Source organism: Taudactylus pleione, unplaced genomic scaffold (genome assembly GCF_031769625.1).
Source record: "Taudactylus pleione unplaced genomic scaffold, aTauple2 ptg000327l, whole genome shotgun sequence".
Taxonomy (NCBI): domain Eukaryota; kingdom Metazoa; phylum Chordata; class Amphibia; order Anura; family Myobatrachidae; genus Taudactylus; species Taudactylus pleione.
The window spans coordinates 6,376,123-6,448,211 of record NW_028284728.1 but is presented as its reverse complement, the minus strand read 5'-3'; positions in this window follow the sequence as shown (position 1 = coordinate 6,448,211).

Here is a 72,089-nt window from a genome sequence, read left to right as displayed (position 1 = left end):
GTTTTTGTGAGGGGACAATCAACCCTAGCTAAAATGGGCAAAACAAATGTAAACTCATTTGTGTTTTGAAGTCCACTAAACATGATGTCCTAAAAAATTGTCTCATGTGACTTGTTTCTAGGGATGGGCATCGGTGTAGTTACTACGGGTGTGCACCGGCCACTTTTCGTGTTTTGTGTTTTGGTTTTGGATCTGGATCTTTCTTCGTGTTTTGGATCTGGATTGGTTTTGCCAAAACCACCCTTCCGTGTTTTGGGTTCTGGGTTTTGTGTTTTGGATCTGTATTTTTTTGAAAAAAAGCATAAAAACAGCTAACATCACAGAATTTGTGGGTTTTTCAGCTCCTATGCTATTATTAACCTCAATAACCTTCATTTCCACTCATTTCCAGTCTATTCTGAACACCTCACACCTCGAGTGGGCGGCACAAACACGTGGCCTATCTAGGAGTGACACTGCAGTGGCAGACAGGATGGCAGTTTGAAAAACTAGGCCCCAAACAGTACATAATGCAAAGAAAAAAAAGAGGTGCAAGATGGAATTGTCCTTGGGCCCTCCCACCCACCCTTATGTTGTATAAATAGGACATGCACACTTAACAAACCAATCATTTCAGCGCCAGGTTCTGCCACATGACTGTGGCTGAAATGATTGGTTCGTTTGGGCCCCCACAAAACAAGCTGGCAATTAATCTGTCCCTGCACAAACCGGTCTCTACGGAGGCAAGATGTGGTCCTCATCCTCCTCATCCACCGATTCCTTGGATAAAACAGGAAAACGGGATTTAGGTGTCCATGGACTGCTTACGGTCTTAGCCAAAGTTTCTGAACTTGACAGTAACTTTTTATGAACGTGCTGCAGGTGCCGTATAAGGGAGGATGTTCCTAGGTGGTTAACATCCCTACCCCTACTTATTTCACCTTTACATATGGTACATATGGCAAGACAGTTGTTGTCCGGATTTGGATAGAAATATTGCCAGACCAAAGAGGTGGAATGTTTGGTCTTCTGCCCAGGCATGACCGTGATGGGCTTTTTCATCCCACGGACAACAACTGTCTCCCCCGGAGCCTGATTTAAACAAACCACATCACCATCAGAATCCTCCTCGCCAACTTCCTCCTCAGCGCCAGCTACATCAGTATCCTCATCCTGTTGTACTTCAACAGTGACATCTTCAATTTGCATATCAGCAAGTGGACTGTGGGTGCTCCTTTCAGCACTTGCAGGGGGCGTGCAAATGGTGGAAAGAGCCACCTCTTCCCGTCCAGTGCTGGGAAGGTCAGGCATCGCAACCGCCACCACACTTGGACTCTCCTTGGGGATTTGTGATATCTTCTTAGAACGCACAGTTCTTCGCTGTGCTTTTGCCAGCTTAACTCATTTGATTTTTTTAGAGGGAGGAGGGCTTCCATCGTCATGTGAAGCTGAACCACTAGTCATGAACATAGGGAAAGACCTTAGACGTTCCATGCCACTCCGTGTCGTAAATGGCATATTGGCAAGTTTACGTTTCTCTTCAGATGATTTAAATGTTTTTTTCAAGGTCATTTTCCTGAACTTTGTCATTTGGGATTGTATGTGCCCTCTACTATGACATTGGGCATCGGCCTTGGCAGACGACGTTGATGGCATGTTATCGTCTATGTCATGACTAGTGGCAGCAGCTTCAGCACTAGGAGGAAGTGGTTCTTGATCTTTCCCTATTTTATTTTTATCGGAGAAAGTTTGGTCCTCTATTTATGTTATATTGATATATACGTGCTGCAAAGGCGCACACAAACACAGAAAATAATTTTTTATTTTTGTTGGAGACTAGTGCACTTTGTGGGCTACACCACCCTTTAAGAAATGAGCCAGCCGGCCCTTTACTTATGTGACACAGGCGCACGCTTGGCGCTGCTCTTTTGTTGATGCACGTTCAGCTACAGCCCACACAATTCACAAACACAGAAAATATTTTTTCATTTTGTTTGGAGTGCCCTTTGGGGGTTACAGCACCCTTTAGCAGTCAATCCAGCCGGCCCTTTATTTATGGGACTCAGGCGCACGCTTGGCACTACTTTGTTGATGCACGTGCGGCTACTGTGCACACAATTCACAAACACAAAAAAATATATTTTTTTATTTTGTTTGGAGTGCCCTTTGGGGGTTACAGCACCCTTTAGTGGTCAATCCAGCCGGCCCTTTATTTATGGGACACAGGCGCACGCTTGGCACTACTTTGTTGATGCACGTGCGGCTACTGCGCACACAATTCACAAACACAAAAAATATATATTTTTATTTTGTTTGGAGTGCCCTGTGGGGGTTACAGCACCCTTTAGTGGTCAATCCAGCCGGCCCTTTATTTATGGGAGACAGGCGCACGCTTGGCACTACTTTGTTGATGCACGTGCGGCTACTGCGCACACAATTCACAAACACAAAAAAAAATATTTTTTATTTTGTTTGGAGTGCCCTTTGGGGGTTACAGCACCCTTTAGCGGTCAATCCAGCCGGCCCTTTATTTATGGGACACAGGCGCACGCTTGGCACTACTTTGTTGATGCACGTGCGGCTACTGCGCACACAATTCACAAACACCAAATAATATATATTTTTATTTTGCTTGGAGTGCCCTTTGGGGGTTACAGCACCTTTTAGTGGTCAATCCAGCCGGCCCTTTATTTATGGGACACAGGCGCACGCTTGGCACTACTTTGTTGATGCACGTGCGGCTACTGCGCACACAATTCACAAACACAAAAAAATATGAGATATGGTAAGAACTTACCCTTGTTATCTCTATTTCTACGAAGTCCATAGGGTTCCACAGGATACCTTGGGGTATAGGTGTGACGTCAGTCGCAGGGCACCAAAGAGTTAAGCTTTCAGCCTCCCAGGATGCACTAGGTCCCCCTCCTATACCCCGCCCCCGGGCCAAGGCACCTCAGTTAGTTACCAAGCCATAGGTCGGAGGAGGAGAAGGAAGAGAGAGAACAAAGATCTGGACACATACAAGAATCACATTCTCACCAGAGGGAGACGGAAAACCGGTGACCAGAGCAAAGCCCATCTGCAGCACAGGTGCGACAGGGCGGGAGTCCTGTGGAACCCTATGGACTTCGTAGAAATAGAGATAACAAGGGTAAGTTCTTACCATATCTCATATTTTCTACTTCAGGGTCCATAGGGTATCCACAGGATACCTTGGGGATGTCCCAAAGCAGTATCCTTTAAGGGTGGGGACGCTCCTGTGCAGAAAGGAGAATCCGCCGCCCGAAGGAAGCATCCTGAGAGGCGAAGGTGTCAAACCTGTAATACCTCACGAAGGTATGGACAGAAGACCACGTAGCAGCCTTGCAGATCTGAACTGCCGAGGCACCACGTCGAGCTGCCCACGAAGGACCCACAGACCTAGTGGAATGAGCCTTCAGAGAAGGAGGGACCGGTAGGCCTTCATGAAGATAAGCTTCAGAAATAGCCATACGGATCCAGGCTGCCAAAGTTTGCTTTGAAGCAGGCCAACCCTTTTTACAGAAGCCATAGAGGACAACAAAGCGTCCGACTTCCTAAACAAAGAAGTGCGGTCAACATAAGTCCTTAAGGCCCGCACAACATCCAAAGAGGCCTCACCCACGGAAAGACCCGGTGAGTTAAAGGCCGGAACAACTATTTCCTCGTTAACATGAAACTGGGAAACAACTTTGGGAAGAAACTCGGGCCGAGTGCGGAGCACTGCCCTGTTCCCATGAAAAACCAAGAAAGGGGGTCTACAAGAAAGAGCCCCTAACTCAGAAACACGTCTGGCTGAAGCAACGGCCAGAAGGAAAACAGTCTTAGCTGTTAGCCATTTAATATCCACTGAGCCCAGTGGTTCAAACGGCGGTCCTTGGAGAGCCCTCAGGACCACAGCCAAATCCCAAGGCGCCACAGGTGGAACAAAGGGCGGCTGAATACGGAGAACACCTTGCATAAAGGTGCGCACATCCGGGATTGTAGCAATCCTACGGTGAAACCAGACAGATAGGGCCGAAACCTGTACCTTCAAAGAAGCAAGGCGAAGCCCATGATCTAGTCCCGCTTGCAGGAAGGCGAGAATCCGAGACAGACGAAACTCCCGCGGTGCATAACCTCTCGGTCGACACCACTGGAAGAACGTATGCCACACGCGATGGTATATCCTCGCGGAAGACGGTTTCCGAGCTCGTAACATGGTACGCACCACAGAGCTGGAAAACCCCCAGGACCTCAGCATGGCCGTCTCAACAGCCACGCCGCCAAAGACAGCCGAGTCAGGTCCGGGTGAAGACAAGGACCCTGAGACAGAAGGTCCGGTCGTAGCGGCAACCGCAGAGGACTGTCCACGGACAGACCCTGAAGGTCTGAGAACCAGTGCCGTCTGGGCCACGCGGGAGCTATCAACAGGAGCGTCCCTCCTTCCTGTTTGAATTTCCGGATTACCCGTGGAAGAAGGGAGACCGGAGGGAACAGGTATGCGAACCTGAACGTCCACCGGACGGACAGAGCATCCACCAGAGACGCCCCTTCGTCTCTTGTGCGAGACCCGTACACCGGCAACTTGTTGTTGTGCCGGGACGCCATGAGGTCGATTTCTGGAAGACCCCACCTGTCCACCAGTAGTTGAAAAACGTCCGGGTGCAGGGACCATTCCCCTGGATGAACGTCCTGGCGACTTAGAAAGTCCGCCTCCCAATTTAGCACTCCCGGGATGAAGACCGCTGATATGGCCGGAAGATTGCGCTCCGCCCAAACCAGGATCCGAGAGACCTCTACGAGAGCCGCCCGACTGCGAGTTCCTCCTTGCCTGTTTATGTAGGCCACGGTGGTAGCATTGTCCGACTGGACCTGCACCGGGTGACCCTGGAGAAACCGCTGTGCCTGCAGGAGAGCATTGAAGACCGCACGGAGTTCCAAGATATTTATTGGAAGCTCCGCTTCTGTCGGTGTCCACCTGCCCTGGAACAAGTGTGGACCCGAAACTGCTCCCCAGCCCCGAAGACTGGCGTCCGTTGTCAACAGGACCCAATTTGGAACCCAGAACGGACGTCCCTTGTTGAGGTGGGTCGTCTTTAACCACCACGCAAGGGACAGGCGTACCTCCGGGGTGAGCACAATCGTCTGGAACTTCAGAGACTGAGGCAGCCCGTTCCACTTGGACAGGATCAGGTGCTGCAGAGGTCTGGAGTGAAACTGGGCGTATTCCACCATGTCGAACACCGACACCATGGAGCCCAGTAACCTCATCGCCGAGTGTAAGGACACCCGGCGGCTGTGCAGACAACTGCGCACCCTTGACTGTAAAGCAGAGATCTTGTCCTCCGTCACGAAGATCCTTTGCTGTCCCGAGTCCAATAAGGCTCCAAGATGCAGAATCCTCCGAGACGGGATTAGAGTGGACTTCTGCCAGTTGATTAGCCAGCCGTGCCGTTGCAGCAGTGCAATGGTCAGGTCCAAGTGGTGTAACAGGAGCTCTGGAGATCCTGCCACCAATAACAGGTCGTCCAAGTACGGCAACATGCGGACTCCTTGCAGCCGCAGAGAAGCCGCCATGACCGCCATAGCGTCCTGTATGTCCAATGACACCATGTAGTCCCCAGGTTCCAGCGCCAGAATGATGGACCGTAGGGTCTCCATCCGAAACTTCGGGACCCGCAAAGACTTGTTGAGTGCTTTGAGGTTGAGAATCGGACGATATGACCCATTGGGTTTCTGTACCAAAAATAGATTTGAATAGAAACCCTGGCCCCTCTGGGAGAATGGAACAGGCACTATAACTCCAGCCTGGAGCATAGTGTGCAATACCTTCCGCAGCTCCGTAGCCTTGTTCTGGTCTGATGGTAGACCCGTGGTGAAGAATCGAGCCGGGGGTCTGTGCCGGAAGGAGAGGGCGTACCCGTGAGAGACCACCTCCAGAACCCAAGTGTCTGTCGTAGTGAACGACCAACACCGGAAGAACTGCAGCAGGCGGCCTCCCACCCTGGGATCCCCCAAGGGGAGACCTGGACCGTCAGGCCGCAGGCTTGTCATCTGGCTTGGGGGCCGGACGTCTGGTACTCCATGCCTGTTTCCGGGGCTTGACCGATTTCTTAGGGCCAGCCTGTCGAGGAAACGACTGTGGTTTGGGCCTGCCCTGGGCCCTAGATGACCGAAAGGACAATGGTCCAGAACCAGAAGGAGCAGCGGCCGACGGGAGACAAGCAGATTTGGCTGCCGCCAGCGTGGCCACAATCTTATCCAGATCCGGACCGAAGAGAACTTCTCCGGTAAACGGCAACGCTTCCAGACCTTTCTTGGATCTGCGTCCGCCTTCCAGGATCGCAGCCACAAGGTGCGACGAGCAGCTACCGCTGCTGAAGAAATTCTAGACACCAGAGTACTAATGTCTAGAGCCGCCTCGTTGATGTAGGTGGCCGAATCACGGAGATTGCCAATCAACTCCGCCTGTTCAGCCGGACAGTCGGATTCAAAAGAAGCCTCTAATGAATCCGCCCAGCGCTCCATCGCTCTGGCAACCCAGCAAATGGCCATAGCCGGCCGTGCTGCCCCCCCTGCAAGGGAATAAGCGGACTTCAGGCAGATTTCTACCTTGCGGTCCGTAGCATCCTTAAGGGAGGACATGGATGGCATCGGCAATGTGGCACTACGGACAAGACGGGTCACGTGAGAATCCACCTGTAGAGGGGATTCACACTTAGCAAAATAATTATCCGCGAACGGATAAGCCACCGCCAGGCGTCTCTGCGGCTGGTATCTTTTGCCAGGTTGTTTCCACGCCTCCTCTAAATGGTCCACCAACTGACCCGAAAGAGGAAAGACTGTGGCATCGCCCTTCACATCTTTGAAAAAGGCATACTTAGATTTAGCCGCTGGGGGAACTTCGTCCTCAATCACCAAGGCTGTGCGGACCGCCCGAATAAGTCCAGGAATATATACTTTGGACTTAGCATCAGCGTCCTTAGTATGGAAAGGTTCCTGATCGTAAGGATCCAGAATCTCCCCATCATCAGACGTCCCTTCGTCATCCTCATAAGGAGCGGACAGAGACGCCACCGGCCTTTTATGAGGCCGCATCACAGACTCCCCTTGCAACACATCCGACAAGTGCTGTACAGAACTCGTCAGGGAGTTAACCCACGCTGGCTCCTGAGAACCCGGGAGCGGGGAAATAGGGAGACTGTGGGGTACCACCAATTGTCGTGGGAACCCCTGCATGGGTGACGACACCACAGACTGCTGGGACAAACCCATCGGAGTAAACGCGGGCTGCGGAGCTAACTGGCCCACTAAAGCTGTTAACGCCTGAGCGAAACAAGCCCAGGGTGGCTCCTGTACCGGTGCTGTAACCGTAATAGGCCGCGCCATGGACAAACACTGCCGGCAAAGGCCCTCCGCGCTACCCTCCCCCTCCGCTAATGGTACTTTGCACGTGGTACACTGTAGCCGGAGGGGAAAATCACTTTCAGACATTATGGCACCACGTATGTGACCTCTCTCACCAATTAAGTATTAAATAGGCGAGAGACCACCCTGCAGCACCGCACCGCAAGGGCTTTAGCAGAAAGAACAGGGACAGTAATAAAGCTGACAGTTTAGTAGAAGAAAAGTTACAGGCAGCGCTAGCACAGTCACATACAATGCAGAGAAATAACAATTCCTGCACTAACAGCGCTGATCACTCAACTACACAGACACAGGGCCTGGTAGGACACAGCGCTGCATACACAGACCTGAGCCACAGCGGAGGAGAGGTATGCGGGGGGACCCAGACCACGATGCTTCCTTCCAGACTTCCAGCAGCGTTCACCATGCGTTGCAGCGAGAAGCTGGCCTGGGGGAGGAGCGCTGACACAGGACCAGTCAGCACAGTGCAGAGAGGGCTGTGTGCAGCGGGAGAGGCGCCGGCTGTGAGACAGGGAAGGCGCGCTCCCCTGGCATGCATTTAACCCCTGGGACGCCGCAGCGCTACCGCTCTGCTGCGGTCCGCTGTCCCAGGGGGTAGTGGAAGCGCAGGTTGGTCGCCTGGCTCCACGCTGCAGCCAGTCCCCAGGGAGCCCCCTGCCTGGGGACTTAGGACCATGTGATCAGCGGGGACCCACCGCGGGACCCCGCTGCTTACCTCTGTCCCCCTTGAATCCGGCCATGGTCCGGAGCATCTGGGGTCACCGCTAGCTGTGACCCCAGACGCCCACCAGCATCCCCGGATCAGTACCGGCGTTCTGGTACCGGCGGGGTGTAGGGAAGACAGCATGGACGTCAGGACTGACTGTCCATGCTGTTCATCCAGATGTGCAGCCACAGCTGCATGAAGAAAAAGCTTCAGGGGCTCTTCTAGCCCCCACTCCAACAGGTGCACCCGACTCCGGCCGGGCACCAAACTAAACTGAGGTGCCTTGGCCCGGGGGCGGGGTATAGGAGGGGGACCTAGTGCATCCTGGGAGGCTGAAAGCTTAACTCTTTGGTGCCCTGCGACTGACGTCACACCTATACCCCAAGGTATCCTGTGGATACCCTATGGACCCTGAAGTAGAAAATATATATTTTTATTTTGTTTGGAGTGTACTTTGGGGGTTGCAGCACCCTTTAGCGGTCAATCCAGCCGGCCCTTTACTTATGACACAGGCGCACGCTTGGCACTACTTTGTTGATGCACGTGCGGCTACTGCACACACAATTCACAAACACAGAAAATATTTTTTTATTTTGTTTGGAGTGTACTTTGGGGGTTACAGCACCCTTTAACGGACAAGCCAGCTGGCCCTTTACTTATGACACAGGCGCACGCTTGGCACTACTTTGTTGATGCACGTGCGGCTACTGCGCACACAATTCACAAACACAGAAAATATTTTTTATTTTGTTGGAGTGTACTTTGGGGGTTACAGCACCCTTTAGCGGTCAATCCAGCCGGCCCTTTATTTATGGGACACAGGCGCACGCTTGGCACTACTTTGTTGATGCACGTGTGGCTACTGCGCACACAATTCACAAACACAGAAAATATTTTTTTATTTTGCTTGGAGTGTACTTTGGGGGTTACAGCACCCTTTAACGGACAAGCCAGCTGGCCCTTTACTTATGACACAGGCGCACGCTTGGCACTACTTTGTTGATGCACGTGCGGCTACTGCGCACACAATTCACAAACACAGAAAATATTTTTTATTTTGTTGGAGTGTACTTTGGGGGTTACAGCACCCTTTAGCGGTCAATCCAGCCGGCCCTTTATTTATGGGACACAGGCGCACGCTTGGCACTACTTTGTTGATGCACGTGTGGCTACTGCGCACACAATTCACAAACACAGAAAATATTTTTTTATTTTGTTTGGAGTGTACTTTGGGGGTTACAGCACCCTTTAACGGACAAGCCAGCCAGCCCTTTACTTATGACACAGGCGCACGCTTGGCACTACTTTGTTGATGCACGTGCGGCTACTGCGCACACAATTCACAAACACAAAAAATATATTTTTTTATTTTGTTTGGAGTGCCCTTTGGGGGTTACAGCACCCTTTAACGGACAAGCCAGCTGGCCTTTTACTTATGGGACACAGGCGCACGCTTGGCACTACTTTGTTGATGCACGTGCGGCTACTGCGCACACAATTCACAAACACAAAAAAATATTTTTTTTTATTTTGTTTGGAGTGCCCTTTTTGGGTTACAGCACCCTTTAATGGACAAGCCAGCTGGCCTTTTACTTATGGGACACAGGCGCACGCTTGGCACTACTTTGTTGATGCACGTGCGGCTACTGCGCACACAATTCACAAACACAGAAAAATATATTTTTTTATTTTGTTTGGAGTGCCCTTTGGGGATTACAGCACCCTTTAACGGACAAGCCAGCCGGCCCTTTATTTATGGGACACAGGCGCACGCTTGGCACTACTTTGTTGATGCACGTGCGGCTACTGCGCACACAATTCACAAACACAAAAAAATATATTTTTTTATTTTGTTTGGAGTGCCCTTTGGGGATTACAGCACCCTTTAACGGACAAGCCAACCGGCCTTTTACTTATGGGACACAGGCGCACGCTTGGCGCTGCTCCTTTGTTGATGCTCGTGCAGCCACAGTGCACACAATACACAAACACAGAAAATTTTTTTTTTTTTTTAGCACTTGGGAGGAGCACCCCTGATGGACAGAGCACCCCCTGGACAACACTACAGCACCCCTTTAGGACTGGGACACTGCACAGGACTTTGGAGTGGACACAGCCCCTATGGACAACTGACTGCACAACACAGTCCAGCCAGCCCCTATGGACTTTGAAGTAGTGGACACAGCCCCTATGGACAACAGCAGCACAGCGCAGCACAGCACAGCACAACACTACACTGCACTACACTACACTACACTACACTACACAGCCCAGCCAGCCCTAACTCCCACCCTCCCTCTTCACTGTCCACAGCCGAGTGAGAAAATGGCGCCGACGCGGGTACCTTATATAGGATCCAAAACCCGCGAGACCCGGAAGGCGGGATGATGACATTTTGCCTCGATTTCAGATCCGAGTCAGGCGGGAAAAGTCGAGCCTGACTCGGATCGTCCTCGGATCGGGGGGGCTCGGGGGGGTTCGGATTTCAGAAATCCGAACCCTCTCACCCCTAGTAGTTACCATCGATGGTTACCAACAATGGCGATTTAGCAAGTGGCCATCAATTGTTAACAACTATGCAATAGATGATCATCGATGCCATCCCTGTTCTTTGAATAACTAGCCTTGGGACAATCAGAATCTGGGGGTAGGGCTTTGCAGGTGTTGGGGGCAAAGCTATATTCCATGTCCCGACACTTGCAAAAAACTAAACTATAAAAAAATTTGGTTATGCTTTACCATCAATGGAGGGAAATTCTCCCCCATCGATGGTAAAAGCATTCAACATCGGCCATAAACCATCAATTATTATGAATCGTCGATGGTCGATGGCCATCCTTATTTATTTCTCATTAAAATACAGTGGCAGATTTTACCTACGAGCTGTAGGGTTGCAGTTATCACCCCTCCCCAAAGCAGATGCAGCTAATAGAAGCTGGCTTGTTGCTTTGTTCCCATGCAAAATATGTACATACAGTAGTTATTGTCAATGATGTTAAAGTGGACATGTCACATACACAGTTGTGGCAGCCATCTTGCAGGTTGACAGAATATTATTTTCAGTGTAGCTTATATAATCGTATGTACAAAAAAGAAGAAAAAGCGCTCTGTGGTATTGGAGTCTAATGTTTGAGTGCCAGTTGGGAAGTGTAATGAGACAATATAAATAACAATTGTGTTAATATATAATGGGTCTTAAAGACACGCTGGTAGGCAAAAACTTTAGGCTGGATGTTCAGGACCAAAGTCCTTAAATGGGGATAGTCTGATTATGAAGTGAAGCTTCCTGGTGCCATTATCGTCCAAAAAGTTATATATAGCTATAATTTAATCTTGTTACCAAACTGGTGGGCAAAAACTTGGGGCTGGATGTTCAGGGCTAATAAGCACCAGATGATATATTGCCCAAATGGACAGGATTTTCAGAACTGCAAGCAAGAGGTAGACCACAGCTCCCGTGGGCAAAAACTGTAGGCAGGGTATTCACATAACGTAGTACCTTGTAATGTTTAAACCAGGTAGGCAAAAACTGTGGTCTGGTGGTTGGAATGAGCGGCCGTAACCAGATTAATTGTAAACGTGGCTTACTTCTCCTACACTTCTCTCGCCACCTCAGGAGAGGAACGTATTGTCAGAGTGACAGGTACACCATAATGCAGTTACTTTAGGCAGGATTGATCACTTACCTGACCATGAAGTGTAAGTGGGGAGGCTATGATGCTGAATGATGACTAAGTATCAATTATTATAACAACTGTTTATTCAACAGTATTGTGACAAAAGGAACAAAAATACCCTTCAAACAGGGATTAGGGATATATAATCACTAGGTAACAGTACCTTGTAAATATTAATCAGACTGTGCCTCATTGATGCGACTGGTTCCACAGAATATTATAGGCTGAATCCATACAAAATGGAAGCCTCTTTTGTGGGTGTATGACAGGTTCATTTTAATTCTGGTTTTCCACCAAAATCCTGCAGAAAAGGTACCAGATATTATTTGCCAAATGCTAATTATGTTACAAAAATGTGGGATTTAAAGTAAAAAAATAATAAACACAATAAAGAAGAGACTGAGTTAGACATTATTTATTATAGGATACTTAGTTAAAGAATGCATTTTCATTGGCACAACACATGAAAACCAACACCCATCACATTCCTCTATAAAATGAAAGAAATGTTACACTAGTGATACTTACACAATAAAACACAACACCCACACATTGCACACAGCGTGCCAATACTATCACGCTGCAGGGAATTCATTTGTTGTGCTTATCCGCTATTATCCTCTAAACCAAAAGAACAATGAGGCTATTGATCAATGGGGACAGTAATTAAGTGCAAAATAGTCAGAAAGCAGAGATTAAAGTAACAAAAATTAGACAAAGGAGTTTTCATATGAGATGCTCTGTACTATTTTTTTCTGCACTGAATGTAGGTACATGGCTTATGCAGTATGGAGACAGACATTTTGTGACTGAACCAATATTCCAGACATACTAACTCTCCTGGACTCCCAGGAGATTAGACCTGTTGTCAGGAACTGTCCTTACCCTCGGGGTGGTGCTGCTCTGTCTTAGCGGGGGTCCCGACCTGGGGGCTCTCAGAGTGCCCTGATAACAGGTCCCAGCCGTGGTGGTGGTCTCAGGGGCTCGGAGCTCCGGCAGCATTCCCGCCAGTTCCGGACACTGGGTGCTGCCACAGCGAGCCCGCCCAGCTGACTGCGTTGCTGATGGGCTTCACACGTTGTGGTGTTCTCAGGGGACTCGGAGTTCCGCGGCCTTTTCACCGGCTTCGGTCACAGTGAGCTCCACCATATTGGACCCGATCAGCTGACCACTAATCTCCAGTGACAGCCAGGCCAGTGTCCACCTGACTGCATCAACCAATCCCTGTGAGACCCAGGGTATAAGTATCCTGCTCTGACAGCACTCTGCATCTGAGCTTCGTCGCTGATACATGTCCTATGCTCTACTCCTGGCTTATTGTCTTAGGCTCATATGACGATTCCTGCTCCAGTCTATGCTCCTAGTGGACCCACTCCAGCTCCAATGTATACTCCAAGTCCGGTCCCACTTCGGTTCCAGTCTGTGCTCTTATTCCGGTCCCACACAGGCTACAGTGTTTACTCCAAGTCCGGCTTCCACTCTGACATGATTTCAAACTGGGGTAAAAAGACCTAAGTCTCCCATTAGGCACTGGGCTGGCCCATTTTCTGAACTCGCAGCTGGATCCTCAGTCTGAAGAACTCTAACTGAAGGCCAGTGGGAAAATCCGGGCTGAAAATTATTGGTGAGGGGATAGTATGGTGACTACACCTCTTTCCTGAGTTTCCTCCAGCAGTCGAGGGTTGGAGCTATTGTGGGGTTAGCAGGAATGGCCACAGAGGTAATCGAGGACAGGACACATGTACAGAGCCAATTAGAGGAGGGCGCCGTGCAACAGCGAACAAGCGCAGTAGAACAACAGACAACATGGCAACAGCATGTAATATGTGTAAGGGGGTGAGAGGATTAGCTTTAGTTGGAGAGTACTGGGGGGTTGGGGGTTGGAAAGGAATTAGGATCTGATTCAGCGGTAGATGCAATGGCCCATGTTTGTGGAGGTCAGTGATTTTTTTTGTACTGCACATGTGTCAGTGGGCCTGATTCACATATCTACGTAAACCCAACTATTTATGTGGAAATCTGAATTTTGTGGATCTGCGCATGTGTAGAACGGGTCCTGCTTGTTAGCATACAGCACCCCCAAGCTGCAGCAGGCATTTGGGGGTGGGGAGGGGGTGTCACCAGCCTGCGTTCCCTGAAATGAGTGGGTGTTGCCCCCATTTTTCGTCCACTACTGAGATCAGGGTCTGCGTCGGATGATGCAGATTATCTGGCCTAGCAAGCAGGCAGGAGGTGGCTAATCTGAGTCAGATTCATCTTACATCAGCAGGCCGATGCTACAAACATCACAACCAATGGTTCGCGATGTTAATCCAAAAAGGGGGTGTGGCCTCACGGACAGGGTGTGACCATGCAGGAAGGGGCGTAGCCTCACGGGCAAACCCCCGTGGTCCTGTTATAACTAGGGGGCAGGGGGGGTGCCGGAGATGCAGACTGTACTGTGTGCAGTGCCGGCTGGCTCCCTCACAGTGTCAGGAGCCGAGTGCTGCACTTATTATACAGTGCAGCACCTGAGTCCTGTCACTGATGGGGAGTCTGCACCTTGGAGTCACCCCTCGGCGGGTGACACCCGGGTGCGGCCTGCATGCCCCGCACCCTCCATGTGACACCACTGCTCAGATCTGCAATGCTGCATCTTAGAACTCAGATGCAGAGTGATTGACAGTCTGTAACCATTTGTAGGGGGGGTAACGGATTAGGCTTGCTCATAGGATCGGTAAAGCGACTGATGTTCGACTGATGGCGTGTCTTAGTTGGTACGCAGTCTCTGTAGAAATCCTGGTGGTCGCTTCTGAATCGGGCCCTTAAACTGATTAGTTCGGTAGCGGCAGTTCTCTTGGCATGGGTAGGGAAGGGTTTAGAATCAGAAGTGCAGCATATTACTATATAATAGCAGAAAAAGAAATGAAGAAAGATTTGCAGAATGTGGACTGGGAAGAAGTCAGGTAACCAAGACTATTATTTAATGCTGACAGCATTAAATATTAAAGACACAGGATCATGCTGCAGATGTGGCCTCTGAGCACCCTTAGAGCTCAATAGAAAATTCAGGGTCCCAGAAAATGGCCTGTCAGAAAATATATCGTAAGTTCATATACTGTGACGATGAAGATGATAACTGGCACCAAACTCCCATAAGACACAGAGAAATCTGCAGAATGTGGCAGTACAGTGTATTAGTAATTCCTCACTGGCACTGAAAGGGATGTAGTCAGGATGCGGGTGGTCGAAATGCTGACCGCCGAAATCCCGACACCGAAAGCCCGGCATGGGACTAAATACCGATGCCTATCATTAGCCCCACACCAAAATCCCGACACCCGGCATACGGAACGTAGGTAAGCATGGCATTGGGAGCTCTTAGCCGTGGCGGGGAGGGTTAGGTTTAGGGACTCCCAGGGGGACAGGGTTAGGCACCCCCCTGGAGAGTTAGGTTTAGGCTAGGGGAAGGGGGGTTAGGTTTAGGCACCACTAGGGGGAGGTTAGGGTTAGGCACTCCCCAGGAGGGTTAGGTTCAGGGTGCGGGGAGGGGGGGTTAGGTTTAGGCACCCCTGGGGGGGTTAGGCACTAGGAGGAGGTTAGGGTTAGGCACCACTAAGGGAGGATTAGGAGGGGGAGATGGGAGGGTTAGGGTACTTACCTATCCTACTCGGGATCTTCATCTGCCGGCCTTCCGGCATTGGAAATTTCATCCACCGGGCTTACATCCAGCGGTATTGCATACCTATTCCCAATGAAAGGGTGGTGTGTAATCACTTAGGGGCTGATTCATAGTTGTTCAACTCCAATGTTAGAAGATCTGTGCATTCACAGGATCTGCACCGCACACGTACATATCTCATTCTGCCCGCTTACTCGCAGAGGTTTAATGGAAAAGGCAAGCTCATTTCTTGATACCCATCTCAGGAAATTTGAGGTAGAATTTCCATCCTATACTAAATATACCACGGACGTATTACAAAAAATAGAAGACATGTATATTGGAAAAAATACTTGGTTAGCAACTTGTGATGTAGAGTCACTGTATACCAGTATCTAACATGAAGCAGGAATTCAATCTGTAAGATACTTTCTTGAAATGGAAGGGATAATGGATTTGGGGGAATTTTTATTGGAACTATTAACATTTGTTCTTACTAAAAACTTCTTTGTCTTTAATGACCAATTCTTCCTCCAGGTGAGGGGTACGGCAATGGGGGCAGCATTTGCCCTCATGTATGCTAACATCTACCTCAGCTGGTGGGGAAGACATATGGTATTTAGTGAAGAAAATTAAAAATACACCAAACATCTACTTTTATGGATGCAGTATATAGATGACATCCTGATTCTATGGGATGGTCCTAAATAAAAATTGGAGGAGTTTATTAAAATTCTAAACATCAATTAATTAAAACTCACCTCTGAAATCAGTTGAAATGAAATTAGTTTTTTGGATTTGAAAATCCAAGTGGCGGAGGATGGAAAAATCATAACTGATCTATTTCGAAAACATACTGCAACCAATAGTGTACTCCACCACAGTAGTTCTCACTTTTCACCAATCCTCAGAGGAATACCTAAAGGGGAATTTATGTGTTTAAAACACATTTGTTCAAATCCAATGCAAAACAAATTGAGATGTCAAGAACTGAGCCTCAGATTAGTGGAAAGGGGATATAGTAATCGAGCCATAAAGAAGGCATAATATGAAGCAGATCAGAAAAATAGACAGCAACTTATATATGCCAAGAACATGCAAAAAGAAGACTCCACAGAAGTGAGCTGTACAGTATGGGTGAATTTTGCAAAAAATGGAGAGAGATCCAAACAATACTGCAGAAACATTGGACAAGGACATGAAACTTGAGGGATCATTTAGTGCATAGTCACTTTACAGGTTCATACAAATATGATGGATGCAAAGCTTGCCAGTTCATGGTGAAGACAAAGGAATTTGAGAATAAATTCCATGAAATATACAAGATCAAGATTACATTAATTGTAACACATCAGGAACAATATATTGCATCAAATGTCCCTGTGAGAAGAATTATATAGGCATGACCACAAGACCCCTCAAATAAAGGATATTAGAACATGTGGGTAATATCATAAATACTATCTCTGATTTAACGAAAAAGAAAAAATAACATCTGTTATACAACATTTTTATGATTGCCAGGCTTTTGGTATTGAAAAAGTTCAGTTAGGAATTAGAGGTGGGAGACTTAACACAAGAACTGCTACGGAGGGAGAGTAGATGGATTTACAGAATGGAAGGTTTAAATCCAACTGCATCAAATTAATTTATTAATTTCAGGGTATTTTTGTAAAGCATATTTGTAAGAATAGGATACTAGTAATGATGCTATGAATATATATATTCTTTAAGAGATATATTAAGTTGAGGGGTTAAGAACATGTGGAGGATTGATAAATATATTCTCCTATACATATAATTTAATTTGCACAATTTAATATAGGGAAATGTTATATACAGTATATAATTATGCAAAAAGAAAATTGGGTAATATACTTTTCTATATACTTTATATCAAATTATATCACTTGTTATAGATATATAATATATATGTTATTTGTCATATACATTTATACACAATAAAAAATACAATGAACTTATGATTGATATTAAGATATACACATTACACTTAATTTGTATACTTTATTATACTTTATTTATATACTTTATTTATATGCACTTCGGTGGGTTCCTAATTTATTGATTTGGTTTTCACGTTGATTTGATGTGGTTTTGCACTTTATAAATCCCACAATAATATGGTCATAATTATTAAGCTTTGACTCAAACTACACATACAATCACATTTAATAAGCACATTCACTCATTATAAATGTATCATACACATTATAATTTGAGATAAGATTATACATTTTGCACAAATTAAACATTATATTCTATTTAAAGAATTATAAATTATAAATAAAAATAAAAATGTCTACATAATTGATATATATAAATATGAATTAAGGTAATTTAATAGGTATTGTTGGATAATAGTGAGTAGAATCATATAGTAGATTTTGATGGCGTTTATCCTTATAAATTACAATATAATAATCTCTATAAAAGCCCCTATTAAACCTTTTGAAGTATTAAAAATTATATACTGTATATGTAAAAATTATATACATAAATAAAAAAGGAACACTATTGCCGATTATGTATTAAATCATGAGTATCTAATAAATATACTTAGGTGGATAAGAAATGGACAGGCATACTCCGCTGGATGAGAATCCTATTAATCATTCCTAATTGGAAGACTGAGCCATCAATCATAAACAACAGATGCTGATTGGTTAGACAGTCCTTTAAGAAGTAAGGCAGCCCACAGAACGGGTTGACCCCTATGAGTAAACCACTGGTGAAACGCGCGTCAGGGTAGGGAGGACACACTGTATGATGTCTCTCCTCTTTTAATATACTTACCTTTAAGGGCCATATTAAATTAGGTGCGAAAAGTCAGCTTCTGTGGAAAAGTATCGTGAGTGACATAATTTCGCTATACGAAAAGTTTCCTCTGTATTCAATTCGCTGGTTCGGAAACTCAATGCAATGGGACCTGCAAAAAAGTTTTGCCTATGAATTGGTGTTGAAAAAAAGTGCAGAATTGTGGTTTTGGGGTGCAAAGCTGCGGGAACCACCCTGCACCCTTGGGACAGTTCTTCAAAGGTAAACTGCGTAAAAAAAATTATTTAGATCTTCCCAAAAAAGTACATTTTGGGGGCAAAAAAGTCTGAAGTTGGGGGACAAAAATAAAAACTAGTGAAATAGACTCCAGAGGGGTCCCCAGGTATGCCACAGGTGTTTTTAAGTTTGCAGGTGCTTGCGGAAGGTGGCTATTTTACAATTTTTAAAACTTCACTTTAGCAATTTAAAAATATGCTAGTACCAATTTTCAAGTACCCCAAATTTGCTGGGACTACTTATTGTCACAAAAAAACCTACTAAATGCTATTCTTCACCACTTATGCAACGACGCTAAATAGCAGCTATTGAGAGCATTTAAGTACCCCAAATACCTTCAGCAGGCCAATTTAGGGATTTCTATAGTGATCCCCAATGTCAGTGCATCTTTTGGGTGGTGTCAGGCTGATTTCCCTAAAACTGACAGTACTTTTTGTATGTTAGGGTTTCGCTGGGGCTCATTTTCACCGATTTGTAATTGAATACGGGGAAAAGCGGGCACGCGCACGATACATTTTCGCATTGAAAACCAGCAATGGCGGCGAAAAGTTTGGCATGCGAAAAGTACGGGACTTTTCGCCTTGAATTGAATATGCACCTAAGTTGTATAAGACTCTTAAAAATGTGAAAAACATGTAAACCGCCATTGTTATGAAACAACGCTCCAGTACATGCCATGATAACTGTGATTGCAGTGGAATCCTAAACCACTTTAGTACACTTGTATGAAATGATGAGATCACTAGTGCACGTGGATGGAGAGATACATAGCTGGTCTACGTGAACATAGTGAACACTTTACCAAGACTTTCGTTGTTGTCAGTAATAAACTATAGATCTTTTAATTGACACAGCATTTGTGATAAATAGCCATCTGAGCTCAAACTACAATATAGATGAAAGATTACAGGATAAGAAGTGTCAATAGAGAGCCAAGACTATGGGGCTCTGTGATAGTGCATGATTACAAACAACATATTTTTCACTTCCTAACTGACACAGTGTTTCAATAATAGGCACTGTTGAATAGAAACTGTGTTTCAACTGAATGTCTGCCTGCCAGCCGCACATGACATGCTGCTGATTAGACATTGTGGGGTCTATTTACTAAGGAGTGTTAGGAGCTGATTGGCTGGCACCTTATCACTGTTCACTTTATCTCCTAACACAGCTTAGTAAATAGACCCCTATGTCTTAATTGAACTTCAACATACGCATTGAGTCAAAATGGTATAAACGATCCGTATAATATGTATTACTATAAAACGGACTGACTTTACCACTGATGTGAGCATTTTATTCCTCTTTTTTACATGTGAGGAACGGCAATACTGATAATTAAACGGAATCCACATGGACGGCGGTTCTAATCCCAACAGCGGAAGCCCGGCAGGGGTGAAGATCCCGATCGTTAATTTGGGTAAGTACCGCTAACCCTATCCCCTACCCTAACCCTCCTTTCGGGGTGCCTAACCCTAACCTCCCCCTTAGTGCCTACCCCTAACGCTCCTTTCGAGGTGCCTAACCCTAACCTCCCCCCTAGTGCCTAACCCTAACCCCACTCTAAGTGCCTAAACTTAACTCCTCCTTCCCCGCAGCCTAAACCTAAGTCTCCAGGGGGGTGCCTAACCCTTACATCCCCCCAGGGGTGCCTAACTCTAACCCCCCCTTCCCTTAGCTTAAACCTAGTCCTCCCGGGGGGGGTGCCTGACTCTAAGTCCCCCCGGGAGCCCTAAAACCTATGCGCGGCTGTCCGCGCCCAGCTTACCTTCGTTCGGTATGCCGGGCGTCGGGCTCCCAGTGTAGATCTAATGACAGACGTCGGGATTTCGACGCCTGTCATTAGTACCTTGCCGGGATTTGACAGTCGGGAAGCCGGCGGTCGGTATTTCCACTGTCGGGTTCCTGACTGCATCCCATTTAAACAATGGTACAACATTAAGAAAAGAATATGATTATGTTTGATGTAAATAATTATATGGCATTTAAGAATTACAGGCAGCTCTCAGCTATCTTATATTAATAGTGGTGTGATGGATATTTATAATGCTATTTACATCTTGCCAGTCCATCCAGTCACTTAATAAGTAATTTCTAATAATAAGCCCAGAAAAAGAGATATATACTGACCAGACATAAAGATAATGGAGAGGAGGATATCTGACATATTTCTAACTTATATGTAACATTAAGTCCCACAGGTATAACCATAAAATGATAGGATAATTACAATCAGCATAAAGTAAAGGTTGGTGGGATAAATGCAATTAAGCAGAATAAATTCATATAGTCATTATACATTTACTCCTCCCTTTGAATTGTGGAATATCCTCAGGTCACTATACTACAGTATATCTGAACTTGAGATAGATATATATTTCTAATTTAGATATCGGAGAATAATAGTAATAATAGTAAATAAATTGGAATATATTTTTCTGTTGTACATAAAGAAAGTGATGTTCACTTATCTAGGCGGTCAATAAGAAAACAAATTTATATTAAAGAGTTTATTTATTGGAGATTAGCGAATAATTTATGAAAAGAATACAAACGTTAAAGAGTTATAGTCATAATTTTATTTCACTTATATATTAGGTCAATCACTTTATTATAATTTATGCACATTTTTTTTCATTTTTTTGCTAACTATATTTCGCCTTATAATTATAATCTAATAAAAGTTAAGTTTTAATTATATAACCTATTGATTCCTAGTCGCTATTTAGCGCTGCAAGTCGCTTAAGAAAGAATTGCTTTCCAGTCCAATCATGTGGTTCCAAAGCACAAAAAGTTATTTATGTAAACAGGGAAAGATTTAACAATTAGAATAAAAAACAATAAGATATATATAAGTACAGCCAATACATATGCATGCGCTACTGGTCCCAGTATGCAGTCCTTCAATCCTGAATCCTGCGATCATCCAAAATGGAGAATGATTGAACACTGAGCCCAGCACACAGCATATATATGGTACTGGTTACAAGGATAACAAAGGGACAAGTTGGCATGTTTTCATTGGTTCTTGCATCTGGTCAATATGGTCATTGGTGAGTTCATATGGTGTCATCAGAGGTATGGCTCGGTTTTCAGCTTCTATGTGTAACTTCCCTCCGATGAACTAGTATAAACTTGCTAAAAACACTGCATACAGAGAATAGCATTCTAACCAATAACTCCCTATAATCCATAACTAGCGAAAGCAAGATGCGGATCCTTCGCCGATAGAAACGGATGTCTGCAAATAAACAGGGATTTAGTATGATACCAAACATGACATGTCCACTGTATTCTGAACCTTAGATCTCGTTTAAGCAATTATTACAACATAATTATTAACAAACAAAACCTCTAATTACTCTGGTTATTAACTATAATGTGTGGGAACCAATTTATATGTATGCGTTCGCATATGTGCATCTGTATATTGAAATAGGAAGTGTTCGTATGTATGCATGTGAATACGCATGTGAGCGTCTCGTGTATGCATATAAGTTTATGTGTGTGTGTTATGTGCATCAGTGTATATGTGTGTGGTGGATTCGCATTTGTGCGCATCAGATTGCGCCGACACAAAGTAGCGTCGTGGTAACCCATCGTCAGACCATAGACGATTAGATCGCCAGATAATAATTGTACAACGATCATAACCAATTATTTGACTTTGACAAACCGGAACTCGAATCTAATTTTGGAATCATTACAAATATATCATCTGTGTGCCCGACATAAGAATGCGTGTTTCTTTTTTTTTTCTGCGCTCACTCGCAGTACCTGGATGCCGCAGCCTGATTGACAGGCTGTGGTTGCTTGAGGTCGGAGCGGGGCAGCATCAGCGTCCCAGTACCGGGAGCGTGTCGGCTTCACTGGTTTCAGCTATGTGAAAACACCGTCCATCCCGCGTAACCTGCAAGCTACTTAGATGACCGATGGTCACGCAGACAATCCGATGCCGCATCCTCAGACGTAGCTGCAGATCACGGAAGCCAGCAGGAGGCCTCGATTTACACAAGACACCTCCTGTGGCATTAACATATTTTAGGTGCAGCTGCTGTGCTAATCGTGTACAACTCTGAATAAGATCCATAGTTAACATGTAGGGGGTAGATGTACTAAGCCTTGGAGAGAGATAAAGTGTACGGAGATAAAGTACCAACCAATCAGCTCCTAACTGTCATTTTTCAAACACAGGGTGGGATGTATTAAACTGGTAAATGCAGTTTTTTTGGGGGGTTTACTGCATTTCCCATATGTACTAAGCACTGGAATGCGATGCATTTCGGTGCTTCATCCCGGTGGGTAATGCCACCTTCCATCACCCCCCACGGTATGTGCAGAAGGACACCAGAGAGACTTCTGGGTGTTAAACCACGGAAGTCCCTGTGTCCGGAGCCATCGCAAAGGACAGCTCTTATCGGGAGAGCTGCCCTTTGCAATATTCTTGTCCGCGGTATGTACCTGAAGACAGGGGGTATGTACCACATCGCGGAAGCAATGCTTAGTACATCCCACCCATAGATATTTAGATATAGATACTAAGGTTATTTTTTAACAACCATCAACCTACCCCCAAATCATTGGAGAGTAGATGCAGGTGGTCACTGCAGGGGGCTGTCCGGGGTGAATCTTGTCATTATGTCCTCGCTCTCTCATGTGAATAGATGCCATGTGCACAGTGAGAGGGAGATCCTGGGAGAAGCCCAGCACCTCAGGCAGCGAGACCCAGCAAAGTGAGAAATGCGGTCAAACCCTGAATATGTGGGTTAACCCCATTTCTCATATGCACCAAGCCCCGGAATGCGATGCATTCAGTGGCTTGGATGCGGCGGGTAAAGCCATCTTCACCCGCCCTACGGGCTTCTATTCAGAAAGTGCTGTGAGAGAGATCCAATCTTACAGAGAGAGCGGACCTCAGCGCATTTCTTCATGCATACCGGCATAATCAACACTGTGCATGCATGTGAAGGGTGGCGCAATGCATCGCATCCTGACTGTATTGCACCATGCATCCCATCCCAGGAGTGCTGGACATGCCCACAGACTGATGCAACTTGGGGGTGTGCCGTGAAGCCACCTTCCTTCCAGTTGGGTGGTATGCACTAGGCCTCAGGTAAGTGCCCCAAACAGTGATGGTGGGCATTAGGCCTACCGTCACCCCACTGATTTTTATTCCGTCCTTACTCCAGCCTCCTTCCCCAAGTGGAGTCTGCCCTTATCCTATCATGGGTGGCAATGAGATGCACATGATGGGCAAGCAGCACACACTGCTCCCCACCCCTACAGTGCATACAAACAGGACAGTGTAGATGGCATTAGTCATTCCCTGCTGCACTGCAAAGGCATTTAGGCCTGGTCCAAGTTAGGAGGTGGCCATACATTGATGTCATATAATCATTCCTCCCAATAATGTGACATTTGGCCTCAGGATTTCACACCTTCACCGATGGCGCCCCCTGGAGTGTGATGTTGTAGGAACGTGACCCTGTGTCAGGCCACCGTTTCTTGTTGCACTGAAACCGACCCCAGCACACTGGCAACTGCTGTACTACCCTCATCCTCTTTCCGACAACCTCCCAATTGCCCGCAGGACACTGCAGCACGTGGCTGGGACAACAGGATATTACCAGAAAGCAAGACTGCTCCACTGAAATTGGGATGGTTGGGAGGTACATAAGGGCATTAGTCCCAAGTATTCTAACCACCAGGAAATGTATTTGGCCTTCAGGCCTTAACCAACGGGCTGCACCCTAATGCACACCTTCCCATAGGCAAATGCAGGAGGGGTTTCTGTCTGCCTGGAAACCCCCCTCCCCAGCCCACACCATGACCACAATAGAAATAGTAATATAATAGATTGTTACTAGTGCTGCAGGTTCTTCTCATTATCACAAATGAAATAATTAGCACCACCTGTGGATCTTTTAACATGTATCAGCCAGTGACAAATAACCTGTGCACAAGTAGGAGATCTGGAAAACATTCACTTTTAGGGATGCACTGCTATAGAGCCCAATATGTACATCAGTGGCGGTTCTAGGGGTGGGCTAACAGGGCTGCCGCCCGGGGTGCCGGCCCCTAGAGGGCGCCACTGAGTCCCCAGAAGGTAAAAAAAAAAAAATCCCATAATAAAAAAAAACAGCGCCGGTCCCCCCCGCGTTGCCGTGCGCCTGCTGATATTTGTTATCAGCGGGCACCCGCCTCCCTCCCTGCAAAGACAGCCGAAGCTCACTCCAGAGCTCCGACTTCCGCATAGAGCACCATGGGAGGGACGTCATGAAATCATGTCTCTCACATAGATCCGTGGAGCCGGAGCTCACTCCAGAGCTCCAGCTCCAGCAGAGAGCACTATGGGAGGGACATCATGACGTCTCTCTCATAGATCTGTGGTGGAGCCGTGGTCGGACCGGACGGCAGCGGACGCAGGAGCGGGGCCTAAGGTAAGTATTGTGTTTGTATTTTTTATTTTTCAGAAGGGAGGCATGGGGGCATTACTACTAGGGGCATGTCTATAAGGGGGCATTACTACTGGGGGCATGTCTATAAGGGGGCATTACTACTGGGGGCATGTCTATAAGGGGGCATTACTACTAGGGGCATGTCTATAAGGGGGCATTACTACTGGGGGCATGTCTATAAGGGGGCATTACTACTGGGGGCATGTCTATAAGGGCCATTACTACTGGAGGCATGTCTATAGGGGGGCATTACTACTGGGAGCATGTCTATAAGGGGCATTACTACTGGGGGCATGTCCATAAGGGGCATTATTACTGGGGGCATGTCTATAGGGGGCATTACTACTGGGAGCATGTCTATACAGGGGCATTACTACTGGGGGCATGTCTATAAGGGGGCATTCCTACTGGGGGCATGTCTATAAGGGGCATTACTACTGGGGGCATGTCTATAGGGGGGCATTACTACTGGGAGCATGTCTATAAGGGGGCATTTCTACTGGGGGCATGTCTATAAGGGGGCATTACTACTGGGGACATTACTACTGGGGCATGTCTATAAGGGGGCATTACTACTGGGGACATGTCTATAAGGGGGCATTCCTATTGGGGGCACTACTATAGTGGGCACTAATGGGGGCATTCCAACTTTGGGCACTACTATAGGGGGCATTCCTACTGTGTGCACTACTATAGGGGGCATTATTACTGGGGCACTACTACTGTGGGCATTGTATTAGGGGCACTACTACTCAGTACTGTGGGCCTTGTGTATAAGGGGCACTTATTTGGGCATTGTGTAAAAGGGGCACCACTGGGTGTCATAACATGAATAAGGGACTAATGTGTGGCGTAATTTGAATTGGGGATACTGTATTATAAAGGGAATTACTGCATGTGGCATAATGTGCTATAAAGGGCATTACTGCATGTGGCATAATGTGCTATAAAGGGCATTACTGCATGTGGCATAATGTGTTATACAGGGCATTACTGCGTGTGGCATAATGTGTTATACAGGGCATTACTGTGTGTGGCATAATGTGTTATAAAGGTCATTATTGCGTGTGGCATAATGTGTTATAAAAGCCATTCCTGCATGTGGCATAATGTGTTATACAGGACATTACTGCATGTGGCATAATGTGTTATACAGGGCATTACTGCATGTGGCATAATGTGTTATACAGTGCATTACTGCATGTGGCATAATGTGTTATACAGGGCATTACTGCGTGTGGCATAATGTGTTATACAGGGCATTACTGCATGTGGCATAATGTGTTATACAGGGCATTACTGCGTGTGGCATAATGTGTTATACAGGGCATTACTGTGTGTGGCATAATGTGTTATAAAGGTCATTATTGCGTGTGGCATAATGTGTTATAAAAGCCATTACTGCATGTGGCATAATGTGTTATACAGGACATTACTGCATGTGGCATAATGTGTTATACAGGGCATTACTGCATGTGGCATAATGTGTTATACAGGGCATTACTGCATGTGGCATAATGTGTTATACAGGGCATTACTGCATGTGGCATAATGTGTTATACAGGGCATTACTGCGTGTGGCATAATGTGTTATAAAGGTCATTATTGCATGTGGCACAATGTGTTATACAGGGCATTACTGCATGTGGCATAATGTGTTATACAGGGCATTACTGCATGTGGCATAATGTGATATACAGGGCATTGCTACGTGTGGCATAATGTGTTATAAAAGCCATTACTGAATGTGGCATAATGTGCTATACAGGGCATTACTGCGTGTGGCATAATGTGTTATACAGGGCATTACTGTGTGTGGCATAATGTGTTATAAAGGCCATTACTGCGTGTGGCATAATGTGTTATACAGGGCATTACTGCATGTGGCATAATGTGTTATACAGGGCATTACTGCGTGTGGCATAATGTGTTATAAAGGTCATTATTGCGTGTGGCATAATGTGTTATACAGGGCATTACTGCGTGTGGCATAATGTGTTATACAAGGCATTACTGCGTGTGGCATAATGTGTTTATAAAGGGCATTGCTGCATGTGGCATAATGTGTTATACAGGGCATTACTGCGTGTGGCATAATTTGTTATAAAGGTCATTACTGTGTGTGGCATAATGTGTTATACAGGGCATTACTGCGTGTGGCATAATTTGTTATACAGGGCATTACTGCGTGTGGCATAATGTGTTATACAAGGCATTACTGTGTGTGGCATAATGTGTTATAAAGGTCATTATTGCGTGTGGCATAATGTGTTATAAAAGCCATTACTGCATGTGGCATAATGTGTTATACAGGACATTACTGCATGTGGCATAATGTGTTATACAGGGCATTACTGCATGTGGCATAATGTGTTATACAGGGCATTACTGCATGTGGCATAATGTGTTATACAGGGCATTACTGCGTGTGGCATAATGTGTTATACAGGGCATTACTGCATGTGGCATAATGTGTTATACAGGGCATTACTGCGTGTGGCATAATGTGTTATACAGGGCATTACTGTGTGTGGCATAATGTGTTATAAAGGTCATTATTGCGTGTGGCATAATGTGTTATAAAAGCCATTACTGCATGTGGCATAATGTGTTATACAGGACATTACTGCATGTGGCATAATGTGTTATACAGGGCATTACTGCATGTGGCATAATGTGTTATACAGGGCATTACTGCATGTGGCATAATGTGTTATACAGGGCATTACTGCATGTGGCATAATGTGTTATACAGGGCATTACTGCGTGTGGCATAATGTGTTATAAAGGTCATTATTGCATGTGGCACAATGTGTTATACAGGGCATTACTGCATGTGGCATAATGTGTTATACAGGGCATTACTGCATGTGGCATAATGTGTTATACAGGGCATTACTGCATGTGGCATAATGTGATATACAGGGCATTGCTACGTGTGGCATAATGTGTTATAAAAGCCATTACTGAATGTGGCATAATGTGCTATACAGGGCATTACTGCGTGTGGCATAATGTGTTATACAGGGCATTACTGTGTGTGGCATAATGTGTTATAAAGGCCATTACTGCGTGTGGCATAATGTGTTATACAGGGCATTACTGCATGTGGCATAATGTGTTATACAGGGCATTACTGCGTGGGGCATAATGTGTTATAAAGGTCATTATTGCGTGTGGCATAATGTGTTATACAGGGCATTACTGCGTGTGGCATAATGTGTTATACAAGGCATTACTGCGTGTGGCATAATGTGTTTATAAAGGGCATTGCTGCATGTGGCATAATGTGTTATACAGGGCATTACTGCGTGTGGCATAATTTGTTATAAAGGTCATTACTGCGTGTGGCATAATGTGTTATACAGGGCATTACTGCGTGTGGCATAATTTGTTTATAAAGGGCATTACTGCATGTGGCATAATGTATTTATAAAGGGCATTACTGTGTAAGGTGCATTACTGCACATGGCAATTATTCGCCATGAGGGGAGAGCTTGGGGGAAGCCCAGCACCTTCATAAGTGCTGGGCAAGTCCCACAGTGTGATGAATTGGGGGTGTTCCGCAAGGACACGCCTCCTTTCCGGAAGCGCGTGTGCTTTCAGCGCTTGCAGAGGAACGTCATCTACAAAAAGTTTTTGCTTTGTTTTTTTGGGGGGGGGGCGCAACTGTGAACTTTCACCCTGAGCTCCACAATGTCTAGAACCGGCCCTGATGTACATATATGTCCAGGGCAGTGCTAGGTTCTTCTGCTGCTCCTCATTTCTCCTAGACTTGCTCCAATAGTCTGGGATTGTGCCCACATCTAAAATAAAAACACTCAGCTCAGACAGGATGGCCCTACTGCCGCATGTAATGGGTTACTGTGATCGCTGGTTCTCTATATGCTGGAAATATGACACACAATACACTTTGTTTGACGCGTATTAAAGCTGGTTAAGTACTAATTCTACCCTCTTCATGGTCTGGCCACACTTGCTCTAAAATCAAACATTTGGAAACCCCCTTCTAGAAATCCTGTGTTTGCCACTGCTCCCTCACATTGCCTGTTGGTGTCAGTGGGGAGAAGGTAAGCAGTGTTGTGTTAGTCTGTAATATGGGTTGTCAGCTGCACCTCTGCACCAGTAATGTTTGCATATAAATCTCCTGGCTTATCACTGTTGCCCTTAATTCAGGGCAGGTAATAAGCAAACTACCATGTGTTAGCCCCGCACAAATGGCAACCACACTCTGCAGAGACTCACACATATACACAGGCTACACTTACACAACCTACACCCTCACGTGACATTCACTCCGCAGAGCGGAACAGTGATAAATCTGCTATGTAAATTAGATGTCTCACCATCTTTTTAAATTCCGCTTTAATTGAATTAATTTCTCCCTCTGCATTCCTCCCCCTTATATTTAGTACATAGCGTATACATAATATGAAACATCTTTCTAGTCATTTGATGAATGAGGCTCAATAAAATGCTAATTTTCCGAAATGGGTTCCAAGCGATTTCCAATCATAAAGTAAAACACAACAATCAAAGAGGCCAATCTATTACAGCTTCTGACATATTTCTTCATGTTTCTCCTTTTCATGATCTTGCTGGAGATCTTCAGTCCAAAATGATAAGTAACCTGACTTCAATATGTTGCATTTTAGTGCAGGTTAGACATAATACTAAATCACTGTTTTAAAGTCCAACTATAAAGGACCACTAATGTGTATTATAGAGAGCCAGTGAGGAATGCACCTAGGACTGGAGACCATACTCTTTGCATTGCTTATCATAATTTACAGAGAACACATTTCCATATAACATGATTTATTTATTGGCTTAGCAAATGCAGTCATTGCAAGGACCATTTGTTTTCCTGGTAAAAATTATCTAAAACATATTATCTAGGATCCTGTTCTAAAAACGTACAGATGTGTCTTTGTACGGTGTGACTTCAATCGCGTCAAATAGCCTCTCACGGCGCGGCAGGTCCCATGTTTACAGGACCGGTCTTGCTGAACGTCTTTTGCACTCAAACTGTGCGTCTTATTCGCAGAAATAAAAGAACTGGAAGCGCCAAAGTTTCATTGCTCGAATCCACAGACCACTGGGGCTTGTGACATTTGTACATCTGTGCGCGACTGAGTACGAATAGGTAATAGTTCTATATGTGTATGGGCTTTACCAGTCCGATTTATGCTGCACATTTCACTGTGCAAAAACTTCTAATTCAGCTCTTTCATGTACAGTATGTAGGTAAGGTCTGTTACCTGAGGTCATACAGACCTTGGACATAGGGGGACTAGTGTGTAGTTTTCCCATTGTGGCTTTTGCCATATTTATATTTTATATAAATGTTTACTTCTGCTGAGAACAGGTGATCAGGGTGTCTTGCAGGAAACATGAGGCCATACCTCACAAAGCGCCCATAAACCAGGCCCATCATTTCAGATCTGCCCAGATTCCAGTAGACCCCACCTTATTCAGGGGCCAAAAATTGGAAGATTCGCCCATATCAGGACTATTGTGATGTATGACGTTTATTTCAGTTACAGGTACATCACTCTTCCTGCATCACTGTAAAAGATGTCTGACATCATTACTTTGTGCTGTTAGGACCCAGTTCCTTCCACTATATAACTCTGTGGCTTCTTGCTGCCTCTATTCCCCTCCTCACATCATATCACTGCCCCGGTCACATGCTGCCCTGTCCTCACTGAGACATCACTCGTGCCTGAAATTCTCTGTGCTGCTGAGGGCCCGGCCAGGGGCAGGATGGGGGGTGTGGACAGGCACAGCAAAGGTGGGCTGTGCTATGGTGGGACCAGGGAGGATGCTGTTGCTGCTCCTCTGGTTGTGTGGACGGAAGCAATTACACTGATTGCACCACCCCTGGATTCGCCCTAGGCTGAGGGGCACTCGACACCCCCCTGTGGGGCGCCACAGCAAATGCTGATTATGTTTTTTGTAAGGAGATGTGGCCAGCACACCATAATGTCGACAGTTATGATATTGAAATTGTTCAAATGCTTACTTGTCAACTCTTCTGGAACAGCGGGAAGGCTCCTTAAAATCAGGTGGCACTTCCGGAACACCTGGAAGAGTGGGCAAGTCTCCCGGAGCCAGATGCCACTCAAAACGCAACAGCCCACTTGATTCATTTTGCACTGAATCGCATCATCATAGCCCTGCTGTCCATTTTACAATGCCTGTGATCTCTGATTTGTAGTTCACGCAGGCGCACTAGCACTGCAGGGTCAGACTCGGTAGTGCTAAGTTTCACTGCTGCAAAGGGAGCAGCAGTGGCATCCCTCACCGCGGTGACACCCGGTGCGGGGAGAGATGCCATGCCGCCGAAAAGAGGGCGTGGCCTCGGGACAGGAGGTATGGTCTCTGGGAAGGGGACGTGGCCTCATGGCCAAACTTAGGCCCGTGGTTGTCAATGGGGTGGCGGAGGGGGGGTTCGGAGGTGTGGGCAGTGCCGGCTCCCTCACTGTGACAGGAGCCGAGTGCTGCACTTAATGCTACAGTGAAGCACCCGGCTCCTGTCACTGAGCGGGTGAGACCCGGGTGTGGCCCGCACTCACCTTGTGACGCCACTGAGGAGCAGTGAAGCTGTTCGGAGAGAGACATCTCATTTTTGGATCAGCTGTCTACGCGCCGGGGCTTGCGGCGAGTCAGAATGTTCATTATCGGACCTCGATAATTAACATAATGAATAGACCCCCACATTGATTTATGAGTGTGATTTCTCTAGTGATGTAATTATCAGTGTTATTATTTTACATCAATTTATAAATGTAGGTGTTAGATTATTTTTGATTCACCCAGTAGTACTGTAGGTGTTCACAAAAAGCACGCTCACTACTTTGAGTTACGCACCTGCCAATCGCATAATTGCTATACCTGTGGCCAGCAGGGGGAGCTGGAGAAGTCAACTCTACTTTGGTTTGAAGATACGGTATGCAGTCGGGAAGCCGGCGGACATAATCCCGATGGCCGGCTTCCCTACTGCTTTATCCCAGCGAGGGTTAAATGACAGGCATCTAAATCTAGACGCCTGTCATTTTACCGATGCCGGGAGACCGGCGCCCGGCATCCCGATCGAAGGGATGCCGGGCGCCGAGCGCGGGCAGCTGCCGGTGGGGGGGTAGGTTTAGGGCTCCCGGGGGGGACTTAGGGTTAGGCACCCCCCCCGGGGAGGTTAGGGTTAGGCTAGGGGAATGGAGGGTTAGGGTTAGGCACCCCCCTGGGAGGTTAGGGTTAGGCTAGGGGGAGGAAGGGTTAGGGTTAGGCACCCCCCGGGGGGGACTTAGGGTTAGGCACCAACCCGGGGAACTTAGGTTTAGGGGGCGGGGAAGGGGGGGTTAGGTTTAGGCACTTAGAGGGGGGATTAGGGTTAGGCACTGGGAGGAAGGTTAGGGTTAGGCACCCCTAAGGAGGGTTAGGGTGGGGAGGTTAGGTTAGTAAATACTTACCTGGGGACGATCGGGATTTTCACTTGCGTCCGGCTGTAATTCATACCGATTCCGGAGATACAGGTCAGGTAGTGAACACTAGGATTAGTTAGGAACTTACAATTATTGACCTGGCAGGTTCCCTATCAAAATCAGTACTGTAGAAAAGTTGCAATAATTTGCAAGAGAGCTCAGACAGTGGCTGTGAATCAGTATATGAGATCATTATTACCTTTTGCAGGAATGCAGAAGGGCAAAGCGATAATACAGGCAAAAAGAACGAGAATTGAAGAAATGTTGTACGGTATGGGGGGTGTTAGAGCTGATTAAATATTTAGACAGAGGAGAGAATCCATCCGACGGAAAGTGCAATAGTGATGGATTGCATGGAAAAGCTCAGCAGTTAGCACTAAAACACGTTACACACGCGATCCAATTACCACCTTATTGACGTGACACCCATTAGTGTCTGACAATAGTACGCAACTGATTCTCCTGTCTGTGATCATTTCCTAAAAAAAAAAAACCCTCTATCAGCATGGAGAGGGATCAGTGAGATAATGCACAAAGTAAACGGCTACAATTAAAGTCTTATATTGTTTTTCTTTTTACTTGTCATACAAAATTGATGTCACTTCCTGCAAAGGTAATCTGCTGGTGGGGAAAGCCTGCTTAGCAGATGCAGAGGCCCAGGTAATGTTCCATTACTAACCTCAGAATGTCTGTCCAAGTCATTATGGACTATTATCACCTCCCTTCCTAATGGGGCTGTTTAAGCTTATAGGCTGTGCTGGTGTTGCTGCAAAGTGCATTTCTTAGCAATAGGGCAATTAAATGCTTTTAACATTGGTGTAAAATGGGCGTCAGAGCGAGCCCATAGTATATGTTTAACTCTTTTCCTTCCGGTACATTATGGATTCCCGCACTTGGTGCTGGGCAAAACGTGGCTCGTTTATCAAAGATACAGGACAATGGGGCCTATTCATCAATACAAAAAATTCTCTGGAGGTAATTAGGTTTAGAACTCGCATGGAGTTCTACCTAATTACCGGAGGAATTCATCATTCCTCCTCTCCATCGGTATCTATTCCGAAAAGCTGTTATTTTTGCAATGACGGCTTTTCGGGAAATAGATACTTTTCCCTGCCTGCTCTACCTTAGCGCAGCTGTAATCAGTGGTGTGCATGGGCCGTTACGTTCACAATATTGGCGCATGCGTAGCACTGCCTACAGCTGCGGAAAGTCTGGGTCCCCCCAAACCCCTCCCTGTCCCCCACCTACCTGGCCGCTGCAGCCCCCTTCGGCTCAGTCTGCTGCTCTGACGCTATGTTCTCCCAGCAGAACACAGTAAAGTTTAGGAAAAAACAAACGTCAGAGCGACAGAGCGAGCCGAGGAGGACCTGCTCACGCTGACAGCAGGTAAGTGTCACCCGCTATATGCCACCTGAGTGGCGTATAGTAACAAATTCCAAAAATCACATAATTTTCGGAATTTAATGAATATCCTAATTTCCATATCCCCATACTAATGTACTAATGTATGGGGAGTGTGGACATTAACGCAGGCGTACTTAACCAGGAGATATCAGTGATATCTCCTGTGCTAAGTGTCTTCATGAATACTAAAAAAACGGTAATTAAGGAAAATGTCCTTAAAACCGTTATTTTAGTATTGATGAATAGGCCCCAATGTCTCATTTAAAAAAGTTTATTTCCCACTAAAAATGTATTGTGTGCAAAGGCTGAGACCAATCGCACGCAGCACTGCCGGCCAGTCAGGGACCCTTCTACACAATGCCGGGTCACATGTGCGCACCGCACTGGGAGCCCTATCTCCGCTTTCCAGGTGCTGATTCGAGAAAAAATTATTTTTTTAATAAAATAAAAATATATATGATAAATAAGAATTTATTTTATCAGTAAAAATAATAGTAATTATTATTGTTTTTAGTGTGTACTGCAGGTACCGCTGGTGTCCTTGTTAAACAAATGATAACTGGCTTCTCTATACCTTGCATGGGGAAGCTATCGTAGGAGAGCTCCATCTGCCTCTTCCTGGATATCAGGCTGGAAATGTGCATAGTGGAAATAGCTAATGTCATTTTTGCATCAGGGTACATATCCGGGCCCTGCATCTATATGTACTAAGGGCCTGATTCAGCGAGGGTCGCAACTGCGATTGCAATAACAATTACGCACGGTCTCGCAGCGATAGTATGCTAATCCACTGCGATCGCTATGCCGCTGCAGCACAACATAAGGGCGCCCACTTTACCTTACACACATCCGTAATCCTTAGCAAGACTGCGAAACCATCGGTAACATCGAGTACCATCGCAGCCTCACGCACACTTACACAAGCGCTGACCTTACTCAGGAATTGCTAACCTTCCGGTACGCAGTGAGAGCTCAGGCTACGTAGGGCGTCTCAGTGGATAATTTATGCACGCCCCTGCAATGGTGTTGAAACGTACTGGCACGCCTGTGTTTCTCCAACCATCGCCCACCCGTCACCACCCCCTAACGGTTCTTCCTGTCAATCACTCTGCGATGGGTCTGCGTAACCACTGTGATCGCAGTCCCGTTCGCAGTGGCTGGTTCGCGCACGCACTGTGATGCTTACGCATGCGCAGCGCGCAACAATCGTCCGGTTGCGTGCGTATTAGCAGTTGCGGTCCGTAATGAATCAAGCCCTAAGCCCACACAGTGAGGCATGCACAGAACTAGCCTGCTCCCTAGAAGATACTGCGCTCCCTATTCAGCAGATAGTAATAATAATAATGTCAGGAATCATATAGGAACAGCTTTGGAGTTGGAGGCCCTCAGACCTGGTGATACCGTGGACTAATAGGTAGGGAGAGAAAGGTTCATGTTAAAACCTCTCATGATTACCTTAACGACATACACAGCAACAGTTACGTAAGTACTTTACCCTCATAATAAAACCCAATCATAACTAACCCCATATTCTTATCATTACGCTCCCTCAACTATGCCTCAGCCTCAATCCCCATTTACCTGTTGCTGATCGAATATTCTTCTCTGCATTACCATAGTTTGGAAGAAGCATGAAGAGAATGGGCTATCTCAGGGGTAGGCTACCTGTGGCCCCTCCAGCTGCAGTCAAACTGCACATCCCAGCATGCCCTGCCGCAGTTTAAGCATACCAGTCCTTGTAAAGCGGGATAGTTGGGAGGTATGCAACAGTGGTGATATCCCCAGTAATAGGTATTCACACCATACTTAAAAACTAAACAAATTATTTTCGCAGCCAGGCTACAAAGCAATTAATTACACAGAAAAACGAAACATCATTATACTTTTTCTTCGCTGAACTTTAAATTTTAGGGAGTGCAATTTTTCATGCCCTTACTTTTAGCATTTGATATTATAGCTGCTATATAAAGTCGTTGTGGTGATCGAGATATATATTTATCACTTTGTCATCTTGTTTATTGACTTTTTGATGTTATGTTTCTAGACGTATTGTACATGTGCATTTATATTTGTTACACTGAACCTAGAATGAGGTCTGTTATATATTATTAAATTCATACTTTGAACATACAAGTTATACTTTTTTACATCGTTATTATTATTTATTATATATTTTCGTATTTCTGGCATAATTTTTTATTCAACATCCATTTAGACTGTAGGTGTTACACAGCACTGTTATTCATTTTGTTTTGATACTCACGCCATACTTGCCTACCCACCCGGAACGGTCGAGAGGCTCTAGTGCCAACCTGGCTGCCTCTTCCCAGGGAAGGCAGTCAAAAGGTTGGCAAGAATGACTCACGCCTTTAAGGAGTTAAGTTCGTGCAGCACTGCGACACTCAACACAGTAAAGATGGTGAGGCCACGCATGAGCAGTAACACACCTGGCGGCCATCTTGGTAAAGGTGCCCGGCTGGCTTCACTGTAAGGCGATAGGAGACAGCGCAGGAACGCAGTCCTCTCCAGCATAATTGTCATACAAACTGAAACTCCTGGACATATCCGAATTAAGTCATGATTATCCTGAATTTGCCAGATGTTCTCCTATAGGTCTGGTGTTGCTACATTATAACCGAGCACACTGCCACCATTTCACAAGACTTATCCATGTATCTAATACCTTTTTTTTATATTGCCCTGTATTTATTTACTTAATTACATTTCTCACCAGCAGATTATCACTCTTACACCTAATGTAACAACACGGGCAATCCTCATCCGTGTCACACGCTGACAGATGTACCTGCTGTTCGTCTTCCACTTAAACAGGGAAGCGAGAATTTACAGCCCCAGAGAGGATTTTTGCAGTTAGTGTTTTTAGACATCATTAACAGAAGGATGTATCATTTCTTTACCGTTGTTGTGAGTTTGAGCGACAGTTTTATGAGGTAATAATTGCACATCACTTATGCACAAGTGATTTAAATGGCAATTCAGCTTCCTGAGGCCTGACAATTATCCCTGATGTCTAAATCCGAGCACTAGCCTGTCTAACCACTAGGTGGCGATTTAATTCATCCATTTATTAGTTGCAATGTAAACAAAATTTTACCAAAGGATAGGCTTTAGAAATACTGTAAGTCCCAATGGCGGATCCAGGGGAGCCATAGGAGACTATTTCTGCTCAGTGGCAGTAGCCTCCCTCCCCAGCCAAGCACACATATATCTGTAGGCAGAAGGGGAGTGTAAAAGAGGGAGGGGATTTGGGGGGCAATCACCCTGATCGCTATCCTCCTGGATTCACCCCTGGCCAGATGAGAAATGGGTATGTCCTGGACGAAAATACAAATACATATCTGAAAAGGATATAGGACAAGCATTTTCCCAAAAAGGTGACTTAGATCTGTTTTGGGCAAAAGTCAGAGCCACATGTGATGAGGGGTGTGCAAGTAGTGCTGTCATCCAGGCCACCAGGGGGAGGCATGGTTGCTGAGCTGATGGCACTCTGGCGAGGCAGATTGCCTCCCTTTTCCAACTTGCTAAGTGCCCTGAGTTAGTTGCCAGCAACATGACCTCCCTTCTGCAGTGCTACAGTCAGTACTGACTTTAGCGCCGCTGCTGAGCGGTCACATCTGCTTGCGGCTCTTCCTGTCAATGTGTGCTTGGCGATGTGTGGTGGTGAGGGAGATGGCGGGTCTGCTGGGTGCCTTTTTCCTCATGGAGCAATGGTGCTCTATACATTTGCCTCAAACCCCTAGTATGTCTTCTGGGATCCATTGTTACCACTCTGACGTTTTCATCCAAATCCATCCAGTGGTAGGCTTAGAACGGGCTCCCTGGGTCAAAGTTCTGTCCAACATTGCTATGGGCAACATCACTTCTAAAACTCACTTTTAAAAACTCTCACTTTTGTAAATTTACCCCAGTGAGTCAGATCCAGCAGGCACCAGCCCCCCTCTCTGCTCAGTGCCCGCCCCCACGGGTGGATTGGGATGGAAAACCAGCCCGGGAAATTTCTGGAAACTTTGGAGTCTGTGGAGGAAGTAGACATATAACCATCATCATAACTGAGGATTAATCAGATAATATATAGTAACAGAAGTTTTTGTGCTGTTCAAAATGTGTATTTTCCTGTTCAAAAATTTCTGCGTCTCTCCAGGCCCCCTGTGTTACTCCAGACTCACCTATGTATCTCCATCTCCAAGCTTCCTTGCATCTCCAGGTCCCCTTGTCTCTCTCCAGGTACCTTGCATCTCTCCTGGACCCCCTATGTCTCTCCAGGACCCCTTATGTCTCTCCATCTCCAGGTCACCTGTATCTCTCCAGATCCCCCTGCATCTTTACAAGGCCCCCCGGTGTCTCTCCGGGCCCCCTGCATCTCTCTATCCCCAGACCCACCTGTGGTTCTCCAGGCATCCTCTGTCTCTCAGCCTCATTCCCCCAGTCCCTGTGTGCCTTAGCCTCATTCCTCTAGCCCCACGTGTCTCTTAGAATCATTCCACAAGCCCTAGTGTGTCTCTCAGCTCCACTGTTTCACTCAGCCCCAGTGTATCTCTCGGCCCCAGTGTATCCCTCAGCCTCTTGCTGCTCCTCTTCCCTTTCCTTGCAGCTTGCTTGGGGTCCGGCAATCAGAATTTGCATGCCACCACTTCCCGAGTTTGGCTGCCCACTGCTTGTCTGTGGCTGGTGTCACCGTGCACTGCCTGATTGGAGCTGAGCTCCATTCGCAGTAGCGGTGGGGAGCAGGTAGTCGCCGCGCCCGGGCAGAGGCGCCATCACTGTGTCCGCCCGGGCGCGGCGGTAGTCGCCACGCCCGGGCGGAGGCGCCAGCAACTGCAGAACTGTGGGATGCCCCCAAAGGCATTCTAGATGCCCTGGGAATTTGCTTAGAATGCCTATGCCTAGGGCTGGCTCGGGACAGGGCTCCGAAAGGAGCCCATACCTGCAATTTGTTCGGAGTAAAGTGACTGCATCAGCAGTCTCTTCACTCCTCCTTCGAGACTCCTGTACACTACTGCGCATGCACGGTCTGCTGTCCACACATGTGCGGCTGCAATTGCCGAGGAAGGTTCCAAAGAAACCCTCTCCTGGTAATTACTGAAAATGTAGCCTTTAGGCTACAATGGGATAACGCCATCTGGAGATGGCATTACCTATAGGGGCCAAATTGTGGAATGCTTCGATTTCTGGAGCTTGGTAGATCCGATAGCGTCAAACCACCATACAAACCTATGGGGACTGCGGCTGCTGTCGGAATTGGAGGGACCACAGGAGATATTAGAGATATATGCTGCGATCCTTCAATGGCACATTTGGGGGGGGGGAGAGATACTTAAAATTTGTAGGTATCCCCCAAAAACTTGTTTTCAGGGAATTTCCTGCAAATATTACTTGATAAATAGGCCCCATAGTGATAATTGTTATCCATATAAATATATAGAAAATGTCACAGTATTTCTGGTTTAATTTGTACACTCGCCATTGTGTAAAGTATGTATGAGTCAAACTAAGATCATCTGCTACTCTGAATTTGGTCAATAATCGTGGAAAAATGTATCTCGTTGTACTTTGGGATTATTCCAAAAGATATGGTTAAGAAGAGTTCATAGAGCTTTATATAAATTGCTTTAAGCTGATCCCATAAAAAAAACATTTCTCATAAAGTTGATTTCTTAGACAGAAGCAAAATGTAAGTCTATATGGACTGATCTGTCTTAATGCTCTCTTTAGGGCCAGTTACAGTTTATCTGTGTGACAGATGTGAGCGCTGCAGAGCGGCATTTTTAACTTGCCTGCGTAAGATTATAGAAATAGCACCACTGATTACAGAGCATTACTCATTTGGCCAGCCCAAGGAATACAGACAATTTAGGTAAAGGAATATAAAGGCTAAAAGGTCAGTTAAATGGGTGTAGCTACAGTGGGAGCAGGGGATGCCATCGCTATATGTCCAGAGGCGTAGTGGGCCCTGGACCCAGATTATAGAGTTGCATACAGTACCAATTTCCTGGATTTGCCTGCTAAACAATTCGATCCAACCTATTGTCCAGCCTGAATGGAGTGACCTTCCATTATCAGTCAGCGGCAGGGCAGGCTCGAGGGATGCTCGAGCGGTGCCGCCGCACAGGGCAGAATCCAACAAGTTCACTGACCGCAAACTGCCCGGCACCGGAAGTCTGCAGGGAGAGACCTGCACTGCTGCTTGCAGGTAATGGTATGCGCTCAGGAGCAGGGAGGGAGCGGGCGGCAGTGTGACACACGGCGTGCTGACGCTTTGATGCAACACTGTCCCTGGGCTACACTGTAATTCAAAGGGGGGGCAGGTAGAGCACTGCAGAAATTCTTGCACTGGGTGCAAGTGGACCTAGGGCTGGCCCTGGCAAGAGATGTATGTAATGGATATTAATATAGTAATGTAATGTGGCATAATCTGAACTGGGCACTATATAGTGTTGTGTAATCTGAACTGCAGGGTACAGTAATGTGGCATAATCTGACTTGCTCATTATGATGTGATATAATGTGAACTGGAGGGCACTATAATGTTACATATTATGAACTGGGACACTATAATGTGGCACAATATGAAGTGGAGCCACTATAGTGTAGCATAAAATGAAGAAGGGCATTGTAATGTAGCATAATATGAACTACGGCCAATATGTAATAATAAGAATTGGGGTTACTGTGTGGCATAATGTATACTGGAAGCCTTACAATGTGACAAAATGTGAACCAGGGCACTACTATGGTTCATAAAACAAAACTATGGTACTACTATGGTTCATAAAATAAACTATGGCACTACTATGGTTCATAACATAAACTATGGTACTACTATGGTTCATAACATAAACTATGGTACTACTATGGTTCATAACATAAACTATTGTACTACTATTGTTCATAAAATAAACTATGGTACTACTATGGTTTAGAAAATAAACTATGGCACTAAAATGATTCAGAAAATGAACTAGGACACTAATATGGCTCATAAAATAAACTATTGCACTACTATGGTTCATAAAATAAAATAGAGTACTATGGTTCAGAATGTAAGCTCCTATGAGCAGGGCCCTCTACCCTCTTGTGCTTCTCCTTACTCTACCTTCATCTACTTCTTACTCTCTACCAGGGCACGTAACACTTGGTTGCTTTGCATTGTTGCTTATCTGGGTGTTATGGTCGCGAATGTAGCAATGTACATTATCCTTGTCCTGTATTATATTGTATTGTATTGTTCTGTAAGTCACTGTAAATTAACCTATTTGTTTATGTACTTTGTAAGGCGCTGCGGAACACTTGTGGCGCCATATAAATAAACGATAATAATAATAATAAAATAAACTATTGCACTACTATGGTTCATAAAATAAAATAGAGCATGACTATGGTTCATAAAATAAACTAGGGGACTACTATGGTTTATATAATAAAATAGCACTACTATGGTTCATAAAATAAACTAGGGGACTACTATGGTTCATAAAATAAACTAGGACACTACAATGGTTCATAAAATAAAATAGAGCACTGCTATAGTTCATAAAATAAATTAGGGCACTACTATGGTTCATAAAATAAAATAGAGCACTACTATAGTTCATAAAATAAATTAGGGCACTACTATGGTTCATAAAATAAAATAGAGCACTGCTATGGTTCATAAAATAAAATAGAGCACTGCTATGGATTATAAAATAAAATAGGGCACTACTATGGTTATAGGGCACTACTATGGTTGAGAAAATAAACTAAGGCACTACTATGGGGCATAAAATAAACTAGGGTCTACTATGGTTTATAAAATAAAATAAACTGGGGCACTATGGTTCATTAAATAAACTAGGGCACATGTGGCCACACTTCTGCCGGTGAGTGTGGCCACATGTCTGTGGTGCTCTGGAGCTGAGAGGCTCTTAATAGATCCCTATGTTGGCTGCAGTGGCTGGGCTGGCATGTATATCTTCACAGGTTGCCATGGAAACAGCAGCCTGTGAAGATTATCTGGGACTCTACGCCATCTCAGAGTGCCGTACAGTTTCTCAGAGATATGCATGTACAGATGTGTCCGGCTACATCTTTGCTCCTAGCGCACCATACAGGCTTCTAAGTCGCAGCATGAGAATAGCGCGGCATGGCGCAGTGAGACTTGACAGCATCCATGGCATGCAATACACAGCTTCACCACTGAGTGACCAGTGCTCCACTACAGTAATGAATAATACAGCACTGAATGGATACAGTATGATATTACAGAAGACAGTATAATTGAACAGTAAGCCCTGCAGGTGGGCCAATCACATACTGTAGAGTATTGCAGAGAAACTAGTAGTGGGGTCTGGGTAGCTGGGCATAAGACCATCACTTAACTACAGTACCCAGAAAGAGGTCTCTCTGGATTACAAACTGATTATGCATTTTATGTTGTACAATGTCGGCACTACTGTGTCACAAGGAGCTTGTACAACATGTCACTACTCGACACATAGCCGTAAGTGCTGGTCGCTGTGGCACAAAGTGGTGTGTGGCGCTCACATACTGTAGTGATTTCATGTCTTACAAACTAGCAGTGGGGTCTGAGTGAAAAAGGTGTCCCTGGATTACAAACTGACTGTGCTTTTTATGCTGCACACTTGCGGCACTGTCTGTGCTGCAGTGGCTGCCCTTGCTGTGGCAGCTGCAGACACCATGGGCTACACATGGGATCTCACGATGCTTGCGGGATCCCGCACATGCCTGGTGGAGCCAGCCGGGAGTGAGGCACAGTGCATCAGGTCACTTCCCCCAAAAGCAAGCAAGAGCCTTTCATTAACATAATAAAGGACGCTTTGTTAACCATTTAAGCAGTCAGCTCAAGGTCTGCCCTTGCAATTACAGTACATGTGTCCTGAAAAGGCGAGGACTGGTGACCATTGCTAGGACACCATCCCCCTTGCCGCTAGGAAAGTGTCGGTCACTGTGGTATTGTACATAGTAGACATATATAAATCCCACAATTACCCCTGCACCCACCGGCCAGTGGTGCAGGGAAAAGCCCTGGGCTTTAGCCTAAGCCTGGGGTGCTCGAGAGAGGGGGGACCACTTTATTGGGGGGTCCCCACCTCCCGAGATCCCCGGCTTGGGCTGACTAGCTTGGGGTTATAATGCTTTTGGCCGGGGAGACCCGATGAAAGGGTTCTCTGGCTGTGGCTTTACACCCCGGCTAGTTTGAGTCTGGTGCTGGCTTTAAAAATAGGGGGAACCCCATGCCATTTTTTTCCCCTATCTTTAAAAGAAGGACTGGCTCACAGAGCCCAGTGCTGGTTCATAAACTACAGGGGACCCCTTCACATTTTGACAGTATGAAACCATCATCTTCTTTTGACGATGTAGACAGAAGCTTCTTTTGATGACGTAGACAGCTCAGGTGAACTTGCCTAAATACAGTTGATGTCTTTATTTGAAAAATGCAAAACATGGTGTATAACAAATACATTTATTACAATAAAACAATTATAAATATATAAAATAAATAAATAAATGAATAAAATAAAATGCATTACAACATTTTTAAAAAAGTAGTCCACTAAAAGGTGGGCAATCACCCTAATGAGAGCCCAAATGCGAACAACTTGCTCTGTGGGAAAAAAAAGAAAAAGGCAAAGAATTACAACACTAATATATAGTACTGTACAGAACAGTATATTGTACAATCTTGACATCCACAATGTACTGTACGGTAAGTACAGTAATACACAACTGTATACTATAGTAGTACTGTACTTTACCTCAGGTGTAGCCCCCTTGAAAATTAGAATGAAGGCCGCGTGACCCGCTTGGGCCCCTTTGGTCATCCTGCCTCCTGAATTCCCCGAGAGGAATTAGCTCTGTTTTAAAAAAAATATATAATGATTGAGCATACCTTTTACATTATGCAACATTGTAGAGTTGCCACGTAACATTATGTACTATTGTATTATAGTGTTGCCACTTCACATTGACGAATTGTAGTGTAAAAAATTCACATTATGCCACATTGCAGTGCAACGACTTCACATTATGCCACATTATGGAGGATGAGAGGAAGACCACATGTAATTGAATAAGATATACAGTAATCTGCCTCATGCACAGTGCAGTGTACTTCATACTGGTCAGTGCTCATAGAAAGTCATGCATGTCTTAGCCAAATATTTTTATTTTTTATATTTTTAGGTCACCATTTTAGAACGCACTGCGGAGCATTGGACCAAATCTGGGAGTCTGGAGGAGCTGCAGAAGAACATTCAGTACATTACCTAAATGTAACCGATCCATGTCATCGGCTGTCGAACTCCCCAACTCCACAGCCGACTCGTCAATACTTAGCTGGTCTGTGTGTAACAAAAAATGCTTTAATGTTAGAGTAAATCAAGTACTTTTATGGTCTCCACGGTGCAACATGGGGGAGAAGCGGTATCATCACACATAGGGGTAGATGTATTAAATGGCGCTATTGGGAAGAAGTGCTATCAGTACACGTTATGTGCGCTGATACCGCTTCGACTCCATGTATTATTGAAGGGCTGGGCGGTAAATGACAGGGGCGCTATGCTCCCCCACTCTGGCAGATGAAATGTACTTACATCTCATTGTACTGATGATCTGTGCCGCTATAATACAACTCCCCCTAAATGTGCCCTTATGCCACTTTTCCCCGTACCGCCGTTTCATACATCTCCCCCACTGTACTGTACAGATATTAGGCTGGATGCACTGATACAAAAAACGCATGGTTAAGGCTCACCAGTATTGCTGCTCTCCTCCTCATTCTCCAGCTCCATAACTATGATATGGAGGTGTTCTGTGTAAAGAAAAGAAAAACACAGTAATGTACTCAGTGGGAAAGTAGAGGTTAAACATAACATTACTGTACAATTAGTACCATACTTCTCAGGACACAATGGGGTAGATGTACGAAGCCCAGAAGCGGTATCAGCGCACATGAGGTATGATCGGGGTTTGGGCGGTAAATGACAGGGGCGTTATGCGCCCCTGTCATTATCGGTGCTGCTATCTACAAGATAGCAGCGTCGATCGGCAGGGCCATGTACGAACGGTCATACCGCATGACCGTTCGGCCGGCTGTAGCTGTCGTTATCGATAGCTACAGCCTGGCGCTAGCCTATCCCCACAGCAGGGACAGCGCTGTCCCTGCTGTAGTGGTTGCCGGCTCCAGGCTGCGCGCGGGGATCTCGCGATACTTGCGAGATCCCGCGCATGCTCAGTGGAGCTGGCCGGGACAGAGACAGAACGCATCAGCACTAGGCTGATGCGCTGCTGTCTCTAGCGGGTAGCGCCGGAGGGGGGAGTTAACGCTCCCCCTCTCCGGCCGATGAGATGTTTATACATCTCATCGGTAGTGCTTCCTGCTTCGCCTCGGTAAAGTGCCGCTATAATACATCTACCCCATTAAGTCTGCGAAGCAAGGTGAGCAAGGGAGCAATCGGTGAATGTTCTTTAGAGCACAGGAGGTACAGTACAGTACAGGAGGGAGAGAGACATTCTTAAAAGGAAGAGACGTACAGTAGTAAAACACAAAGTACTATAGTACTTACTTGGCTGGGAAGGGCTTTTGGCCTCTGCATCAGCCTCCACCTCCACCTCCACCTCATGGTGGTGGTGCGGTTCTGTAAACAAAAAATATATCATTTTATCTATTTACAGTATAAGGCGCCACAAGTGTGTACAGTAACAAAAACATAAACAGAGCATTTTTAAAAGGAAGAAAAGTACAGTACATTAGTAAAACACAATATACTATACTGTACAGTACTTACTTGGCTGGGGAGGGCTGTCGGGCTCAGCTGTCCATCCTCTGCCTTGGCCTCCTCTGCCTCATCCACCTCAGGTTCTGGCCGGGCTGACATTCTTAAAAGGAAGAGAATTACAGTACAGTACTAAAACACAATGTACAGTATTATACTGTACAGTACTTACTTGGCTTGGGAGGACTGTCGGGCTCAGCTGCCCCGTTCTCTGCCTCATCCTCCTCAGGTTCTGGGCCTGTGTAAACAAAAAAATATATAATTTTGTTTTTACAAAATTGGAACATGTACAGTAAAAAAAAAAACAGACTGTGCTATTATTATGATTACACTTTATTTACAGTATAAGGCACCACAAGTGTACAGTAGATTACAGTAACCAAAACATAAAAAAATCACTCTCCAATTTACCACTTTCCAGAGCTTAATACATCTGCCTCTAAGTACTGTACCATAATTGTAGAAAAAGGGGGGGGGGGGGGGGGGGTTAACCCCCTATTGTTTCTCAGCACACTGAATTGTACCTGCAACAACACATAAAGACTATATGGTGATAGAAATTCAGAGATATTAGTTGCATGCATTTGCAAATCCATGGGAAGCTGCTAGGCCACGTCACGGCTCCTCTGTTACTAGTAGTCCCTAACACTAAAGGGTTCATGTCTGGGGCGCAGGGCACCCCAAAAATCACCCAGCTCAGGACCCACCTTCCCCAGGGCATCACACGAAAAAAGGAAGAAGGGTGACAGTGAACTGGAAAGTATAGATGTGTAAGAATAATTAATGGGTTAAAATATATGTGAAAAAATTACATGAATAAAAAGAGAAACTGAAAGATTACATAAGAAAAAAGGTGTTTTAAACCTCTAGGATGGGGGCCGGCATGTATGCAAATCACTTGTTGGATTTAGCCTATGGTAAGCAGGGGCGGGTTTGTAACAGGAACATTATATAAAGGGCTAGAAGTGTGGGCCAAAGCCTCTTTGTTCCAGATTCTGGTCAGTAACAGAGATTGGCATTGTACAGTGGGCCTGATTCAGTCCCGGTCGCAAGCCCTGTGCGCTCGCAACCGGGTCGATGGTAGGCCAGTGCGCATGCGCACGACGGAGCCGGCTCTGTCATGCGCGAGACCCGGATAGCGACGGGCACTCCGTCGCTCCAGGTCTCATACCAAAGGGGGCGTGCTGTCGATGTTGAGTGACAGCACGCTCCCCTTTGGTGGGTAGGCCAGGGGCGTGGCTGTCCAGACGGAAACGCCTACCGTCTTTGGCCGGCCCCACTGACATCACAAGTGATGTTAGTGGGAAAGCTTTTGGTTCTGTTAGAGCCGAAAGCTCTCTGGGGCTTGCGGCAACGAGACCCTACCACAAGGGTCTCGTCGCAAGCCCGATGGTCGCGATGGTCTTGACCATCGCGACCATCTTCCTGGCCGCTCGCTATAGCTGTGGCACCCACAGCTATGCAAGCGGCCAGGAGGCCGCTCTAAAAAAGAAGAAGGCCGGCTCTGATTCAGGCCCAGTGTGTGCTGTTAGCATTGATACTCTTAATTGCTTTCTTGTTTTCCGCTGAACCAAGGATCTGGTCAGGGCGGTGCGGATGTTGGGTTGCCTGCCGCAGAGGCGGCAGCAGCCGTCCTTTCTTCTTTCTCAGATGACGATGTTGAGGAAGGAGAGCTGGTGGATGGAGACGTCGGGGAAGGGCCATCCAGATTTTCCTCTGATACCGTGACATTGGAGGGTTCAATTGGGTCTTTCTCAGACTCTAGTTCTTTGACGTCTTCTTTTGTTTCCTCTATCTCTAACGCGGACAGCGCTGGCAGAGCGCTCAAGCGAGCTGCAAAATACGCAAAATTGGAGGCAAGGCGACGTTCGAGGCATAGGCATCGCACCCCTAAGCATAGGAATATAGAGAAAGGTTTGGAAGGTGCTGCAGCCGTACACTGCGACAACACCGCGGCATTGCGAGGTTTAAGGGCTACTTGCCGCACTAAGATCTGCAAGGGAGCCTACGTGGATATTTTTGCTCTTACGGAGAAAGCTAAGAAGGCGTTTGAGGCGGCTAGAGCAAAAGGCGGTATAGGTTTGGACATTGGAGGCTTTCAAATCTTACAATAATTGGTTGGCTGGTTTCTGCATTTTCTCAGCTTGTTATTTGGAGACGCGTCCAGAGGAGCACCTGAACGTCATCATTTAATTCACAGCATGCAGTTATGCGCCAGGGGCATGGCTTGGCGCGCTTACGACGAAGAATTTTGTCGCAAACAAGATGGCAGACAGATTATGGATCTAGGCTGGAAGGACGTGGAGGTGTGGCTGGAGGTCACGCAGCCTTTGTGTCCTGCGTATAAGTGGTACAACGCAAACAAAACCGCTAGTTCAGTTCGTCAGGGCCAACAGCAGGCATCTGGAGGCAAATGCTTTGCTTTTAATAATTCTACCTGTACGCAGGGACGAAAATGTCGTTTTCGTCACCTCTGCTTACGATGTGGTGGCAACCACCCAGTTGCCAAGTGCTTCAAGGCGGGTGCTTAGCAACAGCCTGCTCAGTCAGCAAAAGGCGCTAGTACTAAGTAAAGCTCCATCCCATGTCTGTGTTACAGCGATAGCAAAATGGTTGAGTTGGTACCCTGTTCTGCAGGACGCAGAATTTTTGTTAAAAGGTTTCAGCTTTGGTTTCCAGTTACCTATTTGCAGGGATGTCGACATAGGTTCGCCTGGGAATTTGAAATCTGCGTTCAAGTTGCCTCACATTCTTAGGGAGAAAGTGGCTGGCAAGGTTAGCTTAGGACGGCTGGGCCTTTTGCAGAACCTCCCATAAGGAATCTTGTGATTTCCCCGGTGGGAGTGGTTCCCAAGAAAATTCCAGGAAAATACAGGCTCATTCAGCATCTGTCTTATCTATCAGGCTCGTCAGTTAATGATGCCATGCCAATTGAGGTTTCCTTGGTGGTGTACGAGTCGTTTGATGATGCTTTGGACGTGATTAGGTATTATGGTCCAGGTGCACTGATGGCTAAGATAGATGTTGAGTCAGTTTTTCATCTACTTCCTCTACACGCAGAGTCATTCCAGTTTATGGGTTTTCGCTTGGACGACGGATATTACATAGACAAGTGCTTGCCTATGGGATGTTCGGTGTCATGTGCATTTTTTGACCGATTTAGCACCTTCTTACACTGGTGCGTGGAATTTTCTTGTGGTGGTCATGGGATAGCCTACTATCTCGATGACTTCTTGTGTGTCGGCCCTTCCGGTTCAGATAGATGCAGTTATTTGTTGTTTTCTTTGCAAGCACTGTTTTTTCATTTTGGAGTTCTCGTTGCTGCGGACAAAACTGGGGGCTCTGCCTCTTGCTTGTCATTCCTAGGTTTAGAGATCGATATCTCGGCGGGCGCTTGTTGCCTTCCCCTTGATAAGGTCCACAAGTTGCGTAATGCCATAGAGGAGTGCAGGGCTTTCAGTAAAATTACCCTGCGGCATGCGCAATCTCTCCTGGGCCTGTTAAACTTCGCCTGTAGGATCATTCCAATGGGCAGAGTTTTCTTCGCGTAAGCTGCAAAGGGCCATGGCTGGAGTCACTAAGCCGAGACATTTGCTCCGTTTGTCCTCAGAGATTAAGCGGGACCTCTCGGTGTGGGTCTCGTTTCTGCAGGATTTTAATAGCGTCCGATTGTGATTGTCTCCACCCGCTGACAATTTGCAGCTGCAGCTATTCACCGACGCAGCAGGCGCCACGGGGTTCGGATGCTACCTCGATGGGGCCTGGTGCATTGGTCATTGGCCGGAGGAATGGGAAGGTAGGGGTTTGACCAAGGACTTGCTCCTTCTCGAACTCTTTCCCATAATGGTTTCCTTCGAAATCTGGGGTGAATGGTTACGCAATCGCAGCATTGTGATCAGGTGTGACAACCAGGGCGTGGTGCACGCGATTAACCAACAACGCGCGTCTTCCCTGCTGGTTTTGCGTTTGCTAGCGCAGCTGGTGCTCACATGTCTGCGTTGTAACATCAAGTTTAAAGCAAGACACGTGCCGGGGGTCGAGAATGAGACAGCCGATGCGTTATCACGTTTCCAGTGGGCTCAATTCTGATCTCTGGCTCCTGGTGCTGACGCTGACGCTGTGCTTTGCACCTCTTATGTTTGGCATGTGATTGAGCCGGCATGGAGGGCTTAGCAGAACAGTCTCTAGCCCCCTCCACATTGCGAGCATACCATCAGGCATGGAATTTATGGGAAGTCTATTCCCGTAGCCGGAGGCAGGCAGGTAAGAGTCAGCATCGTTCGGTGCTTTCTTTTATTTGGAGTCACCGTTTGGCTGGCAGATCCAGGGCTTCTGTTGCACGCTCTTTGGCAGGTATTGCATTTTATTGTAAGTTGAAGGGACAGCCTGACTTTACTAAAAGCTTTCTGATTGTGAAGGCTTTAAAGGGTTGGGCACGGCTATCCCGGCCAGTAGCTGACCGTAGGAAACCTGTGGATGCTCATTTTCTTCCAGCAGTATTAGGGGCATTTAACAGAGTTGCTCTTACCGAGTACGAGGCGGTCCTGATCCAAGTGGCATTTTCGATGGCTTTTCACGGCGCCTTACGGGTATCGGAGATGATGGCGTCTTCCAAATGGGTTGATGCCACCATGCTCCTCTCGGATATCTCGGTCAGTGAAAGGTCTGTGCTGTTTAGGATACGGCGGTCAACCGACCAGGTTGGTAAGGGTAGGTGGATCTCATTGAGTCCATCTAAGGACGAACGGATCTGCCCTGTGGCACTACCTATGCATTATTACGGCCGGATGTCCTTGGTTCATGGCTCATGCATTTGGACAGGACTCCGCTTACCAAATACCAGTTTGGTTGGTTTTTGAAGAGGTGTGTATCAGTTTTAGGCCTCCCGCCTCAAGATTTTGGTACACACTCGTTTCGGATCGGAGCCGCAACTCCGCTGTGGGTTTCTTAGCATCAGAAATTAAGGCCCTAGGACGTTGGAAATCTGATAGTTATAAAGGTTACATTCGACCTAGGCATTGAGGCCCTTTGTTTAAAGTCATTTCACAGTCTGTTCTGGTTACGTTTACATTTTATGCTTGCCTGGTTATTTGTCTTGTCTCATGTACTGTCCTGTCTTGTCTGTTACCCCCGTCTGTCCTACTTGGGATTAGCTACTCGCCATTGCTGGCAATGGGAGTCTTGAGGGATTTAACAATTTTTACCTGAACTGACGGATTCAATTCGGCTATTCTCAATCATTTAATTAGGTCATAGTACATCCCTCAGCAAGTTTTTATTTTACCTCTTGCCGAGTTCACCTGTTTTTTCCCAATTCCCCCCCATTCATTCTTCCCATTTGTGTCTTTTGTTTGTCTTAGCCACTTTAAATAGTAAAGTCGGCGACCAACAGACAATTTTTCTTTTTGGCAGATACTCACTTATGTACTATCAGATCCCACTAATACACTATAAAATTTTATTGTTTTGTGACAATTACTAATTTTTTATTTACTGCTTTCCTCCACCTTTAGGATTGCTCTTTGACACGCAGGACATTTGGGTTATAGGCCACTCATCCCATATATTTTCTGGGCTGCTAGGTTTATGAGTTCAGATCAAGCTCCAATTTTTGAACATTCAGCTAGGGTCCGTTGGATAGGTTTCAGAGGTATGAGATAGCATTCCTTTTGTCCTAGACTGTTAGAGTATGCAAGGCGTTTTGGCAGGCCACGTATTTTGGTGGCTCATTTAGGAGGCAACGAATTAGGGCAGAGGTCCACTGTAGAATTACGAGTTGATATTGTCAACGATTTGGCGAGGGTGCTATCGGCCTGACCCTCGTGTAAATTAATTTGGTCTTGCATTGTACCTTGTCAGGTCTGGCGTGGGGTTAGGAGTTTTCCTGCTATTGACGAAGCTAGGAAAAAACTTAATTTCGCAGTTGCCAAAGTTGTGATGGCCAATTATGGCCATGTCATTTACCATAAGAACATTCAATTTCGATTTAGTTATTTGTATAGACCTGACAGAGTTCATTTAACAGAGGAGGGTTTGTCATTGTTTATTGGGGATCTTTTTGAGGAGTTGGCGTTTTTGGGGTAGTACTTGGTATGGTGGCGGTGCGGCGGTTCTATAAGCAGAACCTTGCTGTGGTGGGAAAGAACGGCAGGTCACCAGTCCAGGTGCAATTATGATTTAAGGGCGCTCCCTTTGTTGACTGGTAGTTGGCTGTACCAACCTAACGGGGCGCAGTATCACCACCTAAACGGGTGGGAAGTCAAGATGGGGGTGAGCGTTACCTTTTGTTGATGATATGATTTACATGGTTATGTGTATGCACTCTGGGCAATCTATGCCTGCCATGTCTTTTGTTGTTTGTGTGTGGGCATAGCAGATTTGGCTGCTTTCTGGCCGTCCTTTCTTTGCCACCATACATCCTTAAATAAATAATAAATAAATAATAATTATTATTATTGCTCCAATAAATTGCCATCAAGTTATCTGCCAAATCCACATCTCAGTGTCTTTATTTTATGTTAGTATGATAAGTGGTTTGCACACATGACACACCTCATCCGATAGAAGGTTTAACAAACATAAAAGGTGATATGAAAAGTGACTATGGGCCTGATTCAGACCCGGTCGCAAGCGCTGAGTGCTCGCAACCGGGTCGATGGTGGCCCAGAGCACATGCCGGCTCCGTCGCGCGCATGTGCGAAAACCCGGATAGCGACGGGCAATCCGTCGCTCCGAGTCTCATACCAAAGGGGGCGTGCTGTCGATGTTGAGTGACAACACGCCCCCTTTGGTGGGTGGGCCGGGGGATTGGCTGCCCAAACGGAGGCGTTCCCTACCACAAGGGTCTCGTCGCAAGCCCGATGGTTGCAATGGTCTTGACCATCGCAACCATCTTCCTGGCCACTCGCTATAGCTGTGGGTGGTCACCCACAGCTATGCGAGCGGCCAGGAGGCCGTTCTAAATAATAAAATAGCCCGGCCCTGATTCAGATGCCCTGAAGAGGCCCAGCCAGACCTACGTCCAAACACTCACCCCAAAGGTAATATATTTACCAATTATAAGGCCTCCTGGTAAAGACACATATATATTTTGGCAATTGTAAGGCCTCATGATAAAGGCACATACCTAAATGCACCCAAATTGAGAGCCAGCTTACCTGGGAGTCACCCCTGGGAACTCCAATTAGCACTACTAGAACCAGCATGCCCTGCTAATGCTGGCTCCTTCATGCATCTCATAACAAACAGAAAATGGCAGCTGCTCAAATCAATCTGGCAATATTATTCAGGTGCATGAAAGGAAGGGGTCATACCAAGTAGAAAAAAGGGGGGGTTAACCCCTATTGTTCCTCAGCACACTGAATTGTACCTGCAACAATACATAAAGACTATATGGTGATAGAAATTCAGAGATATTAGTTGCATGCATTTGCAAATCCATGGGAAGCTGCTAGGCCACGTCACAGCTTCTCTGTTACTAGCAGTCCCTAACACTAAGGGGTTCACGTCTGGGGCGCAGGGCACCCCAAAAATTCAGTGTGCTGAGGAACAATAGGGGATTAAAAAAAAACTTTTTTTTCTACTTGGTATGACCCCTCCTTTTCATGCACCTGAAGAGTACTGCCAGATTGATTTGAGCAGCTGCCACTTTCTGTTTACTGTACCATAACTCTCAGAACACAATACTACTCCAATAGTGATGGTGCAAGTAGCAAAAGTAGAGCCGTTGAGAGTGGAGGAAAGAGGTACAGTAGTGGAGGAAAGAGGTACAGTAGTGGAGGAAAGAGGTACAGTAGAGTACAGGCAATACTTACTTGGCTGGGGAGAGTTGTTGGGCCCTGTCCACCTCCTCCTCAGAGGAGGAAGAGGATAACTGGCGGATGCGCCGTGGACGTACTACATTGAAACAAAATACTATAATGTCATTTTTCCTCAACACAATTAAAAGAAAACTTATGGAAACAAACACATGAACATAGAAAAAAACTCAAAATTTGCACTACAGTACATGTAAAAAATCCGAAACATTGTCCCAGCTTGTAAACACAATTTACTGTACTGTACAGAATGTCAGGGCTCAGCCGGGGATCAGCGCCCGCTTACCGCACCGCCGGCTTCCCCTTTCTTCCTGGGTGGTCGGTCAGCCTGCGCGACGGCGGGGGAGAAGCTGAGGATTCTCCCCGCTTGCTGTGGCTTCCTGGAGGTCTGGTGTCCGGCATCTCAAATCCGGACATGGGCGCCGCCATGACAGTCGGCCCATGTGACTGGATCCTTCATCCTGATTGGCTCGTTTCCAGCTGATGCTGTGCACCTGTCTAAGGGTTCCCCTGGGTATAAAACTGTCCCACAGGTTATGGGAAATTGCCTGAACAGCGGTTGTCTCCTAGCGTGCCTTAGTGAGTTCCCGGTCCAGGTTCCTATTCATCGTACAGCAGCAGTGATACCACCTTTACCTGTGTGCCTTAACATCTCTGGTGAATACCCGTGCAGCAGTATTACTACCTTTACCTGTGTGCCTTACGTCTCTGGTGAATACCCGTGCAGCAGTGATACCACCTTTACCTGTGTGCCTTAACATCTCTGGTGAATACCCGTGCAGCAGTGTTACTACCTTTACCTGTGTGCCTTTACGTCTCTGGTGAATACCCGTTCAGCAGTGTTACCACCTTTACCTGTGTGCCTTTACGTCTCTGGTGTATACCCGTGCAGCAGTGTGATCCTCCCCACCTGTGTGCCTCACGTCTCCCGTGGACATCTGTGCTACAACATTTACCACCTCTACCCGTGTGCCTTCTATCTCTGGTGACGTCTCAAGTAACCGTGAGTCGCTTCCCACTTTGAAAGCCTTATTGACGTTTTTGATCCTCGTGTCAAGTTGTTGTTTATACAGTATTTTCAGGGACTGTGTTGTGCCTAACAGGCATATCCTCGCTGGGCCACGGGTGTAGTGTCTCTATCCCCGCAGGGCTTGGGTACCTATTCAAAGGACCGCGACCTGCTCACAGGGTGCAGCTAAGCCAATATCCCAATTGGGGGGGGGTCACTGGTGAACACCATCCTGTGGGTTAGACTCCGCACCTTTGCCCAGGTCTCGCCAACACTCAAGACCTGTGGATGAGGAGAACGTACATCCAGGCCCCTCGTCTACGTTTCTTTCCCCAACTGAGGCCCACCACGTCCTCTTCTCCAGTTTCAGACGTGACAGTTTGTTCAGGCCCAATGGAGGCTGCAGGATCCCAAGGTACTGGGTCTCTGCAAGAGTTGACCTCTCGGATGGACAACCAGGAGGTGCAACAACAAGTGGCTCAGTACTTACAGGAGCTCTCGAGGCAACTGGTTTCGATCCAAACCACGTTGGCTTCTATTCTCCCGGTTCCCCCGCCTGCGGTTCCTGTACCTTCTCCAGCAGGTCCTCCACCGGTGGTTCCTACTCCCAAACCCCGACTACAGCTTGCCACTCCAGAAAGGTTTGATGGCGACCCCAGGCGGTGCCGCGAGTTCATCAACCAATGTGAAATCCAATTCGAATGCCTTCCCCAGAACTTTCCCATGTCTCGGGCCAAAGTAGCATATGTGATTTCATTATTAACAGGAGCAGCATTAGACCGGGTCTCCCCTTTATGGGAACGGGCCAACCCCATTGTATCTACCTACGAGGAATTTGTTTCCGCATTTAAGAGAATTTTTGACGAGCCAGGCCGGTCTGCTTCTGCATCCTCTGACCTCCTCCGAGTGCGACAGGGCACACGGTCCGTGGGGCAGTATGTAGTCCAATTTCAGACCCTGGCATCTGAATTAAAATGGAACGAGGAAGCTCTTAAAGCGTCCTTCCTTCATGGACTCTCTGAGAGGATGAAGGATGAGCTTGCCTCCAGAGATTTGCCAGAATCCTTCGCTGACGTTATCTCTCTCTGTATCAAAATTGACCTTCGCCATTGGGAAAGATGGGCTAGTAGGGGGAGAGGTGAACGTCTACCAGTCCGCTCTTCAGCTGTTAGTCCGTCTATACCCACCCTAGCTAGTGAAAACGAACCAATGCAGGTCAACAGAGTCAAACTCACCCCGGCAGAGCGCAATAGACGCTTCCAAAATAAATTGTGTATCTATTGCGCTGCACCTAACCACATTCTGAGGAATTGTCCTTTACTTGTGGGAAATGCGAAACCCTGACTGAAGTAGGGAGCATTCAGTTGGGGGTTATTCTCAAGCCATCCCAATTATCCAAAAGTCTTTTAGTAGTGTCGCTTTCCCATAAGTCCAGGACAAGAAAGGTTCACGCTTTAATTGATTCCGGTGCTGCTGGTAATTTTATTGCAGAGAGACTGATTCACACCTTGGGTATTCCAGTCGTTTCCCTACCTAATAAATTGTTACTGTCTGGTCTAGATGGTAAAACTCTGGTGGGGTTACCCATTTCTTCACTCTCTCATCCGGTGTCTGTCCAAATTGGGTGCCTACATCATGAAATGCTGGAATTTTTTGTGTTACCCGAATCCTCCTATGAGCTGGTATTAGGGCCGCCCTGGTTGAGAAAACACAATCCTGTGTTCAACTGGGATGCTATGCAAATCCTATCCTGGGGTTCACAGTGTTTCCAAGATTGTTTGACCATGGTCGTTCCAGTATGTAACCAAGCGTTGATTGCCAACTCGGCTAAGAAATCCCTTCGACCAGAGTCTTCTAAACACCCCCCCCAGCCGGGCTTGCCCGAGGCTTATCAAGACTTCGCTGACGTATTTTGTGAACAAGCCGCAGATAAACTGCCTCCACATCGACCTTGGGATTGTGCCATTAATTTGCTTCCTGGGAAAAGTCCTCCACGTGGCCGTGTTTACCCTTTGTCCGTACCTGAGACCGCGGCCATGGAGGAATACATTAAGGAAAACCTTGCTTCTTCTCCTGCAGGGGCAGGTTTCTTTTTTGTAGGGAAGAAGGATGGTGGACTCCGGCCCTGTATAGATTATCGAGGGTTGAATCAAATCACCATAAAAAATCGGTACCCGCTACCTTTAATTTCAGAACTTTGACAAGGTTCAAGGGGCTCAGGTTTTCACGAAGCTGGATCTACGTGGTGCGTATAATCTGATTTGAATTAAGACCGGGGACGAGTGGAAGACCGCGTTCGATACCAGAGACGGACACTTTGAGTACCTCGTAATGCCCTTCGGTCTTTGTAATGCACCAGCTATTTTTCAAGGTTACGTCAACGAGGTCTTCCGGGATATTCTTCATAAATTTGTTGTGATTTATCTCGATGATATTTTAATCTTTTCCAGAGATTTACAGAGTCATCGTCTTCATGTACGGGAGGTATTGTTCCGCCTTCGCACTCATCACCTCTTCGGGAAACTTTCCAAATGTATGTTTCACCAAACTTCAGTACCTTTTTTAGGCCATATTATCTCCGGGGGGACTCTCCAGATGGATCCTGATAAACTAAAGGCAATCTCTGAATGGCCCCTGCCTACGTCATTAAAAGGTACTCAGCGTTTTCTAGGATTCGCAAACTATTACAGGAGGTTTATTCCACACTTTTCTACACTGGTAGCACCCATTACCTCCCTCACAAGGAAAGGAGCCAATCTTTCTAAATGGTCTGTTCCAGCAGTACAAGCCTTTCAAAACCTAAAAGGTGCCTTTTCTCGAGCTCCCATTCTCTGTCAGCCTCAAATAGACAAACCATTCATTGTGGAGGTGGACGCATCCTCCGTTGGAGTAGGCGCGGTATTATCTCAGTCTGCTGAAGATGGGAAGATGCATCCTTGTGGATTTTTCTCCCGTAAATTTTCCCCTGCCGAGAGAAATTATATTATTGGCGACCAAGAACTTCTAGCCATGCGCCTAGCCTTAGAGGAATGGCGGTATCTTCTGGAAGGGGCCAAATTTCCTGTCACGATTATTACAGACCATAAGAATCTGATCTATCTACAAACTGCACACCGGTTAAATGCCAGGCAGGCATGATGGTCACTTTTTTTTTTCTAGGTTTGATTTACAACTCCAGTTTCGTCCTGGTGTGTTGAACAAGAAGGCCGATGCATTATCTCGCTCCTTCATGACTAATTTGGAGGAGGAGGAGTGTTCTCGAGTTCGTTCCATTTTTGACCCAATTGTATTTGCTCCTACTCAAGTAGTGTCCTTGCCACCTGGGAAAATTTTTGTACCTCCTAAGTTACGTAAAAAATTGCTGGTTTGGGCTCATGCATCCTTGTTCGCAGGTCACACTGGAATCACCAAGACCTACCAGTTTTTACTTCGATCGTACTGGTGGCCGACCATGAAGAAGGATGTCACTGAGTTTGTCCGCTCCTGTATCAAATGCGCCCAACATAAAACTCCGCGTAGACAGATGGTTGGTCCTCTTCGTCCCTTGTCTATCCCAACTGCTCCTTGGACCCACATCTCAATGGATTTTATTTCCGAATTACCTCGGTGCAAGGGACATAACACGGTATGGGTGGTCGTGGGTCGCTTTTCTAAAATGGCACATTTTATTCCGCTTGTTGGCCTTCCTTCTGCTCCTCAATTGGCAAAAAATTTTATTCGAGACATCTTCAGATTACACGGTCTCCCCAGGGAAATAGTCTCTGATCGAGGTGTTCAATTTACAGCCAAATTCTGGAGAGCCCTGTGTAGTACCTGTGGAATCAAACTGAACTTTGCCTCAGCCTACCACCCACAGTCGAATGGCCAAACGGAAAGGGTCAATCAAGAGCTGGAGACCTTCATTAGGCTCTTTGTGTCTTCTTCCCAGGATGATTGGGTGGACCTCCTGTCATGGGCAGAGTTTTCTCATAACTTTAAATTTCATTCTTCCTCTAAATCCACTCCTTTTTTTACGGTTTTTGGTAGACATCCATGAGTTCAAGATTTCCAGAAGCTTCCATCTATAGATGCTCCAGCTGTGAATCAAGAGATTCAATCCTTCTCAGTTCTATGGAATAAAATTCACTTATCCCTAAAGCAATCATCTAGGAATTACAAAAAATTTGCGGACAGGAAACGTTTGGCGGTTCCCCTGTTGAGAGTCGGGGACAGGGTCTGGTTATCTTCCAAAAATATCCGCTTAAGAGTCCCGTCCATGAAACTTGCTCCACATTTTATCGGTCCATATCGTATCATTAAGATAATCAGTCCAGTAACTTATAAATTGGAACTTCCCCCTCAAATGAAGATTTGAGGGGGAAGTTCACGTCTCTCTCTTACGACCCCTGGTGCTCAATTGTTTTCAGAAGTGTTCCTCTAAATTGCCTCAAGTCAAGACATTACAAGGCACTGAATTTGAGGTGGAAAAGATCTTGGATTCCCGGCACAGATTCCACACCCTTCAATATCTCATCGATTGGAAGGGCTATGGCCCCGAGGAAAGGGCCTGGATCAGAGCCTCTGATGTACACGCTCCGCGACTAATCCAGAGTTTTCATAGGAGATTCCCAGATAAGCCTGGTGGGTGTTCAGTGCCCACCCTTAAAGGAGGGGGTACTGTCAGGGCTCAGCCGGGGATCAGCGCCCGCTTACCGCACCGCCAGCTTCCCCTTTCTTCCTGGGTGGTCGGTCGGCCTGCACGACGGCGGGGGAGAAGCTGAGGATTTTCCCCGCTTGCTGTGGCATCCTGGAGGGCTGGTGTCCGGCATCTCAAATCCGGACATGGGCGCCGCCATGACAGTCGGCCCATGTGACTGGATCCTTCCTCCTGATTGGCTCGTTTCCAGCTGATGCTGTGCACCTGTCTAAGGGTTCCCCTGGGTATAAAACTGTCCCACAGGTTATGGGAAATTGCCTGAACAGCGGTTGTCTCCTAGCGTGCCTTAGTGAGTTCCCGGTCCAGGTTCCTATTCATCGTACAGCAGCAGTGATACCACCTTTACCTGTGTGCCTTAACATCTCTGGTGAATACCCGTGCAGCAGTATTACTACCTTTACCTGTGTGCCTTACGTCTCTGGTGAATACCCGTGCAGCAGTGATACCACCTTTACCTGTGTGCCTTAACATCTCTGGTGAATACCCGTGCAGCAGTGTTACTACCTTTACCTGTGTGCCTTTACGTCTCTGGTGAATACCCGTGCAGCAGTGTTACCACCTTTACCTGTGTGCCTTTACGTCTCTGGTGTATACCCGTGCAGCAGTGTGATCATCCCCACCTGTGTGCCTCACGTCTCCCGTGGACATCCGTGCTACAACATTTACCACCTCTACCCGTGTGCCTTCTATCTCTGGTGACGTCTCAAGTAACCGTGAGTCGCTTCCCACTTTGAAAGCCTTATTGACGTTTTTGATCCTCGTGTCAAGTTGTTGTCTATACAGTATTTTCAGGGACTGTGTTGTGCCTAACAGGCATATCCTCGCTGGGCCACGGGTGTAGTGTCTCTATCCCCGCAGGGCTTGGGTACCTGGTCAAAGGACCACGACCTGCTCACGGGGTGCAGCTAAGCCCATATCCCAATTGGGGGGGGTCACTGGCGAACACCATCCTGTGGGTTAGACTCCGCACCTTTGCCCAGGTCTCGCCAACACTCAAGACCTGTGGATGAGGAGAACGTACATCCAGGCCCCTCGTCTCCGTTTCTTTCCCCAACTGAGGCCCACCACGTCCTCTTCTCAGTTTCAGACGTGACACAGAACTTACTTAGCTGTGCAGGCTCCCCCTATTCTGCCTGCTGCTGTCTCATCTGACGTACTGTAAAAACAAAAACAGTGCAATGTATACATACGTTGGTCTGAAAACAATCGGAACACAATGTGTGACAGGGCAGGGCAGGAGTACACCACGTCACCAGCACATGGAGATGAAATTCTAAAAATACATTGTTGTGCTCTGTGCCATCGATGGCTGTGTACTCATGCAGGGATCTCATCGGTAGTGCTTCCTGCTTCACCTTTTCCCACGGGGGAAAAAACACACACATACAGTAGGCTCCCACAGGAACAAATATATAACACATTGGCCCCCACAAAAAAAAGAAACATTAGCCACCACAGAAAAAAAAATCAGACATTGGCCCCCAGAGGAATGATAACAACAAATCAAAGATATTGGCCCCAAAGAAAATATAAAATAAAACTCAATTAGTGCCCCAGTCCCCACAAAAGACTTACCTAACCTGATGGGAACAGAGATACAGTAGGAGCTCCCATCACTTTCTGCAGTGCCGCAGCGACCCGCACTTACGGCTATGTGTCGAGTAGCAACATGTTGTACAAGCTCCTTGCCAAGGCGAAGCAGGAAGCACTCATCAAGCGGAGCGGGGGAGTAAAAACTCTCCCCTCCGGCGATCCCTGGCTGACCACACAGCCTTGCGCTGATGCACTGTGTCTCACTCTCGGCTGGCTCCACTGGGCATGCGCTGGATCTCGCAAGCATCGCAAGATCCCATGTGCAGCCCCCGGAGCCGGCAGCCACCGCAGCAGGGACAGTGCCAACAGTGCTGCAAATGTGCAGCGTAAAACGCACAGTCAGTTTGTAATCCAGAGATACCATTTTCACTCAGTCCCCACTACTAATCCCTAAGACATTTAATCACTACAGTATGTGAGCGCCGGACACCACTTTCTGCAGTGCCGCAGCAACCGTCACTCACATCTGTGTGTCAAGTAGCGACATTTACAAACTCCTAGTGGCACAGTAGTGCCATTACCGCAATCATGCTGCATAAAACGCACAGTCAGTTTGTAATTTAATGATACCTCTTTCTTGGCTGAGACTTGTAGTTCAGTGATGGTTTTATACAGTGCCCTTCAAACCCAACTGTTCATTTCTAAGGCATGTTATCAATGTGTGAGTGCTGCACATCCCAGCAAAACAATGCAGCACGTTGCATGGACTGATGGCAGAACGATGTAATGATGGCAGAACACATGTATAAATTGTTTTTCAAAAGTGTACTTAGGACTTGCACACCGAATGATTTAATCCTTTATTACACGCTCAATTACAGCTCTCGACAGATGACAACTACAGCGTACTGAATGACAGGTTCAGTCAGCCAATGAGCGGGCGGTAAAACAGACATTGCATTGTCTTTTTTTACGCATGCGCAGTACAGTTTAGGAAAAGCGACATCTGCTGGACAAAAACTTGGGGGTGGCGGACGAACACAGAATTACCGCAGCTATAATCAGTGCTGTGCGTGCGCCACTTTTGTGAATGTAACGGCGCATGCGCAGCACTGATTACAGTTGCGGTAAGATAGGGAAAAGTATCTATTTCCCAAAAAGCGGTCATCGCAAAAATGACAGCTTTTCGGATACTTATGGAGAAGAGGGATGAGGAATTCCTCCGGTAATTAGGTAGAACTCCATGTGAGTTCTAAACCTAATTACCTCCATCGGTATGTCTGTCTGTTATTACCCAGTTTTGTTCTGTTAATGTCTCCAATTGTGAAGCGCAATGGAATATTTTGCACTATATAAGAGTTACTGTTAATAAATAAAATAAGGAGTTCAGTGTGTGCAATTGTGCAGACATGTCCTGGGCAGGTGCTAGGTTCTTCTGTTGTTTTCCCCAGTCTCCCAGACTTGCTCCAATGCTCTGCAGAGCCAGGAACTTGGATTGTGGAATGCTGCCCACATACACAAAATAAAAAACATTCAGTTCAGGTGGGCTGGGCCTACTTCCACATATAACAGGTTACTGTGACCCTGGCAGGGGCGCCGATTGCAGCGCCAGGCTCAGGGGAAGAAGAGGGCATGGCCTAATCGCAGGAGACGTGGCCACTCCCCCTTGGGGGGGTAAAACAAAAACATTTTGGCAGCCCCACTGCGTGCTGCAGAGGGGGGCGCTGTGAGCCCCTCAGCCCGATGCATAGCCACAGGCATTGGAGACTGCTGTGGCTGCTGCTTAGCAGCAGTGAGCAGTCTCCCAGTGCAGCCCAGCACACAGCAGCATGTGCTGGGCTGCTTTGATGTAAGAGGGAGGGAGGGGCGGTGCCGAGCCCCTCTAGCAAGCTTGGGCACCAGGTAATTAGTAACCCCCCCTCTCTGCACCCCTGGACGCTGGCCCTGTATATGTCTGATGCATAGGCAAAACTAGCATTTTGGGAATGGGTGGTCCCAGTTCCTAATTCCTCGTCTTAACATGTGTCACCTTGACAGTTTGCCACTCTGGACCATTAGTTAGGGAGTAAAGTTTTGTATCTGTATAATCAGGCAATGGTTTCCTATGCCTGTTTTTTATGCTGATTTTTTTATTTTTTATTAACATGAAATATCAGTGTAGTGTGCAGTTTTGTTTCAGATTGGGTTAGTGCTTCCTCATCCCCCACATCTCAAATAGTGCTTGGTCCTGCTCCCATACCACATAAAGCTTTCCTCATCCCATATAGTGCTTCCCCCATCCCACATATTGCTATCCCCTGCCTCCCATCCCATATACTGCTTTTCCCCATCCCACATAGTGCTTCCCCCTCCCCCAGGTAATGCTTTCCCCATCCCACATAGTGCTTCCCCCTGCCCTATCCCACATAGTGCTTCCCCCTGCCTCCCATCCCACATAGTGCTTCCCCATCCCACATTGTGCTATCCCCTGCCTCCCATCCCACATAGTGCTTCCCCCATCCCACATAGTGCTTCTCCTCCCCCATTTCGTATAGCGCTTCTCCCCCCAATTCACATAGTGTCTCTCCTCCCCCCCATTTCACAAAGTGCTTCTCCTCCTCCCCCCCTTTCACACAGTGCTAGTACTCCCCCTCCATTTCATATAGTACTTCTCCCCCCCCCCCCAAAGGTCCTCCCAGGCAGGCTATACTTACCTGTAACAATGCTGGCAGGAAAGTGAAAGGCACCCAGGCCAGGACTGTCTTCTGGCTTGTCTGAGTCTGCTTCTTCTTCCTGTCCTGTCTGACGATGCTGCCGGGGACTGTACAGGCTGAGCCCTAATGTGGGAATGAGGCTACATGATGACTGAAGCAGTTCAACCTGGAGAAGCCATAAGGCAGCTCCGCCTCCACCCCAGTGCTCACTCCTGTTCAGTGTCCAGTCCCCGGCAGCAGACTGATGCCTGTGAGCAGGCCAGGTGTTAGCTGCTCCCAGACCTCAGCTCCTCTCAGAGAGGTCTATTTACTTAGCAGTGTTAGGAGACAGAGTGAAAAGTGATAAGAAAGTGATAAGGTGCCAGCCAATCAGCTCCCAACTGCCATCTCACAGGCTGTGTTTGAAAAATGACAGTTGGGAGCTGATTGGCTGGCACCTTATCACTTTCTTATCACTTTTCACTCTGTCTCCTAACACTGCTTAGTAAATAGACCCCAGAGTTCCCTCACTGCTCATGCTCACAGTGTGGGCGGGTGTGACGTGACGTCAGTATGTCACGTGACTCCCACTTTGCAGCCGCCCACCAAGCAGTCAGAGTGCATTACAGGGGGCGGAGCTGCTCCTCGGCCAGACCACATCATTGTCAAGAGGTTATTGAAAAAAAAAAATTGCAGCCGCTATTCTAATGGGTGGTCCTCTGCACTCCCGGACCACCCCGTAGTTTTGCCTATGGTCTGATGTATTATATACACTGCACTATGGGCATCATTTATCAATGAGTTTTATTCACAAGTGATAAAACCTGCTTTGTATAATAATGGTGCTCCAGCCAATCAGCTCCCAACTGTCATCTGTTTGTCATATGTCTGATGTATTACATACCCTGCACTATGTATGGCTACCCTACCCTACCCAGAAAGCTGGTCAGCTACAGTATGCACACTGCACAGGGTATGTACTGATGCCAGACGGAGGGGATGGTAGATAGCGCTGTGACTTTTGCCTGTGTCACAGCGCAGGGGTACGTCAGGCTGGAGGGCAGAGATCCCTCCCAAGTCCCAATGAATAAAAGCAAGAGTGCTCTGTCTGGCAGAAACAGTCACCTGTGCACATTGAAGACAGTGGTCCTCCACTGAATGGAGTGGCTCTCTCTGAATGAAGGAGAGACAGTGGCTCTCTCTGAATGAAGGCGGCCGCTCGTTTTTTTTAGTGCGGCCTCCTGGTCGCTAGCTAAGCTGTGGGTTACCACCCACAGCTTAGCGACTGACCAGGTTGATGGTCGCGATGGTCAAGACCATCACGACCATCGGGCTTGCGACGAGACCCTAAGGTTGGGTCTCGGCAACCACAAGCCCCAGGGAGCTTCCTGCTCTGATCAAGCAGGAAGCTCCCCACTGACATCACTGCTGATGTCAGTGTGGCCGCCCACAAAACAGCATGCATTCCCAAGCTTGGGAACGCCTCCATTTGTGTAGCCACCCCACCGCCCCACCTACAAAACGGGCCGAGCTGTTGATCAACATCGACAGCCGGCCCTTTTGTAGTGAGCTCCATAGAGCGAGAGAGTTTCTCTCCCTGTGTGCGCAGGGCCTTAACATCGACCCAGTTGCGAGAGCTCAGCGCTTGCGACCGGGTCTGAATGAGGTCCTTAGTATCTGTGAACGTATAAAGTTGTATAAGAAAGGTGGCTTCTATGAGGGTGGATCCAAAAGTCGATGTCCTGACCATGAATAACAAAGATTTAAGTTCAAATGGCATTTATTTTCCAACATAGGGTCTGATTCACTACAGATCGCAATATTGCGTACGCACACAGTTCAACTGCGATAGCTAATCCATTGCGATCGCAATACAATATCAGCACCACATAAGGACACACACTTTCCCCTACGCACATCCGTAATACTTAGCAGAATATCGAAAACATTGGCACAATCGAGTACCATCGCAGCCTCACGCACACTTGCACAAGCCCCGACCTTACTCAGAAATTGCTAACAACCATGCACGCTATCAGGCCTCAGGCTGCGCATGGCATCGCAGTGGATCAGTTATGCACGCTCCTGCAGCGGCACACCTGCGTTCGGCAGACCCCCCCGTCCGTCCGTCACAACCCACAAACGGCACTTCCTGTCAATAACTCAGTGATGGGTCTACGCAGCCTCTGAGATCGCAGTCCCAATCGCAGCGGCCAGTTCGCGCATGCGTACTGCGATGCGTACGCATATGCAGAACGCAACAATCGGCCGATTGCGTGCGCATTAGCAACCGCGATTCAAGCTGAATCAGACCCATAGTCTCCATTTACTTCAATACACTTCTCCCATCGATGCTACAACCTCTTGATTCCGTTCAGGAAAATGTCTGGTGATTGGTCCCCAGACCAGTCCTGTACAGTAGTCATGTCATCGTCATCAGACACAAAAGTCTTCCCATGAATGTGTTCCTTGAGCCTGAGTGTGATGTCAGTAGACGACATCTGCTTCATTTTCAGATATTTAATGACGGCTCCAATTTCAGTTTTCTCCATTTTTCAACTTTTAGTGATGTTGTTCCGTTTATTATCCAATATCTGTGGAAAATTACAGCACAATTCTTCTTTTATTTTTGCAGAGTTCTACTAAGATCTTTAGTACATACCTATAGAAAATCAATACGGGGCGACATCTACTACTATGTTAGGACACAGACTTTTGGATCCACCCTCTTATAAGTGATTCCCTCTCTCACAATAGGCCCATTATCATTTTCAGCCCTTAATCCGGCCCTGAGGGACGTACTCTCTAAATCTAGTCACCATGATACAGAACAGAACATTGCAGTGTAGGAGGCCCCAATATATACTTTACACATGGATTATTACGTTATCCTCGAATCTGGCGAAGGGGCCAGTTAACGCATCTATGTCACAAACAGACAAGACTATGTCAAGCCTCCTCTCAGGCTTAGGGCAGACCATAGTACTTCAGACACCACAGATTGACAGAATTCATCATCATTATCCAAGGTAATAATGGGGTCTCTTATCAAAATATAAACAGGACATGCAAGTGAGGGAGCAGCAGGTCAATTATACTGTAGTTACACCTTAATCTATAACCGTCCTAGTTATAGGACGTCTTAAAACACCAGTTCCCACTATTCTAGCCACTGGGGAATTTAGCTATTGAAACAAATCAGTGGAATGTATGTGAGATGGATTTGTACAAATGTACAAATATGGCAGAATGGAGTTAGCAACTCTCACATTACGTTCTCAGTAAACAGAGTTGTCCTGGCAAACATTACAGTGCACCCTCTACTACTACAACCTATCAACATTATAATAGTTGTTTTTTTTATGCAAATAAAATGAATTCATCTTTAGGTCATGACGTTTACACAATTTCTAAAAACATTCAAATATAAAAGTTTAATTATTTTGCCAAACTTTCACTTGCTACAGTCTAGAATTGCAGCGTGCAAACGAGCGCTGATCAGTGGTCATTGATAAATGAGTAAGCTTCACTTAATGTTCAATGCCCTGCTACGCTTACTAATTTACAATGCTGATCTATAGGATGCACTTATCGTTAAAGCGCCAACTTTATGCCTTTAAGGCCTCCCTTAGGATTTCCAAAGGTCCCCCCTGGGATTGAACACTCACCCGGGGAAATCCTTAAGATCACTCTGTCAGTTCCAAGTCTTCTCCATCGATAGTTTGTTTTCTCTTTGCTAAATATATTTAATTAAAGATGATGAATATTGTAGAATGCTTTCAGCTAATTCAATAAATAGTCTCAGTGAGGCAATAAGTATGAAATATAATGAGGGGTGTTGTGTATTACTTCTACAGGGATATACTGTCCTCTTCAAGAAAATAAAAAACATTAGGATTGCATCCATTGAAAGAGGAAGAGAGTATATAATTTTATGGTAAGAGTAACAGTGACACTATATCGACTTGTGGTGTATTTTAAATATAAGTATAGAAAAGTGAATTATTGCATCCTGTTGTAATATAATTTGTCCACTGGGGGCAGTGTTCCACTGGAGTCTGTAATTAGGGGATCAGTATGATAAGCCTGAAATCCCGTCAGTGGAAGCCCGGCTGGTTGAGAATCCCGGCAGCGGTAAGTACTTTAACCTACCCCCCCCCAACCCTCTCTTGGTGGCGCCTAACCCTAACCTCTGGAGAAGGTGGCTAACCCTAACCTCCCCCCTAGTGGTGCCTAACCCTAACCCCCCATCCCTGCACCTTAAACCTAACCCTCCCTTAGTGGCGCCTAACCCTAACCTCTGGAGGGGGGTGGCTAACCCTAACCTACCCTCTAGTGGTGCCTAAACCTAACCCCCCCACCCCGCACCCTAAACTTAACCCTCCCGGGGGGTTGCCGAACCCTAACCTCTCCCCCAGTGTTGCCTAAACCTAACCCCCCCTTTCCCAGGGACTTTGGCGTTACTTACCCATATGGACAATCGGGATTCTGGAGCTTCGAGATACCGGCGTCGGTATCCTGTTCACTGTCGGGATGTCGTCAACGGCATTTCGCCAAGTAGCAAGATGCGGGCGTCGGGATATCGACACCCGGCATTCCGTCCGTAAGCAATGTGACCGCATACCGTAATTAGTATCTACTGTAATGTTACAATGATGATTTATGTTATTTTTTATCTATATTTGTCACCAATGATGCAGCACTGTATAGAAAACATTTGTCACATCAGTCCCTACCTTATTGGAGCATACACAGGACTAGTGCAAGATTTCTCGATGCTGTAGGCTAGTGTCGTCGCCCCCTCCCTCTTATCGGCAAAAGCTTGTCTCCATCTTTGTGTGTGTGTGTCTCCTGCTGATAATGTATTTCTTCAGTAACCTCATACTTGTTATTTCAGCTTTTTATAATCTAAAAAGAAATGTATTTGATTGTGCTGAATATGAACTCGTGTTTGCCCAATATGTTTTTGTGCTAGGTGGCTTGTGTGGAGCCCCTCTGATGCTGGCGCCCTAGGCAGCTGCCTAATGTTAGCATCGGCCCTAAGCATACATTCTAATTTTTAAGCAGTCAAGCCCACAAACACATTTGGGAGCAGTAGCCTATGAAGCTACCAGTATACTTTGGAATTCTAAGAGGAAACCAGTGCACCTGGGATACACCCACGCAAATACATTGAGAACATACAAACTCCACACATAGACGGCCCTGGTCGGGAACAAAGGATCTGAGATTGATGTATATCACATAGCCCCACCCGCAGCAGCTGGCACCTATGGGGAGAGACTTCCTCCTTAGCGCGCACACCGCCGCCCTTATACAGTATGCCCTTCTCCCCGCCATCTTTTCAGTGCAGCCGGCGTTGTCCCCTGTACAACTTTGCACATACTATTATTTGGGATTTTAAAATGGTCCAAAGCCCACTTCCATGGATTAGCCATGCCCCCTCTCAGTAATGAGGCCCGAGGCCGCTCTCTACTGCCCTGCATACAGGGGTAGATTTTTAAATCGTTGGAGAGAGATAAAGTGGAGAAGTTACCCAAAGCAACCAATCAGGTTCTGTCATTTATTTAGCCTAGTATCTGAAATGACAGACACTAATTGGTTGGTTTAGGCAACTCCTCTCTCTCCGAGGCTTGATCCATTTCTCCTACAGTATCCCTCATAACAAGTGTATTTCCACTTACCTCCAGGTCCATAGCCTGTCCATCGGTTCGTACAGGGCCGGATTATGGAAATCCCCATGAAGAAGTCAGCAGCCGAAACGTGTTGGAAATCTCACCCCTTGTCCTAGGAAAATCCTATACCTTGACTCAGATAAGCCATTATTTTATTCTCCTGAAAAAAAATATTTTTTCCTTTTTTACTGATTTGTATATTTTATTGAGGGAACTTCCCTTAGGCCCTCATTCAGAGCCGTTCGCTATTTGCGGTCGTTCGTTCAAAAACAAGAGGTGGTTATTCAAATGATCCGTTCGCACATTGCAGTCTGTTCACACCTCTAAGTCTGAACGAGCGAGCAAAACATACGCTCGTTTAGTTGATAAAAACGCCCCCTAGCCGCTCGCACCATACGTCATGTCCGCTATTTATTAGATTAATCGAGTACATCGTACAGCGTATGAACTGCTCACTATTCTTGTGGTTGGTTTTTTCAACCGCTATTTTGCGAGCAGTTCTGAGTTAAAAAAAACCAAGTGACGTGGTCAATGACGCTGCTGGATTAATTATGCACTCCCTTAAAACGCCCGTTTTGACCTTTAAGCACGCCTGCGTTCGAATTCCACTCCCCCGTTTTCAATCACCTTCCCCTGTTACCACCCACATACGCCTCATTCTGTCACTCAAAATAGCAGGCACTCACTATATAGCGTACAAACGATTTTCGGCCGCACTGACTGGTTCGCGCATGCGTAGATGTGCGAACATCGCTCGGAACGAGCGTACTGCCGCTAGCGAGTGGCTCTGAATGAGGGCCTTAGCAGTTTAATTGCATATTATTCTTGTAATCTTGCTTGTTTTAAAATACCTGGAATAAATTGTACACTTTAAATTTCATATTCGTATTTACACTTTTTATTTGCACGGATTTTATGCTTTTAAATTATTTAAAACAGTTCTTCTGATCACTATTATGCGCTTTACCTAATAACACTTTGCACATAGGGTTTTCTATATATCCCAAAAATACTGTTGTTGGATATATACTCTTAAAACACTTTTGCATATACTGTAGCTAGTGGAATTGTCACCCAAAGTCTGTCCCCCCCTCTCTCTCATATATATATATATATATATATATATATATGTATTTATGTGTTTATGTATGTATATATTAAGCAAATAATCCGGCACTCTTCCAAATTAATAATGTTGTACCCGGGTGCCCTCAGAGACATGTGTGTAGGAGAAAAAAAATACTGTGGCACTCCAGGACTTGAACAAGTCAAGTGTATATTAAATCATATCAATAGCGATAGCATCCAATGTTTCGGGGTCTCTGGACCCCTTTGTCAAGGTGTGTGAATATGTGTGTGTGTATGTATATATATATATATATATATATATATATATATATATGTGTCCGTGTCTATATACTGTATATATATATATACATATATATATATATATATATATATATATATACACACACACAAATGGATATACAGTATATATGTGTGTGTGTGAAAATATATATATATATATATATATATATATATATAATAAACTTTGATCATTTTATTGATAGGGGCCCCCACATGTTTGTTGCCCAGGGGCCCCCACAGACCTTAATCCGGCCCTGGGTCCACAGCCCGCCCATACTGTAGATCTGGAGCCTGAGGAGCTCATTCAGACCCACTCGCTAGATGCGTTCGATACACACATTTGGAAAGGCAGGTGATCGCACGGCAAGGTATTAGCATGCCTACTATGTCTTGGCGTGCGATCACATAGTGTATGCAGATGCCCACCAGCCTGTCTTAAGACGCCCACTTGCGCACGTCATTTCCAGGAAGTGTATGCAACCATCGGTACCATCGAGTACCATCGGATGCGATCGCAGCGCTTGTGGCTGACCATACCTTTCCGCAAGCACTACGAGCACTTCTGTGTAAAAACCAGCCAGGTGACGTGTACTATGACGCTGACTCTAAATTATGTACGCCTCTGAAACGGCGTTGAGACGCTCAGGCACGCCTGCGTTCACAACTCTACTCCCCCGTTTTTAATGACCAGCCCCTGTCATCACCCACAAATGGCCTCTCCTGTCACTCACTCTGTTGGGCTGTCTATGTGCAGCGAGCGAACGCTTCCCTATCTCTCGCACTGGTTCATGCACACGCACTGCGATGCGTACACATGCGCACAATGCAAAAAATCGGCTGGCTACGAGCGAACACATCCTAGCGAGCGGGTTTGAATCAGGTCCTGAGTTTCATCACTAAACCTTCAATTAATCACTAAACCTTGCCTATGTGAAAACACCCCATTACAAGTGATTTACTGCCCAGTTCCACCTCTTCGGTCAGTGACGCAGCTGAAATGTGTATCGCTCTGCATCTCCTACTGTGGTACGCCCATTTCCAGACTACAGTACATACAAGGCAAATTCATGCACAAAAATGCAGCCTATTAAATTACTAAGAACCATGACATCACAGAGCGGGTTCTGTCTGGCATACCAGCACTTGGGATCCAGCGGTCAGAATCCCGACACCGGCATCCTGACAGGGTTAGGATACCGCAAATAGGATAGGGTTAGGATAAAGCAAATAACTGCTTTAAATTTGTTTCTGTGTGCAAATGTCTTTTGTATTTGATATATAATTAGATGTGTTATAGTTTATTATCAGTTATATTCCCGTCTAGTCATTTTATTGCAATGTCTTCTTGATGCATATAAGACCTCATTCAGAGGTGCTCGCAAAAAGCGAGCGCTCGCTCTGAATGAGGGCGACTGCTTTTTTTTTTTTAAACCGGCCTCCTGGCCGCTCGCTAAGCTGTGGGTGACTCACGGCTTTTGCGAGCGGCCAGGCGATGGTCGCGATTATCGTGACCATCGGGCTTGCGACGAGACCCTTGTGGTAGGGGCTCGTCTGCCGCAAACCCAAGTGAGCTTCCTGCTCAAATAGAGCAGGAAGCTCACTACTGACATCACGAGTGATGTCAGTAGGGCCGCCCACAAACGGCAGGCGTTCCTTCGGGAACGCCTCAGTTTGTCCAG